The 71,681-nt window shown below is 32.0% G+C and overlaps 5 protein-coding genes, 1 non-coding gene and 2 pseudogenes across 8 annotated transcripts; 6 read left to right on the forward strand and 2 right to left on the reverse strand.

Annotated features, from left to right (window-relative positions):
• Positions 1 to 1,266: 1,266 nt before the first annotated feature.
• On the forward strand, positions 1,267 to 7,569 carry LOC125812214 (ABC transporter C family member 14-like). Its single transcript, XM_049491738.1, has 10 exons — positions 1,267 to 3,342; positions 3,626 to 3,946; positions 4,108 to 4,194; positions 4,427 to 5,065; positions 5,153 to 5,317; positions 5,790 to 6,084; positions 6,325 to 6,539; positions 6,663 to 6,968; positions 7,056 to 7,359; positions 7,460 to 7,569. Exons 1-10 carry the CDS (start codon positions 1,282 to 1,284, stop codon positions 7,558 to 7,560), a joined length of 4,494 nt encoding a protein of 1,497 aa, XP_049347695.1. The 5' UTR covers positions 1,267 to 1,281; the 3' UTR covers positions 7,561 to 7,569.
• Positions 7,570 to 8,541: 972 nt separating this feature from the next.
• Positions 8,542 to 8,625, forward strand: TRNAY-GUA (transfer RNA tyrosine (anticodon GUA)). Its single transcript is given in 2 exon segments — positions 8,542 to 8,578; positions 8,590 to 8,625. It is a non-coding gene; the product is annotated as a tRNA-Tyr (tRNA).
• A 677-nt stretch (positions 8,626 to 9,302) lies between these two features.
• Positions 9,303 to 16,088, reverse strand: LOC125812230 (serine/arginine-rich SC35-like splicing factor SCL28). Its single transcript, XM_049491756.1, has 7 exons — positions 15,789 to 16,088; positions 14,038 to 14,115; positions 12,723 to 12,887; positions 12,543 to 12,601; positions 12,385 to 12,424; positions 9,973 to 10,272; positions 9,303 to 9,531 (listed from the first exon to the last, which is right to left on the reverse strand). Exons 1-7 carry the CDS (start codon positions 15,938 to 15,940, stop codon positions 9,525 to 9,527), a joined length of 801 nt encoding a protein of 266 aa, XP_049347713.1. The 5' UTR covers positions 15,941 to 16,088; the 3' UTR covers positions 9,303 to 9,524.
• LOC125812337 (U6atac minor spliceosomal RNA) lies at positions 11,818 to 11,954 on the reverse strand (annotated as a pseudogene).
• A 16,477-nt stretch (positions 16,089 to 32,565) lies between the features above and the next one.
• Positions 32,566 to 41,652, forward strand: LOC125812221 (squamosa promoter-binding-like protein 7). Of its 3 annotated transcripts, none has more exons than XM_049491745.1 (10): positions 32,566 to 33,212; positions 33,915 to 34,090; positions 34,350 to 34,561; positions 34,657 to 34,731; positions 34,829 to 34,936; positions 35,319 to 35,436; positions 35,621 to 35,759; positions 38,859 to 39,018; positions 39,735 to 40,211; positions 41,008 to 41,652. In XM_049491745.1, the coding sequence occupies exons 1-10, from the start codon at positions 32,626 to 32,628 to the stop codon at positions 41,308 to 41,310; spliced, it is 2,355 nt and encodes a 784-aa protein (XP_049347702.1). In that variant the 5' UTR covers positions 32,566 to 32,625; the 3' UTR covers positions 41,311 to 41,652. The 3 variants fall into 3 exon arrangements, with proteins under 3 accessions (XP_049347702.1, XP_049347704.1, XP_049347703.1); XM_049491747.1 differs by having other exon boundaries at positions 41,023 to 41,652; XM_049491746.1 differs by having other exon boundaries at positions 35,624 to 35,759.
• Positions 41,653 to 50,590: 8,938 nt separating this feature from the next.
• On the forward strand, positions 50,591 to 54,124 carry LOC125812289 (sugar transporter ERD6-like 16). Its single transcript, XM_049491798.1, has 16 exons — positions 50,591 to 50,760; positions 50,870 to 50,932; positions 51,017 to 51,106; positions 51,206 to 51,265; positions 51,367 to 51,432; positions 51,593 to 51,658; positions 51,812 to 51,887; positions 52,342 to 52,406; positions 52,499 to 52,672; positions 52,774 to 52,858; positions 52,954 to 53,000; positions 53,098 to 53,160; positions 53,254 to 53,313; positions 53,409 to 53,522; positions 53,685 to 53,799; positions 53,893 to 54,124. The coding sequence occupies exons 1-16, from the start codon at positions 50,602 to 50,604 to the stop codon at positions 54,006 to 54,008; spliced, it is 1,419 nt and encodes a 472-aa protein (XP_049347755.1). The 5' UTR covers positions 50,591 to 50,601; the 3' UTR covers positions 54,009 to 54,124.
• Positions 54,125 to 57,668: 3,544 nt separating this feature from the next.
• On the forward strand, positions 57,669 to 58,672 carry LOC125812287 (magnesium-chelatase subunit ChlH, chloroplastic-like; annotated as a pseudogene).
• A 5,202-nt stretch (positions 58,673 to 63,874) lies between these two features.
• LOC125812298 (LEC14B homolog) lies at positions 63,875 to 70,870 on the forward strand. Its single transcript, XM_049491809.1, has 10 exons — positions 63,875 to 64,059; positions 64,364 to 64,782; positions 64,891 to 65,010; positions 65,441 to 65,518; positions 66,810 to 66,992; positions 67,798 to 67,875; positions 68,273 to 68,448; positions 68,815 to 68,973; positions 69,857 to 69,917; positions 70,493 to 70,870. Exons 2-10 carry the CDS (start codon positions 64,414 to 64,416, stop codon positions 70,679 to 70,681), a joined length of 1,413 nt encoding a protein of 470 aa, XP_049347766.1. The 5' UTR covers positions 63,875 to 64,059; positions 64,364 to 64,413; the 3' UTR covers positions 70,682 to 70,870.
• The last annotated feature ends 811 nt before the right edge of the window (positions 70,871 to 71,681 follow it).

Raw genomic sequence — 71,681 nt, forward strand, 5'->3', positions numbered from 1 at the left:
TTGGTACAGCTCCATCACATGTTTGTCTTAAATATACATTTGGCCCTACTTGCCAAAACTTTTTTTTTTTTTTATTCATTTTCCAATGCAGTTAAAACAATACTTACTTCCATCGAGAGGCGGACCCACCACCCTAGTGCATCCGTTAATATCGAAGAAAATCATGTGTATATATATATATATGTATATTCTGAAAAATTGATAGAAATTATGATTTGATTAACAGTGCACCTATAAGAAACATAAGAGTATCATTGTAATATTTATAAAAGTTTGAGGAATCACCCATGAAACCTAAATTTGAATCCAAATTGAATACTATTTCATTATTCTTATTTTAAGTTTATCTTAAAACTTATTTGAGCTAAATATTGATACATCCAAAAAAGTATTCAAATATCAGATTCACCTACTTATTATATATCATCTAGAAGGGTTAAAAATGTGAGATAATCGATGCAGACTAATAAATGCTCACTGCGTGAATTTATGGTACCCTTAATTACTATGGTATAATATAATAAATAACCAACCGTCTTCTATAGTAAAAAAAAAGTACCTAGTTTGGCTGTTTTTACAATTGTTTTTTAATTTTAGCACCATGCATCAATCTCATCTCCCAACCCGTAAAAGATGCTATTTCTCAACTTTGTGATTCCATCGGCTTCTTTCTTAATGAGAATTTCTTTTTATTGAAAGTCTCATGCCCAAATAAATTCTATGACGTGCGATTTAAATTTAATTAAAGTCTCAATAGAGATAGCAAATATCAAATGAAAATTTCACCAAAAAAAAATGTGATTCCACAAGAGGTGATAAGTGATTAGAGCAAAAAATAATCATTTTTTTTTATATTGGTAGAAAAAATAATATGTTAAATTTAATTTATATTATAATTATTCATAATTTTAATAGAAAGGAAATATTACAAATATGTCATGTGTCTTATTATAGACCAATTTATTTTCTTATGGAAAGAAATCATATTGTTTTTTTTTTATTCTTTTATAAAAAAGATTCTTTACTCTCTTATTAGAAATAATAAGTTAATTATTAAATATTTTTATTATAATGCTGGACGGAGAGAAAAAATAGATATTTGCATGTGGACACATGTAATCTTGAGCGGCTAACTATTATGATATATAAAGAATCTTGAAGATGCCAAACCATATACATAGTTTTTTTTTCTCTTCATGCCAAGTTCGTGAATGAGAGAAAATTAGTTACTTATCTTGTTTTGTGTTTTGTTCTTGAGACTTGTGAGCTAAAATTTTAGTCATGGGGCCTAATTCTTGGCTTACATCTCTTAATTGTTCTGTTTCTTCTATTCAATCTTTAGATAATTCATCTTTTTTCTCTCTTGTTTTAACTTGGTTTAAGTTCAATTTTCTTTCACCATGTCCTCAGAGGATTCTGTTATCTTCTGTTGATCTGTTTTTCTTGTTTGTGTTACTCATATTAGGTGTTAAAAAGTTGTGTTCAAGATTTATCAAGAAAGAAAATTCTCTTGATAAACCTCTTTTAGGGGATGAGAGGCCTAAATTTAGGGTTACTTTTTGGTTCTATGGATCTTTACTTGTGACAACTGTTTTAGCTATAAGTTATAGTGTTTTATGCATATTAGCCTTTACTAAGGGTGTTCAGTCAGGATGGGAAATGGCAGAGGCTTATTTCAGATTGATTCATGCTGTAACTTATTTTGTTATTTTAGTTGTGATTGTACACGAGAAGAGATTTGCTGCTGTTTCTCATCCCATGGCACTTCGTGTGTATTGGGGGATGAGTTATGTTATAGTGTTTCTCTTTGCTATTACTGCTATTATTCGTCTTCTTTTTTTTACTGGAAATGTTTTGAGAATGGATGATATAGTTGTATTGGCTAGTCTTCCTTTGTATGTGTATCTTGTTGTTGTTTCGATAAGAGGATCATCTGGGATTTGTCAAGAAGATGGTGTTGTGGGGAACGGTGATGAATTGGATTCTAATGTAAGTGGATATGGAACAGCTTCGCTGTTTTCTAAGGCAGTGTGGAATTGGATGAATCCATTGCTTAGTAAAGGATATAAATCCCCTTTGAAGTTAGATGAAGTGCCTTCACTCCCACCTGATTTTCGAGCGGAAAAAATGGAGGAATTTTTCGAAAAGAAGTGGCCTAAGTCTGGTGAAAATGTGAAGTATCCTGTACTAACGACATTGATCCGATGTTTCTGGAAAGATCTTGTTATAATTAGTTTACTTGCTATAGTACAGTTGGTTGTTATGTATGTTGGACCAGTTCTTATTCAAAGTTTCATTAGATTTACTTCTGGGGATAGATCAAATCCTTCTGAGGGGTATTATCTAGTGTTGATTCTATTGACTTCCAAAGTACTTGAAGTTCTTAGTTCACATCACTTCAGTTTCCTATCTGAGATACTTGGAATGAAGATTCGATCATCCATTATCACTACTATATACAAGAAAGGGCTGAGATTGACTTGTTCATCTAGACAAGCTCATGGTGTTGGACAAATAGTGAATTATATGGCTGTTGATTCCCAACAGCTATCGGACATGATGTTACAGCTGCATTCTCTATGGATGGTGCCATTACAAATTGTAGCTTCATTACTTCTCATGTACTATTACTTGGGTGTTTCGATGTTCGCTGCACTTATTTTAATAGTTGTAACTTTGATCAGTACATTATGGATGACGAGCACAAGCAATCAGTACCAATACCACTTGACGGTTAAGCGTGATTTAAGGATGAAGGTAATAAATGAACTGTTAGGGAACATGCGTGTCATTAAGTTTCAGGCATGGGAAGAACACTTCAAAGAAAAAATTCTGTCTTTACGTAATCAGGAATTCAAATGGCTTAGTAAGTTCATATACTTGCTTGCTTGCAACTTGTCATTACTGTGGAGTATGACGCAGATCATATCAGCGTTTACGTTTGGAGCTGCAATCTTTTTCAAAAACCCTTTAGATGCTGCTACTGTATTCACAGCAACAACAGTTTTCAGAATTTTACAGGATCCTATCAGAAACTTCCCTCAGTGCCTTATGTCAATTTCACAAGCCATGGTATCTCTAGGTAGGTTAGATGGATATATGACAAGCCGTGAATTGGATTCTAATGTTGTCGAAAGACAACAAGGCTGTAATGGCAGGATTGCAGTGGAGGTTAAAGATGGGATGTTTTCATGGGAAGATGATGGTGATCAAATTGTTCTGAAAGACATAAATCTTGAAGTTCGAAAGGGGGAACTTGCTGCAATTGTTGGAATGGTTGGATCAGGAAAGTCTTCTTTGTTGGCATCAATTCTTGGTGAACTTCATAAAATATCGGGAGAGGTAAAATCACCTTTTTTTTTATACTTGACATGCTAATATTGGTGATCACTGAGAATTTGATTTTGCTTTTGTGATTTTCTCAAGCATTTCCAATTTTGTTTTATCAATCTCTTTTGCACTGGTAACTTCACAGTGATTCTGCAGCAAGCAAACAAATTGAGTTTGGGCGGGTTAAGACTGACGAGACAATTTCCTTATATGTTGTCATACATTGAAATATATCCGAGTGCTTAATTATTACTGCCAGTCTGTTGTAGCTTCTAACAGTTGTCTTACCATACAGGTCAGAGTCTGTGGAAGCACTGCTTATGTTGCCCAAACTTCATGGATACAAAACTCTACTATTCAAGAGAACATCTTGTTTGGTTCACCAATGAACAACAAAAGATACAAAGATGTACTACGGGTTTGTTCTTTGGAGAAGGACTTGGAAATTCTGGAACATGGAGACCAAACTGAGATAGGAGAACGAGGAATCAACCTCAGCGGAGGTCAGAAGCAGAGGATACAACTCGCAAGAGCAGTATATCAGGATCGTGATGTCTATCTTCTAGATGATATATTTAGCGCTGTTGATGCTCAAACTGGATCAGAAATATTTAAGGTCACTCCAATTGATATGCTACAGCTTTTGAGGGTTTTAGTCATGTATCTGAGAAAAAGGAATAGGAAAATGATTGTATCAGCAAGCTGTTGTTTTTCTTGTATAGTAAAATCTTTGAATGAGGAAAAAATATGCTATGCAACTGATATCATTCTGTGCAGGAATGTGTAAGGGGAGCTTTGAAGGATAAGACTGTTGTTCTTGTCACTCACCAAGTTGACTTCCTTCACAATGCAGATCTTATATTGGTAAGCACCACATTGACTTACTTTGCATAGCAACTCAACAAGGTTATCGAAGGCTTTAGTATTTCGTTTATATAGTAAGAATATGATGAACAAATTATCACTACAATTGAAAGATTTCTATTATGAATATGCATCTTTTACAAAAGATGATGATTGTCATTTCTATTTTTTTAATGAAGAAGTTGCATTCGAATTTCGAAATGTCAAACCTCATTATTTTCTATATCAACAGGTGATGAGAGATGGTCAGATTGTGCAGTCTGGGAAATATGATGAGCTTTTAAAATCGGGTATGGATTTTGGTGATCTTGTTGCTGCCCATGAGAACTCAATGGAGCTCGTGGAAAGTAGCACTGAAGCTTCTGGTGAATGCCTCCCGCAATCATCACCAAAATCACCTCATCCACTAACCCCAAAGTCATCCCAGAAAGCTCAAGTGGTAGCCAATGGTGGAAGCAGTTCTTTAGACCAACAACCAAAGGGTAGTTCCAAGCTTATCAAAGACGAGGAAAGAGAAACTGGTCATGTCAGTTTTGATGTCTACAAGCAGTACCTCACTGAGGCTTTTGGATGGTGGGGAGTAGTTGCTGTAGTAATCATTTCTTTATTTTGGCAAGCGGCCACTATGTCGAGTGACTATTGGTTGGCATATGAGACCTCAAAGGACCATGCATGGAATCCTTCTCTATTTATAGATGTTTACTCAATCATAGCTGGCATGTGTTGCATTTTTGTGATTGTCAGATCATTTCTTGTCGCATTTTTGGGTCTCAAAACAGCTCAACGTTTGTTCGATCAAATTATCAATAGCATACTGCATGCTCCGATGTCATTCTTTGACACTACTCCATCAGGAAGAATATTAAGTCGAGTACGGTATCTTCCTTCGCCAGATTCTGATTTATGACAAGTATAGAATCTTGCTTCACTGATCTAATGGATGATTTTGATTTTTCAGGTATCAACTGATCAGGCATATGTTGACTTTATGATTCCATTGTTTCTAAGTATAGTGTTTCTGATGTACTTTACAGTGATTGGCATGCTGTTTATAACATTCCAGAGTGCTTGGCCAACTATCTTCCTTATAGTCCCCCTAATCTGGCTCAATTTCTGGTACCGGGTAAGATAACTTCTGATTGGAGTGCCATTGTCTCTACTGCTATTGGATAATTCCATCTTCCTCAACCTCATTTCATTACCGTTCATTCTATAGTTAGCTACACTTGACAAAGTTTGCATTGAATGTCTTAGCTAGTTTCTTTTAACTGCCACCAGGATATGCTGCATCACCAATAGTGTTATATGTTTATGCTAGATGCAGTTCCAATATACATGATATAACCTAAGAGGTAAAATATTACACAAGTACATCAAGCTACACTGATCATTGGAAGGCCTAGGAGACACCAATTTCTAATTTCTGGTGGTATAGCACATGAAACATTCTAATGAAACTAAACTGTTCATCATTTAAAGAATGATAAGGTCATGCAGACATAAAAGAAGATAAAGTCATTCAGATATAATTGCAGTAGATTCCTACTATTGCATATGTACTAATTTCCTTTTCCTTGTTTTCATCTGGCGTACAGAGATACTACATTGCGTCCTCGCGTGAATTTACCAGGCTTGGTTCAATCACCAAAGCTCCAATTCTCCATCACTTCTCTGAAACTGTATCAGGGATCATGACTGTACGCTGCTTTGGGAAGGAAGATATGTTCTTCCAAGGAAATGTTGACAGAGTCAATGCTAATCTACGGATGGATTTCCACAGCAATGCATCAAATGAGTGGCTAGGTCTTCGCCTAGAGTTTATTGGTAGTATTTTGATCTGCGTTGCCACCATTTTCATGGTCTTGCTGCCAAGCTTTGTTATCCCACCAGGTGAAATTCTTAGATCATCTTTGGTTTGACTTCATTGACAATGAAATAATGTGGACACCTGTTCTTATAATTAAGATAAGCTCTCCATGTCCTGACTCCTGGTATTGATATAAATGAGTTTCAGAAGTATAGAAAATAAAGTTCAGTAAATATAGATTAAGATAAACTGCTGAGAATTATAATACATTGATCATAAATTTCTCTATTGCTAATTGATTGAATCATTTTATCTGTCATCAGAATATGTTGGATTGGCACTATCCTATGGACTGCCTCTAAATAGTGTGCTCTTTTGGGCCGTATACATGAGCTGTATGGTTGAGAACAGAATGGTTTCAGTTGAAAGGATAAAGCAGTTCATAAGAATACCATCAGAAGCTTCATGGAGGATAGCAAATTGTCTTCCATCTGTAGATTGGCCATATCGTGGTGATATTGAGATCAATAACTTGCAGGTGATACTAGCATGACTACCTAAGTTTTTTAGTTCATGAATCATTTTCGAGCTTCTTTGTCTTGTCATAGACCCTTTAGGTCTCTCCTGCCTCTGAATAGAACTATATGCGTCTTCCTTGCAGGTTCGGTACAGGTTTAATACACCACTGGTTCTGAAAGGAATCTCTCTTAGAATTAATGGAGGAGATAAAATTGGCATTGTTGGCCGGACTGGAAGTGGGAAGTCCACTCTAATACAAGTTTTCTTTAGGATAGTGGAACCTTCAGCTGGAACCATTATAATTGATGGTGTTGACATTTGCAAGCTCGGACTTCATGATCTTAGATCACGCTTTGGTATCATCCCTCAAGAACCAATTCTATTTCAAGGGACAGTGAGAAGCAACATTGATCCGCTAGAAATGTATTCAGATGATGAAATATGGAGGGTATGTAAAGAATTTTCATCTAATCATATCATCATATCTTTTAGAATTTCCGCCTTTTCTTTAACTCTTTTTTTGTTGTATCTATAGAGTCTTGAACGCTGCCAATTAAAAGATGTTGTAGCAGCAAAGGCTGAGAAACTTGATTCCCCAGTGGTAGAAAGTGGAGACAACTGGAGTGTTGGACAAAGGCAGCTCCTTTGCTTAGGGAGAGTCATGCTCAAGAATAGTAAAATTCTTTTCATGGATGAAGCAACAGCTTCTGTTGATTCTCAAACTGATGCTGTCATCCAGGGGATTATCCGCGAGGACTTTGCAAACTGCACTATTATCACCATTGCTCACCGAATACCAACCGTGATAGACTGTGATCGTGTTCTTGTTGTAGATGAAGGTAAGTCTTTCAAAGGACTGAACACTACACAGATGATTCATTTTACTGATGTCTTAACTTATGCATATTTTGATGATGTGGGGTTGTGGTTTTTTGACAGGATGGGCAAAGGAATACGAGAGACCAAGTACATTACTTGAAAGGCCATCGCTGTTTGCGTCGTTGGTTCAAGAGTACTCTAACAGATCAACAGGTGTATGAATAAAAATTACCTACACTCCTGGGATGTTTGAGTCCAATAAGTGACATGATGATATTTCCTTTGTCAACATTCCCCTTTTTGTAGTCTAATAGCTTTTAGATGAGTGATTATGCAACATCATATTTTTTCTCAAGTATGTGTTACTCCTTTGTTACTGTAAAGGGGATCTGTGCTTAATGGTGTCTCCAAATCAACTCCTAACACATTCAATATGCGTGCAACAAGTGTAGTATGAATACAATAAATCATGATAGCGCGTTCTTCATTATAAATGTTACCCTTATATACATCACAATTAATTAGTTAGTTACAAAAAATTCCCTCATTAATGAGTTAAAAGCCAACTTACCTAAGTCCTTACACAACCTAGATCTATTCAAAATAATATTTTACACGAATTAACGAGTCCAAATAATTATACCAATATTGCAATACTAGATTATGTCTATAGTGTGTGTAATTGTTTTTTTCCTTAAAATCGATTTTTTTTTTTTTTTAACTGTTTTACAGTTTTTAAGAGATTGATTTAGAAATAATCAAAAGGGTAATAGTGGAAAGAAATCTCTAAATCACATTCTTAATTATTTTTTAAGGAGTGTATCATACCTCTAACAATTCACTTAATATGAATTAGAGGGAGAAACAATTTAGCTTTAAAATATCGATTCTTTAATGAAGTGACTTATAGTTACACAAATATATATGACTTATTTAATATTAGAAGTTGTAAATCTTAAATTTCATGTCAAATCAAACTGCATCACATAAATTAAGACGGGTGGACATTATAAACATTTTGCCTGTTGAACGAACACAGCTTGCAAATTAACAACGTAGATGGACACAATAAGTGTATTTTCATGCGTTAAACGGGTGTGGAAATGGATAATTAGAGAAAACATAAATAAATAAAAAAAGGTAAAAGAAAAGACCAATCTCTGTTTTACTATATTTATTTATTGACCACTAAATTAAGCAATCCGACCTTAGCTCAGTTGGTAGAGCGGAAGACTGTAGTTGGTGCTGTAATCTTTAGGTCGCTGGTTCGAATCCGGCAGGTCGGATTATTTTTTTATTGGCTTTTTTGTGTGTGAAAAGAAAAATTATCTGTAAATATTTTTATTGGTCATCTAATTCTACCCATCATTAATTTAAACATGATAATGGACAATAGATGGTTATCGATTCACCCAAAAATTAATTGAGATTTTGTGATAAAATTCCTTTTCCGAAGATGTTAGTGTGATGTTGATGTAGAATGAGGTCAAGATCAAACGCCTAATGTAATATTTAAATTGTATGGGTTTAAGTTTTAAAGATTTTAGCATAATCCATTATGTATTTTTAAAGTTATGGAACCTACTATTTGTATAGTTGAAAAAGCATATTATTTTGTCTTAAATTTCTGAGGCGATGTTTATTTTGAGATACTACTTTTTTTTGGCTAAAATAACACTTATTTTAAAACGGAGAAAGTATATTATTAAACATAATTAGCCCTTCATCGTTTGCTAAAATTGATACTTCACTATATTTCTGTGACTTCCTTTTAAAAAATTTCTTCAACAAAAGGAATAAATCACCTAGTGATTCACCCATCTCACAACCTTTAAAGTGTTTTTAATTACTTTAGAATGGATTCCAAAATTCATTTATATAAACTAAAAGATTTGAGCAAACACTACATAGATATCAGAGACACAAGGATAGTTACATGTTAAAAAGAGAACAAGTAGTAACATTGCAATAAGTCCATTGTAACTTCATATATGGAGAACATAAACAGAAATAACCAAATGTCAACCCACGACTCAGCTATATATTACAATAGTTCATAGGTTTAGAGTGACAAAAAGAAACAAAAACACAAACATAACAGATGTAACAATCTATTATTGTTTGCATGTGTCCAATCATCTAGACCAAGATATTCCCAAGACCGATCAGCAGATAGTGATAACCGTCAACGACTGCAAGGAGGGAGGGTAAAAAAGAACTATTTAGTCAAATAAAACAAGGGGAGATCACCAATATAACCAGGTTAGTAGCATATTTGTACAAGGAACAAGGCTAAAAATACAGCACGACAAAGCTTTCTAATCTTTACACCTACTACTATCGTCACCAGCAATAGTATGCAACTTTTCCAATCAAATCCAAGAAAACATAAATAGATCAAAAAACTAAATGTCAAGTCAAGGCAATAGCTCAACCACCAACTCTCTACACCAAAAGGGTGCGATTCGAGCAGCTGCATCATGGTGTTTCCACGATGGTCCTTCAGATCCACGTAAAAGGATAGGTGTATGTGAATATGGAGGAACAAATGTCGAAAGGACATGGTTTCAATTGACAGAGTTGATATCGAAAATTCCTATTCAAACTTCACAAAAGTTGATATCTTCACGAACCTGTAGGACCTAGAGGGAGATCTGGCTGAGATGCCTCCATTTCTTCCAGGACTCTTGAGCCTCCTTGGGGTGGAGTCCACATTATGAGCAATCTGACTATTATCTCTTGGACTCATGCTGAACCTGCCTTTTTTCTGAATGCATGGAGAATTTGACCTTGACATTGGTCTTGATTGCATTGAAGATCTTCCTTTCGACCTACAATTTCTGTCATCCCTTGGAGAAATAGACCGAGACTTTGACCTGGATCTCCTTGGCGAGTAGTAATCATCATCATGATTCTTCTCATGATCCCTGTCCCTGTGAACCATAGAGTAATTAAGCCACTTAATAAAAAGTGCAATGCAATGTAGTTTTTGCAATAGATATTGCTGTTGGAAACAGTACAAACAAGTAAAAACTAGCTCTGATTCTCAAATGACTGCTATACCAACTCACAAAAAAATATTGACATTTAACAAAACCACGAAGGTAGATTCATTCAATATCTTATCTACTAAACCAAAACCTTTACCTGTATCCTTATTTCATTGTCTGGAAAAAACTACAGTTTAATCCAGACACTGTTTAAGCACACTATATGGTACAGTTCTTCAGCATCTGATCACTTCAAAGCTCTCCTTTGCCCCAACTTTCAAAATCTCGAGACATCTTTCCTCAGGCATTCTCACCAAATGTCAATGAGTAAAAGCTTCAAAAATCTTTGCCTCATTGAAGATGATTTCTTTTGCCAACTATAAGCTCTAAATTATCTTCCTAACTGGACATTGTGCAATGTTAAGAAATTAAACATGAATTTTAAGATAAGCAAATGAAGGTCTTTGTGATTGTAATATGTCCAGACCACTTCAATTGGTTCTCCATGGTACAATAGAAGGCTCATCCTTACTAGAAAAAATCCACAAAAGGAAAATCACATGAACTTTGATGATGGTGATTTGAAACTTCTGGAGATTCATCACATTTCATGAGCAAGAATCTTTGACTTTATGGTGATATGGTCCCTTTTCTCAATTGTCTTTATTAGTCCAGAATTCTTTAAGTCTCTTTCTCAATTTAGCATCTGCATTAATAAAGCCACCAGCAGATGTCATTCAAAAATCTACAGGATAGATGAATTATGCCTGCAAGACATTTGACATAATCTCAAGATAATAGTGTCTCATAAGAGTATTCAACAAAATTAGAAAGCCAAAGAGCCCTAACAAGCTTCCAACTCAAGGGACTGAGAAAGCCTCACTGCCTCAGCATTCCTAGTACACAAGATAACAGACAAATAACTAGAGAAAAGATCAATTCCTAAAATTCAAGTGGATACAGTTAGGGTGGCAATTGGGCGGGTTGGGTTAAATTTGGGCGGCTCAAAATGGGTCAAGACAATAAACGGGTTGAGACCCAACCCAACCCAAATTGGGTTGGGTCAAAACGGGTTAGTAACAGGTCATAACCCAACCTGCCAATTTTGTCTAAGTTTTAATAGCTTTGTTTGTTATTTTATAAGCTTTTAGTACCTAATAAAAAAAATTCTTTATTAATATAAAATCAAAATATATATATATATATATATATTGACAAGATTTCTCAAAAATCAATTTGGGTTACATATCAACCCAATTTTTAATGGGTTGAGCTAACAAATGGGTGGGTCAATTACCAATCCAAACCCAAATGGGTTGGGTCGGGTTGGGCGGGTTATGTTTGATTTTGCCAGCCCTAGATACAATGATGCTACCACCACTTTAGCAGATAAAGACAACCTACTTCACTCTCCTAAGTTCCAAACCACCAAAGAGGAAAAATAAGCATAAACCCATCAGATACCAACTAAGTTTTTATGGAAATGGTACAAAATTGGGTAAGATCCACCAATGTGCATAAGCCTTTAAAGGATATGTGTGCTACCAGGTAAACCCTGAAGGTGTTGTTCCCATCCCTGTCACTAGAGATGCTTTGTATCAGCCATATCTCCTTTCTACAAACACCCAACTTAGGAGCTATATATGAGAGTATATTACCATTACAAATAACAGAAAGAAAAAAAGATAAATAGCACACAATTACAGAGCATCTTAAATATACAAGGGATACAACTGCAACTTATAAAAAAGAAGTTTTGACTAAGGACATGCACCATAATACTGCAAGAGACGCAAGCAGATCAATGTGAAAAGTCTCTCTTCAGAGCACTATTTATCTCCAAATGTAGGAAAAGGGACTAATTTTGTCTTGATAGTCGAACTTATGCACAGTATGGCAACAAATTTGTTGCTAATACGACTGCAGGCTTCACATTTCTTATACTCCAATAGATGTTCTTAGATTTTGTCCCATTGGAATCAGAAACAGTCCTTGCTTTTAAGAAAAATAAATAATACAAGAACACAAGCAAAACCTCTGTTATGAAACACAGACCTTGAGTCACGTCTTGCAGGGGAAGCCGAGCGCGAGTAAGCTGCCATAGAAAATTCTAGACCATTAATCTTTAAAAAAAATATATACTTTTGACCCTAACACTTGTTAAGAAACTAAACAACTATTTTAAAGAAGTGTGAGTTGAAATTCTAACTGACAGTGATATCTGCGACTTGGTGGACTGTGTCTCCTGTAGCTGCCTCGAGCATTAGGTCCACTAGTTAAACAGGAAAAGTAGTAGACTTAGATTCAGTGATGTGGGTGAATAACACTTGAGCTGGATAAGAGATTGATAATCAACATGGTTGCAACGTGAAGCAAACACGTATATGCTGCACCTTGTGCGTAAAACCTTGCGCATTTCTTTAGGGGTCTTTCGATTATCCTCAGCAAAAACAATCCTAATATCACGTCCACCAATAACTGTATTGTTTAAGTGTGCTTTTGCTTCAGCTGCATCTTCGGCATAACGGAACTTCACAAAGCCAAATCCTCGTGGTTCCCTACGTATAAGAGTAGAAAAAAGAAATAGATTGAATATCACAGTGAGCTTCTTTTTATCTTCTCAAAAGAAAATCATAGTGAGTGTTTTTTTACTTCTAAAAAAATCAAAGAGAGCTTTTATTTGTTCTAAAAAACTCATGGTGATCTCACATTGCAAGTTGCTTGGTCTCTAACTCAATCAAGGAGGAGGGTTACAATATGCTGACGGTTAATGTAAAACTTGTCAATTTATGAAAGTGAGGGAAGGCAGCTTGCGATGATTTGGCCAGATATGACGTAAATCTCTAGATGCATCGCAACTATGTGTTAAATCATGATGGTTTAAGATGTAAAAGATACATGGTAGACTTAAATTACATTGAATAAAATTGTCTCCAAAAAATGTATATTCTAGAGCGCACACAGAGAATATTACAAATAAGTTATGTTTACTAGTTGAGATTAAAGCTTAAACTTGTTGATAAACTCACCTAAACAAATATCTGTTAGGAGACTCTTTAATTGTGGTGTGAAATCTGTATGTAGATAAAAGGTGTAGAGAACCTTCATTTATACAATATTTGAATGAGACATATATACCAGTGTTGTCAAAGGCGCACTTAATCCCTAAAACGAGGCTAAAAAAGTGTTGAGCACTTCGCCTCGCTTAATGTCCGCTTTGGTCTCATCATCAAGGTTCCAAGACATACTTTTCTTTGCCAATGAGCCTTTTGAAGAGGTGACACTAAACAATTGATATTTCACAGTATCATGATTACTTTTTTCAATTTCTTTTTTCATATAATTATCATACATGCTTCTAATTATTAGTCTTAAACTAAACATATATATATTTGTATTCGTTTCTACTTTGCACCTTTTTTAATTAAAAGCTCACGCTTTATTTGCGCTTTGTGCTAAAAGCCCCAGCAGACACTTAGAGCTTTTTTGCGCTTTATGCTTTTGAAAACACTGGTCTATACGAAACGAAAAGGATAGTAGATAGTGAAGATTCATACTGCCAACACTAACTAGCTAGGTATCAAGGCTCAATTGCAATGTTATTGATCATAGTGATATCAACAAATAGTGGGACATAGAGGAAACAGATCCATTGATTGCTAAATATAGTACAAAATGACAATCCATATAATCAAGGCAAAGGCATACCCAGTATGGTAATTCTTGGGAAGATAAACATCTCTTATGGGACCATAACGCTCAAAGGGGACCCTAAGATCTTCTGGCCTGCAAACAAGTACAAAATGATTAACTTTGTATCAGGTTCAAATCTCAGCAGATACAGAAGAACACTAGGTGATTCTTTCCATCTGTCCCAGCCTTGGTGGACAAAACAGAGTTACTAGAGTTACTTGGTATCTGTTGTTGGTGGGTGCCACATGCGCGAAAGTTAACCCGGACACCACTGTTATTACAAAAAATATAGCAAAATTTGATGTGTGTGTGTGTGTGTGTGTGAGAGAGAGAGAGAGAGAGAGCGCAATCAGTTTATGAAATAGAAACGAAAACTACTCTACCCAACCTGAAGAAAAATCAGGTGTGCAATCTTTTATTAACCCATGTTAACTGATAAGCAGAAACCACTGTAAAAAATCTGCAATTTCATTTCTTTTTTCTTATTCTATAATTTCAAAAGGTTCTATAGCCATCTATTATATAAGCAACTTTATAGCCCATGTGTATCAATGTATGGAGATAAGATAGCTTATTCCTCAACATCACAACTAAACAACTTTCTCTTGGAGGTAAGACATAATAATGTTCATCTTTAATGAAGAATATCATGTTAGCTTCTACCAGTGTTGCAAGGAGCAAGTGCAGGTATCAGAGGAATAGGATTGTGTTTGAACATGCAAAAATATCGTTGCTAGTATAAAATACCGGGAAACAGATTTAAAAAACGACCATGAACTAATGGATATGAGAGAGTTTTCTGATAAGAGAGAACTCGAGTAAGTTCTTACATAATCTTTTTTTGTCCGACGCTTAGTTGATTGATTAATCAATCAATCCTAAATTATCTTTTGCAAATCAAGTCAAAAAGATGAACTTAAACAAGTCATTGATCTGGTGTTCTTTAGATCCAATATAACATCGAGGTTATGCAAGAGTGCTAATTTGTCAATTGATCCAATTTTTTGACGAAGCTAATCCCTGGTATACCATGAGAATAAAAAAGTATTAGATGGATAATATAATTCAAATCAGAGTGATGTTGTTGAGACAAGTCCAGGAGAACTTTTATGGTTTGAGGGGAGCTCAAGTTGAAGGATACAAAACTCCTTTCCATTTTGAGATGTCCCAAAATATTTTAACACCATTCTGTCAACTCAATACAACTTCTTTAACTTTCAAGAATTCCAATTTATTTGTTACATTATTATTTTAATAGGTAACTTTGATCTGAAGTTTCCTCTGTTGAACCGATCTCTTATAATCAAAATCATTATAATATATACAAAGAAGGATTAGTATGAGGACTGAAATAACTCAAAAATCAAATTGTGGTTGACGAATGCATGAGGCCTGCATGAAAGAGGCTCATTGTTAACCAACATACCTAGACAAATAATAACCTGACAAGCACAAATGTCATAAGAGCACCCCTCAAACAATTGAAAACTCTCTAAAACGCCTAATAAGCCATTAAATTCAGACAAAGGCATGTTAAGCATTTCAATCACACTGAAAGGGAAATTGTGACTTGCATAGGCATCTAGAGAGGAACATGTGCGTATGAGTTCACAACAACAACAAATGAGAAGGAGAATTTAGAAAGAGAATTGCCCCAAAAGAAGCTAGATGAAAACATACTAATCCCAGCTAGCCACAAAGTGAGCAGGACAAGAAATCACTCCCATTGGGTAAAAATAAACAAAATTCGGGAAGAGGATTGATACCTGGCGCTAAGGGGGATATTACGAACGAGAAGGCCAGAAGGTCCCGGAGAGCGACGGTCTCGGCGCCGGTCACGTGGTTCGTCGTGGCGTTTACGTCTCACGGGACTGTAACTTCTGCTAAGGCTTCGACTACGGCTTCTGTACCTTCCCATTACCCTCGTAGTCTCTCTGTGAAGAGAAAATCCAAAACCCTAGTTTGATTTTCTTGGAATTGAAAACCCTAGCTCTAATTTTGGAGACAATAGCTTCTCAGCTCCGATTAAGAGAGAAAAAAAATCATCCTTTATTTTTGAACTTATACACAAAACGACCCGTGTTCTTTCATGTAAAGCGTAATAGGTCCTTTGATTGCTAGTTAGGGAATTAGGCAGGGGCGTAGGCACATATGTATGTGAATGGTGACCCTTTGTCGGAAAAAAAATGTCGCATATATAAGTAAAATAATATACGAAGTAATTAAATTAAATATTTTGGACATCCTTAACATAATAAGTTGTTATAGCATAGTGATTTAAGGTGTCTTGAATGTGTGTTTAGATATCTTTAATGAGTCGGTGCTCGCGTGTTCAAATCTCACTTGTAACAATTTTTTCCTTTTTTTAAAAAGAGCTTTTGTTGTTTAATTTTTGGACCCTCTTCCTGAAATTCCTGGCTCCGCCACTGAAAATAGGGACTTAGGGCATAGGAAGTGAATTATTTCAGAGGAGTATTGAAAATATCTTTAAATTTGACAAGAATTATTAATTTTATACTCAAATAATTGATAATTTTAAAAACATCTCTCTAATTGTTGTTTTTTTTCTTAATGCTATATATGATTTCAAAATACAATGAATATCATAATTTCTATATTCTATAATCTTTTTTTGTTCTTCCTATTCAGAATATAAATATATTAAGTTTGAATTTAACTTTGTTTAAAGGATTTGAAAATCTTACCAACAAGGGCAGGGGTTGTGGTTGAGTGGTAAGTACTCATTCATCCTTAATCAAGAGGTCTCAGGTTCGAATACTCTTGGGTACGGAGTTGTCTTTGTTAGGGAGCGTTTTACTCCCCAATGTGAGACTTCCCGGCGCGAATCGGGATTTAGTCGGGATCCAATATGGGTAACCAGACACCACCCTAGTGTGAGACTTTACGGCGTGAATCCAAATTTAGTTAGGCTCCAATATTGGGTACCAGACAGACACTGGATGAGAGACAAAAAAAAATTGAAAATCTTGATCTTGAAATATTGTCTCGAATGTAATTTGAATTATTTGATACAATACTTGAACGAATAGCGAACTTTGATTCCACATTGTGGACAAATAATTTATACATTGAATATGCTTTGAATTTTGATTTGCTTATTCTTGATATTTGATTTGAATAGATCATTGAATGTTCATGGAGAAATCTTTGAGGTGTTAAGTTTTGATTTAACTAATCAGAATATGACAAACTCTAATTATACTAATGCATATTTATGCCTATATTATGTTATAATATAGGGTCTGACATTTCTCCTCCCAAACGTGTATAAATCGGAATTGCTCAGCTTGATTAGTGGATTGGTGAGTCCTCATGCTCCGACGACAAAACCATTGATGTTTTAATTTCTTGATTGTTTTTATGATCACTTTTGTTTCAGACTTATACGTGATGTATGGGTTACGCGCCAACCACTCTTATGGTGTGAGAAAGACTTGTGTCAGACTCAGTAGTATTCCGCTTATCTCTTATGTACTTTGTTGGTATCTTTTATATCCTCTTATGATTTGAGACTTATATCTCTTGAAATTGAATTCATTTACGTCACGCTTATGCCAATAGCTTGTTTAGGGCCTCTCGGGGTTCTATTGGTCATGTCACGTCTAGAGTATACTTTGCATCATTACGAAAGGAAAGTATGTCATTTTTTTTAAAATGGGGGGAGTTTTTTTTTTGAGAAAAATAGTGATAATCGTATGATATTTTTATCCTAAATAACACAAAAATTATATTTTAAAAAAAATCCTAAAACTTGAATGACTATCTAAGGAATTAAACTCTTGAAATAGGTTCATCTTTTGGATACCAACTAGTTGACTAACAGCAATAAAATTAGGGAAAATTGTCTAACTAAACATATTCCACTACAATATATACTAATTGTATCTATACTTTCAAACAATTATATATCTTACCAGTACAGTAGAATCACTCTAAATTAATACACAATAAATTGAAAAGCTGTGAAAAAATCATTGATCTCAATAAGATAATATATTTTCGAAAGACCCCTATATAAATATATGCTCCCATTAATATTATGATTAATAATTCTTTAAAATTATAAAAAAAAATCTAAAAGAATTTAGTGAAATATAATTATAGTGTTTTTTGGTTTTGTTAAAAATTTAGTTGAAGTTCATCTCTATTTTTTCTTATAGCATCCAAAAGTTCTAGTGTTATTTTCTTGAACAACACAAAAATTGTGAAGAGTTCTAGATGCAATGAGTAATTTCTTACGTGTAACTTATTCCAAAGTTATTGTATTGTCTTCAACTTCAACTTCATCGTCAACATTATTTTCTCAGATGGTATCTACAATTTCTTCGAAGTTCTAAACTTTAGAATATGTATTATTTTCACCTAGGTAATCAAACATGTTATTGACATTCATTTTATTGTGGTAATTAAGATCATTAATCATGACCTCAAGTTCATGTATGTTATTTTCACAAGTGGGTTCATTTAAATTCCTTGGGGCTTCACAAGTGGATTCATTTAACCTTCATTGAATCTCGAAAATACTCTTTAAATTAATAAATATTAATTTATCTATTATATATTATCTCTACAAAATAATAATATTTATAATCGTAACAATGTATATTAATTTAGAGAGGTTCTACTATAATTAAGAGTTTCCTACCATATATTGAGGAAGATACAATCAGATACACATATCTCTAAATAATAGCCTAAATTAATTATCAGCACAATTAAACCATCACAAATTAATTTTCATGTCAACAACTTTCCGTCTCTCTTATCAACCTCTCATCTCATGGGCCTCCACCACCGGGGGCGGACCTACAGTGGTTCAAGTGGGTTCATATGAACCCACTTCGTTGAAAAATAACATTGTATATATATGTATATTTAATCAATTTTTAAAATTTTATATGTATATATTAAATTTTGAACCCACTAACACAAGTTTGAAGCTTAGCCGAGTGGTTGAGGGGGTTCAATTTTCCCAGCCAACCCGGGATCGAATCCCCATTGCCACATTTTAGTTTTAATTCATTTTTTTGATATATAAAACGTTCACACACAGTTTTGTCCTCTATGTAGGTGTAACTTTTGTCCTTTTAGTTACTTAGAAACTATAAAAAGTAGAACAACTTTTTACTTTTACAATTAAAAGTCCAATAGTCAACAACTTTTGTCCTTTTTGTTTTTAATTTTTTTTTTTTTAAAAAAAACTCAACCAAAAAGGTACTAATCCCTAGTATTCTTAATTCTAAAAACTCTTTTGTCTTCTTCTTTGTTGAAATCTTCTTGAACCTCTCTTACTTTTCCCTCCAAATTTTTGAGCATATTTTTTTATTGAAGGAAAAAACTCTCCCCGTCTCTCAAATCTCGCATCAATAGTCAATATCCATCAAGTATGTTTTTCGCTCTTGATTCTAGTCTTTATATATACATATATGATTATTGTGGTTATTTTTTATTTCTTCAACTAAAAAATCCCTTATCATTCTAAAATCAACAAAAAATTACAAATAATATTAGGTATATTTCTATGTATTCGATTATGAAATTAAGGTTATAATTATTTTGTTTAATATTTTGTTTTTATTTGTTAAATGTTGAATGAAGAGAAATCATTCATAATATTCTTTTATCTTCTTAGTTTATATTGAAGCCTAGTTTTTCGTTCATCTTGTTATTTACCGTCTCATTCATAAGTCAAAGTAATTTTTTTTCAAATGTATTAACATTGTTTAGTATAGTCAGATATGTATGTTGTTAGCCTCATAAAAATTACAAATAATATTAGGTATATTTTTATATCTTAAACCCACTTCGTGAAAATCCTGGATCCGCCACTGCCCACCACCATCCTCTCTTCACCATGATTTATACCAATAAACCTCTAAAAGTCATATATGAAAGGACATTACATATTGAAGTTTTCATCTATTCCATCATTATTCAAAGTCATGTGTCTATAATATATTTCAATTTGTTTTGTCTTCTAATTTTCAAAATTTAAGGTAAAACTCCATTGAGTTATGGTGTTCTTAATTTACTTACCATGGATAGTGATTATCCAAACAAGAAGATTGATAGTAAAGGTACTACACACTATCATTCTTCTCCGATGAACCCCGACGGAACCAACCCCCCACCGTACGTCCTCCACTCTTTTCGCAATTCTGTCTCCGACGAAGAATCACCAGCGATGCCTCATCCTTGATGACATTGACGGTAAGTCATAGCCATGAAACACTATTATTCACATCAACAAATCAAAAGGTGAGCAAACATTGTCGTGGTTGGATGTCTAACCAGCCACGAGCGTAAATCAGAAAGTTTCAGTATTAGTTTGTTTACCATTTTTCATACTTCGAGGCTTATTGTTGCTCAAAAAAATAAACAATAAGCGTTTGTTACATTATTGATGTATAGGACATATTATTGAATTAAGATTAATGTAAATTATTTTTATAAGTGTATCTGATTAAGAGTCTATGCATATGACAAAATATACATATGTATTAGAGCTTTACACATTAATGAAGATTTACCGCATGTATCTGACATATTATTAATTTAAGATTATATATATATAATTTTTATCAGTGTATCTAATTAAGTATATACGCATCTGACAAAAAAAATGCATGTATCTGAATAAAAGTTCATGATTCTGAGTTAACAAGTCTAAATTCTGCTAAATCGCCAAAGAAGAAAAATAAGTATTTTGATTGTTTTAATTTTTTTTAGTAGTTATGATATGTCATATCCTCTGAAGTTGTTGCAAGTGTAGCTTTTTCCTTAATTAATGACTTTCAATTATATACCTTAATTAGATACACTCCTTAATCAATGGTTTTCAGTTATATCCATTAACTAGACACACTAATTGATATGCATCTACCTTACATATATCTCAAATGCACGTATCTGAGGCCTAAAGTATGGTAAGAAACGTAATATAGCAAATTAGCGTGAATCCAAGTAATTAGCTTCTAAAGTAGTGAAATTCCATAGCCTTCAACTTAAAATAATTAATCCAATTATGTTATTTTTTAATTTTATTTTTGAACAAATTGTCTTCAATTTAAGTTAGGGAAAAATGTCTGAATTATATCTGAACTTTGACCGAAATTGTTATAACAATCTCAAACTTCGGACAGGATCTATAACCCCATACACTATTTAATAGTGTATGTTAAAGATATATAGGTGTCCAACTGGACAAGTGTGTGAATACACGAAGGACGGCCACATAGGACACGAAATAAAAGTTTATGAGCCTATTATTAACTACCACAAATCAATACCTGCATTAATTTATACCCATTTCTTTTTACCTCTTCATAATTATAATTTATAATTCATAATTCTTCTTAGCCTCTGTTTTTCACTCAAACACAAATCACACAGATCGCTATTGTAGGGGCTGAGGAAGTAAGTTTTAGCTTTAACGAATTATTATATTTAATTTCTAATTGTTTTGTTTGTTCAATGTTTAATTAGGTCTTCTAATTTCTTTTCTCTAATTTCTAATTTTTCAGTTAGGATTAGTCATGAAAGACGTAAAACTGGATTTGAATAACATTTGTTTTGATAAAGATGATCCAAAGTAGAATGAGGAAGTGCGATGCTTTCATGGTTTGGTGCCCCCTTTGAAAACTTCAATCACGCTATCAAGAAACACGATCGAAAGAGAAAAGTGTAGAAAATGTCGCATTTGGTCTTTGAAAAAGGTTTGGGAAAGAGGGAGGTCGACACTTGAATATATGAATATAGATTTCTCCTTTTTGTCTTTTAAAATCAATTTATTAAACTAATTGACTAATATAATTAATTAAATGAATTAAATAGCGTGTGTGACACAATAAATTACGATTGACTGAGTAACTTGTCCAGCTGGGCACCTATATATTTTTAAAATACACTATTAAATAGTGCGGGGGGTAATAGGTCCTTTCCAAAGTTTGAAATTGTTACAACAATTTTAGTCAAAGTTTGGATATATTTCGAACACTTTTCCCTTTAAATAATATTAGTATTATAAAATTTAGTGGGTGTTTGATCATGTTTCATTGTGAAATTCGAAAAAAAAAATTGTTTTCAAAGTGAAAAATAATATTTGAAAATGAAAGTTGTGTTGACCATCAGGTCATGTATAAATTGAAGTTATTTTTGACCTTTTTATGAATAATTTAGAGTGAAAAAATTCGAATTATTTAAAATTCTAAAATTTAACTTCAAGTTGAACTTTGAAATTTTATGGTAAAACAATTTTTCGTAGTTTAGAGGTGGGCCTCTCATGTGGGAAACCCAGAATTGAATCCAACCTCTGTCTGCTACTCAGTCATGATTTTGTCGCATGAGGCTGACCTAATATGATTTACATCTTATGTGTAATGTATGAGCTATCGGACAGATCCAAAAGGCAGTGACTATAACATGGGTTGCGGATTGTCGTGGAGGTTAATAAAAAGGTTGAACCCATAAGTGGCCCCCTAAAGTTGGCACCAACACTTAGAAACCTCAACTAAACTTTATTCATTTTAAACACCTCATGTCACACCCCATTTCGTCATTTCAACATTTTTTGTTGATATGTTATACACTCGTTAATGGCGCGTGTGAGGCTTATTTTACCTATTTTATCTTATTTTTTCTCTCTTCTTCCTCATTTTTCAACTAGTACATCTTCTCTCTCAAGAATTTCCGGGCTTCAATCCAATAAGGACTTCTTTCGTATCTTTTATTATTTGTGTGGAAAAACATAATATTAATATTGTTGAGTACAATACATATTTGACCTCACCAGTTGATGACGAAATAAAATTTTAATCTGAGAAGACTGAAACAGTACACATTGCTCAACAAGACAACAGTAAAGATGTAATTTTTTTTTAAGAGAATGGAGAATTAATTTAAGTAAAAATAATAATAATCTGCAATCATGATTTTAGCATATTCACACATCCATTCTAACTTCTCAAATTTAATGTTTACACTTTTAAACACCAAATTAAATGAAGAAATGGGATAAAGGTGCGGCAAAGAAGGCAATGAAATCGAGTGGGTATTAGAAAAAAGATCATGAAAATGTAGAAATATGTGGGGTTGGGATGACGAAAAAGACAATAAAAAAGGAGAAATTTGATAAAGAAAATAACCGTGTTGTGGTGAGATATTTAATTCGATGGAGAAGATGACTGAGGTGCGAGGGGGTGGTTGGGATGAGAGGTGGGAGGAGAAATCTTCAAAATAATTTGTTTTTAATTAGTCAAAACCTTTTAATTTATTTTACCCTTAATTTTTTTCTTTAATTTATTTATGTATAATGATATAACTTTAAAATGAGTTAGCATGATATAATTGACCATTTAATCCACATAGGATCAACAGAAGATTGAGAAAAAAAAATCAAAATAACACAGCAGGACATGACATGAAATGTCTAAAATAAATAAAACCTAGTTAAAATATCTAAATGAAAATTGATGTCAATTTTAGAAGGTTATCGATGGGTTCAGCTTAATTTTTTTTCAAGAAAATCATGATTAAATAGCTCCTTAGATGCTTGTTAGGATGACTTTTGGGGTAGACGAAAGGTCCAAATATGGAGGACACTACAAAATGTCGTCATTTTTGCTCCATTAGTTCACCTTTCGCTATCATAGTCGCACTCCATTTTTCGCTTATACACTACGAAATCATCCCATAATTATTCCCTGTTACCTTTCTCGTAAAACTTTGTTGCAACTCTTATTTACAAGTCCATTTCTTTTTATATATTAAGCTATTTTTAATAGAAATGATATGATATATTTAAGATTTTAAAAATTGTGATAGTTTTAGTATGTGATACACTTACAAAAAGTGTAATATTCAGAATTTTTGTTGACATTTTATAGTTTGTGCATAACTAAATTAAAATATGTTGGGAGTTGATTGATAATAATTTGTTCGTATCAAGTGTTTACACCATAACAATACATGTATGGACTATGTTTAAAACTTTGAATATGAACTTTTTTAATTCAATCATGATTAATTAAAATGTTTTTATTTTTACTTTATTAAATCACTTAATCGTAAAAAATTGTATTGATTTGATATAAATATCTTACGCGAATAAGTTTAATAATTACTAAAGGAAAGCAATTAATTGTAAGAATACTAGTAGATGAAGGTCATAAGTCATTATTCCTTTTGCTTTGATTCGTAATTAGGCACATCGAATACAACACCTTCTTTAAAGAAAAAAAACGGGGGGGGGGGGGGGGGGGGGGTTAGAGAAGGGTAAATAGGGATTTGGTTCCCTCTATTACATTTTCTCTCCATTTCATCAAATACACGTCTAGATAAGAGACATACGTCTTATTTAAAATTTAAAGGTTAAGATTATATTATATTAAATAGGCGATGACTTGGGAGACTCCTATACTTGGCTCCGTTTGTAAGTTGGACCCTCCTACTTATTTGAACCCCTAAACTCATCAGAATCCCCACCACACCCACTCTCTTCCTCTTCATTCTCTTCTTCATCTACTTACTTTTCAACCCACACTTCTTTTTCACTACAAATCAACCACCCACCTAACAAAGATTTAAAATATATATTGTGTTCTGATGAGTTTAGGGTTTCAGTTGACAAATTGATAAGTATGAGGGTCCAACTTACAAACAGAGCCAAGAACAGGGGTCTCCAGGTCATTCCGCCTATTAAATAATATCATAACCATAGTTAAATCAACCAATTTTAGAAAACTACTCTCCAAATTTGGTAAGAACAAGATATTCCCTACAAATTTTGATATTCACTAATATCATTAATTTCATGTTATATTTTTATATTTAAATATTAAAATTGTAGAACATAAAACGTTTAAATTTAATGTGATAAATAATAATCTTTAAAAACATTTATTTCACAAAAAAAAAAAAAGATAAAAGAATATTTCTTTTTTCCCCTTCAAACACAATAGTCACATTTTTCCTTGGAATAATTTTGGTATTCTACGTTTGATTCTATTAACCTCTCGTCTTTTTATTTTTTATTTTGATTTTTCTGCTCTTTCATTTTATGTTTTTTGCTAACATTGACAATTCTTTACTTTTTTTTTTTGTTTCTCAACATATAATATTTCAAGAATAAAGTTTACTAGCACAAAAAATTGTTTAGTTGATTCTCACCTTAGATATTATACAATTTAATAATTAAATATAAAAATACAAGATGAAATTAATAATATTAATGAATATCAAAATATGTAGGGAACATCTTTGTTCTTATCAAATTTGGAGAGTAGTTTTTCAAAATTGATTGGCTTAACAAGGTTTATTAACTTGTTATTATTATTATTATATGATATTGACCTATAAAGTTTAAATAAGACACACGTCTCTCATCTAGATATACACTTGACAAAATGGAGAAAAGGAGTCATGAAGGAGAGTCAAATCCGGTAAACAGGAGATGGGGTTATAAGGTGTGAATCAAACCACACCAAGAAAATGAAAGTTGAGTTTACCAACCAGCGGATAAATTCCCCATTATAACACATTTAACATTTAGGTAATAAAAAAATACTTACAAATTAGAGACCTTATTCAAATTAGATTTTTTTATGTGTCCTTTTATCTTCAATTTTTTTACATTTTTTTTTAGCAATTTATACATGATTTAGTAAAGGGATCATCATAAGCAAAGGGGGATGTGATGATTTTTTCCAACTAATTAAGATATATAATTTTTTCTACCTTCCATAATCCTCCTTTCATTTTTTTATTTTACTTTCTTTTAAATAATGAGTACAACTCATCGTCTTACGATAAAAAAAAAACATTTTAATTATGATGGCGCTCGAAATTTTTCGAAGTCACGCAAATCAAATAATAATAACTAAAGGGAATCTTTCAAGAATCCTAAAGTGTGACAAATATTTAAAGGGTGCTTGTTGGTTGATTTTTCTTGTAATAAATAACGGCTTCGATACTCCCTTCGCCCATTTTATTTGTCATGTTACATTTTTCGAAAGTCAATTTAACTAATTTTCAAAGTTAAATTAGATTACATTAATTTGATATTTTCAACAAAAAATTTAGATATTCAAAAAACTATATGAAAAGTACTCTTAAATTAATTATTTGTAGAGTGAGTCCATTTCGGATATGGAAGAGATGTCTGTTAAGGTCGGCTTCATGAAAGCAAGAATTAGCTATAAATTACAATTTTTGCATATCAAAAAAATACATTGTAAAATATTAGTCAAAGTTTTTATAGTTTGATTCTAAAAAAGAAATCTATATATATATATATGTAAAGTTGAATATAGAAAAGGTGATGTGGCACCTCTATACGACATTCATTGCATTTTTATATTTTTCCCCTTTTAAAACGTTTTTTTCTATTTTTCTTATTTATATTCTATATATATCAAAAGAACTCAACGATCACTCATGCATTTAATACTCTTAATTTTGTTTAGTTTCTTGCAATGAACAAGAAACTTAAATGGTGTAATAATGATAAAAGGATTTAATACAAAAATTAGGTGGAGAGAACCTTACTGCTACATTGGTCAAAAGGATTTTGTTTCTAATTAAACATGGTTAATTGGCAATTTTTAATGAATATGTCTTTTAAATCTATATGTATATATATAAAGCTAGATAAACAAAAAAAAAGTGATGTGGCATTTTTCAATGGTCAAGAATTTTTTATTTTATTTTTTTATATTTTTTCTAATTTTTTTTAATTATTTTATTTTATAAAATCATCTCTTTAATTCCTATCTCTTCAATTACATAATTAATTTAGTAATATCTATAACTCCTAACCTTTCATATTCATAACCTTCAAATTATTTAATATACAATTTTATAACTCATCAAAATCACACTTATAAAAATCTAATTTGAGACATATATGATAAAAATCTATTTTGAGACATATATGATGATTATTTTATTTTCATTGGTTGGTTAATTTTTTGTCTTCTTTGATTTGATTTTGCAGGAGAAAGATCTATAATGAATATATTAGACATTTTTACATAGTTTGTTTTTACGAGGTAAAATGATTTGACATGCATAATATATTATCACTTTTTTCTATTGTAATTATATATTTGTTTATTTTTTTTAAAATCTTGATTATATGAATCATGAGGTTTTTTTTAGAAAAAATGATTTGATTTTTTCTCTCTACTTCTCTTTGTAGGTTCCTTCTTTCCTCTTTAACTCATAGCTAAATATTATTGATTAGTTAATTTTATTTTTATATTTTTTTTGTTTCTTAAGGTTAACTTTTTGTGTTTTCAGGTTTGAATATTTTTAAAAATAAAAGCAGAAAATGGAGTTAACATATACAAGTATACTACTCAAGAAAGCATGTAAATGTAATTTTATAGTTATGTGGATCAAATTTTTATTAATTATAATGATAGAACATGGGAATGTAAAGTTAATTAATTTTCAAATATAGTAATTCATAGAAAAATTGACTATTAATACGTAACTTTGTGATCTTCATATTTTAATATATTTTTATTTTATTATTATTATTATTATCATTAGAAGTTCTTAAGTTTTTTATTCTCTCTTTTAAAAAAAAAAAGATAGTAATTCTATTAAATATTTAACATTTGTTGTTTGAAAGATTACTACAAATTAGGAGTATATAGGTTTCCGTATAGTGCTTTAGTGTGTCTCACTATTGAAAATGTCTATTGATTATAGTGCTTTTAGATCAAGTGTTATTACAAAATTTATTAAAATTTACTTTTGCAAATGATAATTATTATTCTTTTTTAAGAAAAAGTGTGTTTCATGAGTTACAAAAGAAATATCTATCTATTTGCATCCTCTACTTAAATATCATGTCTTCTCAACTTTCTTCTACTTAATTTTTCATGATTAATCAATATATAAATAGCAATTCTCCATGAAATTGTTTAAAAAATAATCTCATTATTTAAATGAATTAAACGGAGAGCACAACCAAGTAAGGAAAAAAGTTGTATAAATACACCAATTTTTCAAAAGAGAGAAATAGAGAAAAATACCAACAATATTACAGAATCATGTTACATTATGTGTTAATGAACTTGCATATTTATGAATTACTTTTTATACAATTACACCATCCTAAACTAATCCTCTACACCTTTTCATTTACTATATTTACATAATAAATTAATAATAGATCTTTCATAATAAATAAATATCAAACCAAATCCCCAACTTTCCTCCAATTATTTATTAAAATCTTGACACTTATCTTTACACAAACATTTAACAAATTCAAATAATTAATTCATCATTTAAACAATTAAATGGAAAGCACAATCAACAAATAAAAAAAGTGGTATAAATACCACAAACAAAATTAAAAACATCAAGACACACCATTTATCTTCATAGTCACCATCTGCTCATAGTGGTTAATTGAGGTTAGTTTTTCAAATGTTCAATATTGTTATATTTAAATTACATTTTATTGCAACACTCTATCCTTAGTTTGACTTTGACAAATACTTATACAAAAGTACTACAATGGATAAAAAAAACCATAGATCATCCCCAACAAATTAGTTCGGAGAATTGTCAAGGTAAAATATTAATGATAATAATCATAACTATATTAAGTTGTACTTCTATACAATTAACAAAATATTTATTGTTAAATACAAATGCAACTGAAAAATCAAGCAAAGCGGTTAAAGTGATGTATGGAAATATTATGCAATAGCGAATTGCATATTTCAAAAAGGAACAAGAGCAATTGAAAAAATATATACACAGAGAAGAATGACATGACGTTTTTCATGAATTGGTTTCAATGTAATAGGGAGATGAAACATTTTTTTATTAGAGAATATATTTTCTAAAAAACAATCTAATAATAAATGATAGGACATTGTTGATGTATTTCTTTATATTTTTACTGTTATTTTACATTAAAAAACATTTCAAACACATTCACAAAAGTATTCATGATAGATATTACAATATAAAAGTTCAATCTCTTTGGCATCTTAATAAAAAGCAAGGAGGGCCATCAAAACATACTAACAATTCCCATTCAGTGCAATGGAAATAAACAAGAAAAAATATTTTAACACATATCTTTTAACCCTCGCGCAAAGCGCGGCGATGTACCCTAGTTATGACAATTAAAAATGGACGGAGGCAGTATTAAATAGTCATTGCAAATCACTAATTAAGGCATAATTACATCATATACATATATCATGCACAAATACATGTATTTGGATAACTATATCTTCTTCTTCATCATCATCTTTTTCTAATTATTATATACTTAAAACATAATTACATCAGATACATATATGTATGCACACATACATGTGTTTCTGGATAACAATATCTTCGTCTTTTTGTAAGTATGTATATATTAACAAATACACTAATACATCACAAAATTGATACCAAATAGATGTATTAATGCACAAATACACCAGATACATCACATATACACTGGATACATCATGGTATCTTAGAACCAATATTTAATTATGTACGAATACACTGAATACATGAAACTGATTCTTGATATACTAGATATTTGATAGCGGATACACTAGATGAAATTGATATACACAAACACATTGGACATATCAGTGCATATTTATTATTGTGTACATGGATACATAAAAATGTAAAACACAAATACAAATATGTAGAGAGATGAGAGAGCGAGAGGGTTGAGCGAATGAGAGAGGGGATAAAGTCGAGTGAGAGAGGAGGGATGTGAGATACATTCACTAGAAACAATGTATCCAGAGGTAAGTACATTGTATCTATAGGCAAGCACACTTTATCTAGAGGCAACTCGAATAAGAAATGACTATTGAAACTATGAATGTATTAAATAATTAACACCTCTCTAATACCAAGCAAAACATCAATAAAGAAGAACCGACATATTTCTATTAATTTTACTCTCATTGTCGAAAATCACGATATCATCATCTCCATCATATTCAATTTTTCTCTTCATTCCCTCTAAAAAAAAAATTCTCACCTCACTAAAAAATTAATGAAAAAAGCGATAGAAGAGAGGTCGAAGAAATTGATAGCAATGATAGTTTTGTTTTGTGATTGGGTCTAAAAATAAAATACAATGACAAACTTATTAGTGGTGAGTGGTAAAGAAGAGTGAATTGAAGAAATCAATATTAATAATGGTGGTGAATGATGGAGAAGAAGAATTGAAGGTGATATAATGGTGATAACTGGTAAAGATCAAGGAATCATTAGTGAAGGTGGTCAAACATGATTTTTCAGGCGAGATAAGAGATGAAGTGAATGAGGCTTAGTAATGAAAAAGATATAATTATTAAAGGATTTTAGTGATCAATTAGAAATTAGTTAGTATAAAATATAGTTAATAAAAGAAAACTTAACGAATAGAGAAAAGAAAACAAAAGAATATAAAAAATCATAATTTCTAACATGACATTGATGTGATGCTAATATAGCGAACGAGTATAAAACATCACATACTGTGAAAATAATATTATACTTAAATTGTATAAATTTGTAATAATCGACTATAATAATTTACGTGTGTATTCGACTTTTTAAAACGAGTTGTGAATGAGTTCTTTGCCCTTTTCCTATTCTTTTGTACTAGCAAAAATTCAAAAGGTCCATAATGTGGGTACTATATGTCGTCTGTCCTAATGTAATTTCAGCCCTTCAATTTTGCATGTGATTAAAACAAGTAATTCATTCATCATTTTAATATTCTCACCCACTTACTAGACCTTTTTTTTTTTACTATAATAATCAAAACAAAACAGAATAAACTATAAAAGCATAGTCTATAATGTGCCATTTTATGAACTACTCTACCAGGCAGACAAACAATAAATTGATTTTAGTGCAAGTCTTTGTCAAGGAAATATATAATGACAAATGCACAATCATAATTTTAAAAGCTGTGAATTGTGTTGCATATTATGCATTTCCTAAGTATGAGAATCAAAATTTAAATTCAAAACACTGCAAATTGAAACCTCCAAATAAGACATAGTTACAAGTGCAAAGTTGAGCGGCCAACATAATAGCTAAGGAAGGACAATATCAAATTAGATTTTTTTTCTTTAGATTGGACAGTTTTACCTTTATTTGTTCGTTAAATTATTAAAGCGGATGAGTTTGAAACTTTTTTTATCAGGTCAACAAGATCAGTGAGTAACTCTAATACTATATCGACTAATATCACCATGCTTGTATTAACACTTAATATTATTATTATTTTTAAAAAAAAAGTAAACTTGTACTCTCAATCTTTCTTATTCTTGAGACTAAACGGTAGATTAGTTTTTAGTTAGCGCCACACAAATCTTAGTAAATTAGAGATTAATTATACAAGAAATAGTTATGCAACATTTAGTTATTCATGTATTAGTTATTTCTAGAGTTGGGTATCAATTGATTTGGTTCGATTTTGAAGTTTATTGATTCCTTATCAAGTATCGATTTGTAAACACGCTAAATTGTTATGATATCAATTTATAAGTTATTGATCGTTGTTGATTCTGTTATCGAATTTATTGTTATACACACACATTTTTTTTTTTTGGAAAACAATTAGAAATTAAATCAGATGACAAATCAAATGAACCATGAAATATGAGTTGATCATCTTGCTCAAAGCAAACACTGACACCTTATTGAATAATTGAGAGCCTGAGATAATCATATATATATGAAAAGTATGAAACTAAATTCAGAGTCAAAAACTTTATATACTGAATGATATAAATAATAAACAAAATTGATATCGAAACCATTAAATTAATTAATTTATTTTATTCGAATTATTAGGTGCAGTTTGATTTTGAACAACCTTAATTTTTTTGTTCTATCATACATAATATAATACATAAATTTTAATTTATAATTTATAGATTTTTTTAGTTGTGCTGAATTATAAATTGTCAATCATAATTATAAAAAGTATATTAATTTTAATACATAAATAATTTATTAATTTATGTACTAATCAACCATCAAACGTCCCCAAGTGTATACAATATTTCTTTGACTTGACATTAAAGGGATGAGTTGGAATCTATAAGATCTAAATTAAGTAACCTTTAATCCTCAGCAAAAAAATATTCTATTGTATACTATTAATATTAGTAGTTATTATTATACATACAATATAATAGCTATATAATAATAACCCAAAAAGTCAAAAGACTTTTAATAAATAAACATAATTTAATTCCATTTCCATATTTATATCCAATATATAATATAGTTTTATTTATGATGATTTATATAGCCTATATAAGACTATCATGTCTGTACACTTAGCCGATTCTTTTTTTTTTTTTTTTTTTTTTTTTTCGCCACAGAGAATCTCTTTACCCCCATTTTCTTGTCACCTAACGCCGCCGCCCTCCGCCGCTGACCCCGACGGCTGACCTTCTCTGCATCTCTTTCCCTTAACCCCACCCCACCCACCCACCCACCCACTCCCACCAAACAATCTTCTTTCTAGGTCAACCACCCTCAACTACTAACCAACTTCCTGTTTTCTAGGAATCCTGCCTGAAGCTTCGCCAGAAAATGCATAATCAACCTTCTTCACCGTCACAAACCGGAGCTCCGACCGAGTTAAGGAATACCCAGATGATTTCCTCTTTGCTTTCCGGTACCCCTGATGACCCCGCAGCTTCATCCATCTTTGACTGGTCGGATTTACTCGAATTCGACCTACACGAACAATTGAGCATCTCATTCGATGACCCACTTCACCAAGAGCAGCAACCGGAGACAGAATTGGTGGCGCCGGTGATACCTTCTTCGGAGGATTCACCACAAAGCCAAGATACGGATGCGGGTCGGATCAGGAAGAGGGACCCGAGGATGGCATGTTCGAATTTTCTGGCGGGTCGGATCCCGTGTGCTTGCCCCGAGCTAGATGAGATGATGGAGGAAGAGGAGATGGCAGGGATTGGGCCAGGGAAGAAACGGGCTAGGACTGTACGGGCTTCTGCCGGAGCTGGGGCGAGGTGTCAAGTACCGGATTGTGAGGCGGATATCAGTGAGCTGAAAGGGTATCATAAGAGACACAGGGTGTGCTTACGTTGTGCTAATGCAACTGCTGTGGTTCTCGATGGGCATAGTAAGAGATATTGTCAGCAGTGTGGCAAGTACGTTTACTTTTTTTCTGATGAGTACAAAAAGCTTTATGCTGGTAGACTGTAGCCTGGATAAATGATGGAGGGGTGCAGTAGGTTGACAGCCCTTACAAGCCTAAGTAGAGCAGAACAAATATAGATATAGCCTAATCTAACTAGTTTGAGATTGGGGCTTAAAACATTGTTGATTGATTTGAAAGTACAAGCATGTTACCACATAATGAAAAGTTCAGAGAAATGACTAAAACATCTTTTACTAGTACCCCAAGTGATCAAAGCAAAACAAATGCTCCAAGTGATACAAAAGAAAGTTTCACAGGGCCTGCCAAGAAATATAAGTTGATATGTTTGCAAAAGATGGCTTTAGATGGATGTGGTGTTAACTGTATAGCCTGTTGATTAGTTAGTAAACTAATTGCATTGGTGACTTTGGTACTTAAAAAAGATTATTGGTTTAATTTAACCTGATATAGTACATTTATAGTTTATGGGATCTGCTTACCAGTGAGTTTTTTTTAATTAAGGATTCTCTTGTCTTGGAGTTCCTTTGAGAGACATTTCAGTTGTAGCTTTAATTGCAGCTGTTTTAAGTGTATGTATGTGAGACTGTAGGGTGCAGACAACTATTTTGTCAAGAACTTGCCAGATATCCTAAAATGGCGCATGCCTCTTCCTGATGCAACTAATCTGTTAATGGTGCTATACCTTTTCCAGGTTTCATATTTTGTCAGACTTTGATGAAGGTAAGCGTAGTTGTAGAAGAAAATTAGAGCGACACAACAACAGGCGTAGGAGAAAAGCCACTGATTCGTCCAAAACGTCTGCTGAAAAGGAATCTCAGCAGCTCACAACGGCTGATGATGTTAGTGGTGATGACGACATCGTCAAAGGTATATTGAACTTGAGTAAACATCATTTCTTGAAAGTAGTATGCTGTGCACTCTACCTTTAATTCATCTATAGTAGATGCCATGTTCCATATCTTAGGGTACTAGTTGAAACTGATAACATGGATATGTTTCCATCAAACATGGTTAGAATTGGAGAAAGTTCTGTTTTTCCAGGCATGGCATGACCTTGTCAATATCATTAAGTTCATCCTTCAAATTTTTGTTTAGTGTATTTCCTGAAAATCTTCTGGGTGACCAGATAGCACATGCATGGGCAGCCAGTTAGGAGAAAAGGAAATCCTATTAGAATCTGAAGGACATGTGCCAATATGCTCTACTCAAGGCATCCAAAATAATCACAGTGATAGTTTCACAGCTTCTGGTGAAACACAGGTTGATGCAGAAAAGGAGAACTACAAAAATTCCCATTCTCCAACCTATTATGACAACAAGAGTGCCCTTTCTTCGGTGGTAGGTCTGCTGACATAATTCCTCTAATGTCAATAATTTCCATTTATATCTGGACTATACTTTGAATTGACTGGTCATTGTTCCTTTTTGGCTAGTGTCCCACTGGTCGGATCTCATTCAAGCTTTATGATTGGAACCCCGCAGAATTCCCTCGAAGACTCCGGCACCAAGTACTTAAAGGATTATTATTACAGTTTAGTACATAAGAGAATGTTAATTCTTTTCTTCAATAGAGTTCTTCGGGTTAATTGACGTATTACTTTACAGATCTTCCAGTGGTTGGCCAGTATGCCTGTCGAATTGGAGGGCTATATTCGTCCAGGTTGTACAATCTTGACAGTTTTTGTTGCAATGCCGACATTCAAGTGGGGTAAGGTAATATAGTCACTGTTCCTCTCTGGTGATAATCAATTCTACGTGTGATTGGTCTTAATGTATTTGGGTATCACCGTGGATTAGTACATTTGTTGAGTTAGTGATGAATCTCCTCTTTGAATGGTACTACGATTAATGTGATCTCTTAATTAAGAGACTGTGTCTTGAGTTACTAAGTCAGTAATTCCTCTCATAGAACACAATGCAATAATAAAAATGAAAGGCTGTAGGAGTTAGATATTACTGAAGAGTTATCATTCTGTTTTCTGTTCAACTGTTTCTCTACATGTGGCTTCTGTAACATTTACTTGTGAATTTTCATGTTATGTTTATTAAACATAATTTGTTTCTAAATGATCGAGTTCCACATTGGGTTTAACAGTTACTAGAAGACCCAGCTGCACACCTATATGAGTTAATTGCATCACCAGGAAACACGCTTCGTGGAAGAGGAAGCTTTCTTATTTATCTCAACAACATGGTATTTCGTGTTGCCAAAGGTAAATGGTAGTTCAAGTTCTCTACCCTCAAGCTCTGGTTGCGACAGACTTATATTAGATCAATCTAGTCTAATCCTTTATTTTTGGGACCTTACTTTCTCATTTGATGTAGATCTTGTTTGGCTTTTGCTACTGATCCCGACATTTCATTTTAATCAAATGGTAACAATTATTCTTGATAAAGCAGGTGAAAATTCAGTAGTTAAAGTCAAACTGAAGGGACCAGCACCAAAGCTTATGTCAGTTCATCCTATGTGCTTTGAGGCTGGCAAGCCTATGGAGTTTTTTGCCTGTGGAAGCAATCTGATGCAGCCCAGATTCCGGTATGAGTTAAAATTATATTTTCCTGAATTAATATTCTGCTTATTTCTGTTCCGTTGATGTAGCTTGAGTTCCTCATTAATTATCAACAGGAGATATTATGATAGGAACTGAGTTGTTTAAGGGCGAAAGAAATCTCAAGCTCGCCGACTACTAAAAACTAGCATATCCAAGCTCTAGAAACTGAGTCTGTATGTGGTTGCTTTTTTTTTTCCAGCAGGATGCAAGAATGTTAACCACACTGTTGAGGGATAGAAGTTATTGAATTAGGCGAATTGCATCAATGTAAGAGCTTACAAGTATCGGTTAGGTGTCAAAGAGACGTCATTGGTCCTTATATCAACTTTTGATGAAGGGCTGTGTCAGACTCGTGAGTAGTATGGACATAATAGGCACATAAAATGGAAGTATGATAATTTTAAGATCAGAGGGTCACAATACGGCTTAATATTTGATGTGTATAATCTTGTACCACCTATATAATTACAAATGTAAGAAGTACAAATGACCATTAAGAAATGCAAGAAATACATTGCGACAAATTTATAGTCTATAAATTTTACTTATAATTGAAATGGGAGAGCTTTTGTAAGGGTAGTGTTTGACTTTGTTCATATGAGGAATAGGCCTCTTAGCCCTTATTTCTTTTTGAGGCACCCACAAGATCCCTTTAAGTATAGAAAGTAGGGTGTCTTTCGTAGAAAACCATATAATTCTTTGCAGGATTTTTACTTTTTTGGTATACCTCTTGTATCACCTCTTTTATACAGGTTAGTCAATAAATTTTTTTACTTTATCAAAATAAAAATAAGAAAAAGCGTCCAGAAACAACACATAAACATTTTGCAGAACATAGTTAAAATTACAACAATGACAAACAATAAAAAGTAACAGTTGTTCCACGAGTTCCAGAGGTTGCAAATAGGTTAGCTATGGTGATTTGTTATTGATGAGCTCAGGTTTGCTAGGAAGCGTTAATGATGTGTTAGGACAGGGATTTTTATTTCTAAAATCTTCTTTATTACATAGAGAACACAATACCTGTAATCCAATGTCTCATCATTGTTTGCACCTATTGGTGTAGTAAAACAGGGAACTCATTTTCAAATTAGATGACACGAAAATATATACAAAATACAAAAGAAAGGACATATCTCGTAGTGGTAATGAAATTGTTTGCTCTTGATACACTTTTGAAACCACAAAATGCCATAGACAATAGGCTTCAAAGTGGAGAATAAGCAAGAGAAGATCTTCCTTTCCTTGTTTTCCTACTCCAATGCAACTCTTAGCTAGCGTTTGGCCATAGATTTCTAAATATTCTTGGCAAATATTATTTGGGTGAAATTTCACCATGTGTTTGGCCATAGTATTTGGGAAATATATTTCACTTTTTTAGAAAAATATGATTTATACCCATAAATTTAAAAAACTATCAAAACTAACCATAAGTTTGTTTTACAAGTCAATTGAATTTTCATTGCAACAATAACAAATAGTGTCCATGACACTAGAGCAATGTGGTAGTTTGGAGTGAGTGCAACAAGCAACATTCCATACATCGTGCAGTAGACAAATCACATGACTTTGTTACCCTGAGCCGATTGTTCATCATTTTCATCAACAACCATATCATCATTTAATATTCACTAAATATTTCATCACTACTTTGGTGTTCACGTGAAAAATTATGTAATATGACACAAACAACTACTATAGAGGGTGTTTTTGTAAAAGATAAAAATTTGGGGTAACATTTCAATTTTCACAAGATCCCAAATAATGAGATTTGGCCCAAATACTAGAAAAAACTAGTATTTGGGAATTTGGGATATTTGCCAAAAATATTTGCCAAATAATGGCAAATTGTATGGACAAACACTATTTACCAAATTTTTTCCCAAATATTATTTGGGAAATCTATGGCCAAACGGGCCCTTAGTTGGGCATAGATGGCAAACACCAGTATGAGCAATTAATGAGGTGTATTTAGTTATTACAAGGATGGTGCAATTTATAATATTAATAAATAGAAGGATTATATCCGTGCAGATGAGTTCTAGAATCATACCCTCTATAGATATTACTCTATCTGTCTCAATTTGTGACATACTTACCGTTGTAGCCTGTCCCAACAAAATCCTCATTCTATCCTCATGCTTGTTGGGACCCAACCACTACTCATTTAAATGACAAGACATATGAAACTCTCATCATCAGTCATTTAAAAGGATAATTTTGGTACTTTGCATATCATTATCAAAAAAAGTTTGAACCTAAACAAAGTTTTTGGTACTTCACATATATTTGGCTATCATATCAAAAGTCTTCAATTTCTTAAACTTTGTGTTCAGTCAAATACTTCACATACAATTGGACGGAGTGTTGCTTTTGATGGAGTAAAATAGAAAGATAAGTTCGTATTTGTTCTTAATGATCCATGGCTTCTCTGTTTGCTTACTTCAGAAGACTGTTATCACAATCCAAGCCCATGACACATATTGTCTGCTTTGACCCAATATACGTCAGGGATTTGTGCCTCGGACTACACCATGATTGAGCCCCAAGGCACACATACTATGTGAACTTGTGCTCTATCTTATAGAGCACTTAACTCTTCTTTTCTGATATGAAATTTGCCTAAAGTGTTATATGTAGTCTTCTTTAGAAACTCGTCAGCCTAGAAAGCATGCCAGTCTTTCTCTTTGACTCGCCTTCATTAGCCCGGCCTCTGTCATGGGCGTCACAACTATTTGATCAGACCAGATTGCAAGCTTTTCTTGTTTGTTCGCATTTTTTATCTTTCCTTTTTTTGGTGACTATTATACATGCATTTGACCACATTATACTTATAGATCATTTTAATGAGCTATGAGCTGTTTTTTCGTTAGATTTAGCAGGATATTTGATCAAACCAAATTGGAAGCTTTTTGGTTCCCTCATACCAACTTTCTTTCCCCCTATTGGGGACAATTCACTCATAGGGGGAAGGTATCAGTACTATTGCCATGGAGGCTTTCCATGGAAATTGATGTTATCTTTCATGTTATTTTTTATCAGGTATTATAAATTAACATTTTGATGCCCTTGACACTTTACAGGTTTCTTGTGTCATTTGGGGGAAGGTATTTGGGGAATGATATCAATGTCGTACCATCAGATTGTAAAATTGAAGGTGATTCTAGTAGCATGGAGCATCAATTATTAAAGATACATGTCCCTAGAACTGAAGCAGATCTTTTTGGCCCCGCTTTTGTTGAGGTAGAAGTTCTAACTAAATATCTTCTTTTGTCCTCATTTCAAGTTTTGTCTTTTTGGCCTATAAATGTATCATTCATATAATACGCACCGTGCATAGTTCATTATATATTTTTTTATCTAGTTATATTATAAAAGAGAACTACTGAAGGAATAATGTTAGAAAAAGTCAAATTGCATTTTATTTTTGATAAGGAAAATCTGTCACATTAATAGATTTTACAAGTTCCGTACACCAGAAGAGAAGAGCTAATTATAATTCCCAAGGTTATGGCTGAGTTGAGGCATAAGAGTGATGAACCAGATATTCCAGGTTCAAATTCTAGCAAAAACACTCGGTACGAGTCTATTTGCATCACCCTTGGTGGGCAGCCTTGCCTGGCACATGTATTTGTGAGCTATAATAAATTGTCCGGTGGATTAGTTGAGTTTAGTGCAAATTGACCCAAACAGCACCATCATTTATATTGAAAAAAAGACTGCGGAGCTAGCTATACTTTTGTAACTTCTATACAACGCTTTCTTGGTGATAATTTCCAATGAAATGAACCTCAACTTTCTAACGTAAAGGTCTATCCCAATTGAATATGAGTGCTGATGGAGTAACACAGTGCTATCTCTTTCAAGATATCAATTCTTCATGTATTTAATATTCTTGAACCTGTATTTGTGTTTCACTAATCTTGGCTGTAAATGATCCAACCTGGTCTATTTTGTAGGTTGAGAATGAATCTGGTTTATCTAACTTCATCCCCATCCTCGTTGCGGAAAAGGATATTTGTGCAGAAATGAAGGAAATACAACGGAAGTTCTGTTCTGGAGGGTCAGAATGCACTGCTGTTTGTTCTCCATGTGAAGCTTCCACGTCTAGAAAATCAGAATTTTCAGAATTTATGTTGGATGTGGCATGGTTACTAAAGGAGCCTTCATCAGAAAATGTTCAGATTCTGGCGTCTGTACAGATGCAGAGATTTAATTATTTGTTGAACATTTTAATGGAAAGTCAGTCAACTATTATTTTGGAAAGAGTATTGTCTTATTTTGAAAATATGGTGAAGAGAAATATGTTAGCTGGCATCACTGATGCTGACATGAGACTTTTTCAGAAGAATATCCTCGAGAAAAATAATCTGCTCAAGGAAAGATTGTATCTAAAGGAATATTTTGCGGGAGAATCGGGACAAATTATCCAGGAGGTAAATACTTCTAGTCAAATCTTCCAAAATCACATGCAATCTGTTTTTCCAGTTATCAATCAAGTGATGATCTCATTTCGACATTGCCATGTTATCTGAGTATGTTGCACAATTGTGCGCTGCCATATTGTCTTCAAATTAAATCCATTGAGTTAGAATAATCTTTTACATTTATTTTTATGTTGGCGAATAAGCTGCAAATAAATCTAACGGTTGGTACATAAAAAACGTACCTTGCGTTGAAGCTCAAATCAAAATTGTTCCTCGCTAGGCTTGAACATGACCAAGCGCGTAGTTCATCTAAAATGAGCTTGACTTGGTGAAAAGTTCTATTGGTTGCTTGAATGGAAGCAAAGACATTATCGTGTCAAGGGTGAAGCTGTGCGCTTCAAATGGTGACGCGCAAAGGGATCCCAATGGCTTCAAATGATGACGTGCAAAGGGATCCCATCTTAAAAATAATTGGTTCGTTGAATCTCAACTTTGAGGAGTTCGATTAATCTAGGGATTATTGTATATTGGCTACTTTGGATACTGAATTTAATTGCTTTAGTTGCTATTCAATCACTGTAGCATTCATATATGTTTGGTTTTGTTTACTGGCCGCTTTTTCCTTTTAACGACAATATCTATGCACTCATTATGATTTATGTTACAAATTTGAGTAGGGCGGCACATTTGAATCACTTTTACCTTCAGAATGTCTTATAGCTGCTCATTTCATGTTTTTACTATAGAAAATCGTGTTTTCAAAGGGTGATGACTCATACCTGATGTTAATTAACTATATCTGTAGCTTCCTAATTTGCAGGACACAGAGGTACCACATAAGCACAACATAGAGTTTGGTCCTACTTATTGGGAGAGAACTTCTACAGTCCCACTTTTGGATGCAGAATTGCCATTGAGAGTGAAGGAAGAACAATCAGGGAAGTCCCGTGGCTTCTTGGTTAGAAAGACAGTCTTGACGTCTCGTACTCTTGTTTTGTTAATCTCTGGTTTTGCTTTGTGTCTTGGTCTATGTGCAACATTCCTGCACCCTAGAAAAGTTGGTGACATCGCTATGACAATCCGGAGGTGTTTGTTTGACAAAACTTAAAATTGCATGTAACTTTTACCAAAATGACGATTTGCAGTCACAGATTATAGGTGTGATCTCCATTGCTCGGGTCCCTTCTTGGTCGCTGATCTTGTATGATATTCATGTGTTTGCTACAACTGCGTCTCAAGAAACTGGACAGCATTGAGTGAAGAGTTGATGATTAGGTCCTGAGTCCTGACCAAATGCTTGCTGGGAGACATGCTTTGTGGCATTCTTGATGTACTATACTACCTGTGCTATGTAAACAGAATAACTGTATCAGCTATGTAGCTTCAAATAGTTGTGTAGTTTCTTTGTAGAAGTTCTTGGATAGTCACCCTAAAAACTTGTTATTGCTGACTTCAGTTGTCCCCAAAGAGCAGATACACTGATATTGTTTGTGCTCAACAACTTAAAGCTTTGATTGAGCTTGGGGGACTCTTTAAACATTTTGATGTGAATATGCCTAGAATATGGTATCAAGCCTGTTATTTCAATGCTAAAGACCTAAAGAGTATTGCAATATATTTTGCATTTCACGTGAAACAGGTTTATGTAACAATAATATATCTCACTCTAAAGTGTTTGCCACTTTCAGAGTCAAGACGGAGGGAGACGCTAGGTGAGTCATGTCGGGCGAGATCTAACAAGAATTAGGTTTTGAAGATGAGTTGAGATTTTGAATTCGAGTCTCATTGTCATCCATTATCAAAATAAATATTTATGTGCTGCATACAAAAGAATCAAGTCTGCATGCATGTATGAGAGTGTGTTGAGCATATAATTAAATATCATATCCATCTTTTAAATGAAATGATCATATATATCAATATAGTTTCAGAGCTACTACATAACCAACATGCAAATACCATTTTGGTGTATCTAATGTGTTACATTGTATCTAATTAGCGTGACTATATTAAACATAATTAATGATCAAGTTGTTGGATAAGAGTTCAATTTTATGTGACACGGTTTGAGTACTTGACACGATATTTAAGAAAAAAAACTTTTGAAACTTGAAGTCTTAAACAATCCTTAGATGTGTTTGTAAATCATTTCATTAACAATAAATGAAAATTTGATTTTACCCAAAAACTAACTCTCCTAGTCTGACAATGTAATCACATACTAATATGAACTGCACCATATAAAACCACCGTCACGTTGTTACAGATTCATTGCTTCCTAAAGTCGGTAAAGATTAAAAAATCATACTTTTGGTAACTTTAGGAAGCAATGAACAGAAAATATGAGTTAACATAAGATATCTTTGATATTTCTATTAGATTTCGTCGGTGTTGAATTAATATACACCCACTTTTGTTTACTTTATGTAATCATCATGTTTAGAATATGTTATCTTTTCATTTAATTTAATAATTCTTATATATGGATCTGTCACAAAAGTTGAAAGAATATGCATATATACTAGCTAGTCTGAACAGCAAACTATGATGACAATTAAGTAATGTCAAAAATGATAATAAAATACTTTTCGTACATACATGGGCGGCTCAACATAATTCGAAGCCTAAAGCAAAATTTTAATTAGAGACCTAAAATTTAAATAATTTTTTTTTGTATTTATTTATTTTTCTAAATTTTTAGATGTAAATTACTACTTAATATCTTTTATATAAATGATTTTTTCCAATACTTTTTTTAATTATTATTTTTAGGTAAGATTTTATCAATTTAACATTGGAAAACATCCTTTTATTGAGACAATTATTATATGAATTGTTAACATAATTCTATAAGTAATAAGTTGATAATATTTAATGATAGGAGTTAGAATCATAGAATCAGATTCAAAAAGTTGATAACTTGGTATACCTAATTTAATATGAAAATTTATGAAGAAATAAAAAAAGAACTTGTAATTCACTTTGTTCAACACTTTTTGACTATTGATTCATATTTTTAAGAAAGTATTACTCTAACTATCAAAAATTTGAAGAATTAGAGTTCAAAAGGAGTTAAAATTCATACTCATATATATATATATATACTAGGTAATGTTGCCCGTGCTATGCACGGGAACGGGCCCAATAATATAAATGGTATGTTTTGGGCTAATAACGGAGATTTTGAAGCGATTGTTTGCGTGGATAAAGGAATAAGTTTTTTTATCACAAACTTGTACTTTATTTGACGCTATTCAAGGCACAATAAGACTATCCACATACAAAATTTTTGAAATATTTTATGTTGTCAATTATCATGATTTATAGTATTTTTACGATAGATTCACTTAAAGAATGAGTGAAATTTTTTGTATTTTTTTTCAAAACATATTTTATGTTGTCAATTATCGGGATCTATAATATTTTTACGCATTTTTTAAATATAAAAAACCCAAAAAAAATAAGACAAATAAATTAAAATGGACCCAATATATGTTATTTTTGTTGTCTCAATTTATGTCACACAAATAAAATTTGGAGAGTCATCCAAATTTTAATTTTTTAAAATAAAATGTTTTAAGTTATTAATTATTGTGATTTATAATATTTTGATGTAACTTTCAAATAACCAACATTACTGGTCACTTTGTCCTAATTTATGTGATATGGATAAAAATATAAAATTAACCCTTTTAAAATGTCTTTCAGATATTTTAAGTTGTTAATTATTATTATTTATAATATTTTTTTGATAATTTTAAAATGATATGTGTTATTTTTTCTGTCCTAATATATGTGAGCCTGAAAGAATTCTGAGAGTGAACCTATTTTATTATATAGCTTTTAAATATTTTAAATTGGTAATTATTCTAATTTTTAATGCTTTTTAAGTCATTTGCAAATGATATATGTTGCTTCCTTTGTCCCATTTTATATAGTATAAATAAAATTCCCGAAACCAACTAAATTTTTAATATATTTTTTAAAATATTTTAAATTATTAATTATTGCGATTTATAATATTAAAAAAAAAGTACAAAACTTGTATCAGCCAAAAAAATGACCACGATAATTCGAAACCTACAGAAAGCAATATGGTTGTACGTAATTTTTAAATACTTAATATATATTACTCCACTGGTCTCAATGTATGTAGCATTGATAAAATTTCAAGATTCAATCAAATGTTGTTAATTGTTAACATTTATAATACATTTTACGTAGTTTTCAATAATTTCACATTAAACAATACATATTACTACTTTTGTCTCATTTTATGTGACATTGATAGATTAATTTTAACAATCAGTCAATTTATTTTTTTGTTTTTTTAATAAATATTTTAAGTGGTCAAAATCACGATTTATTGTATTTTATACATAATTTTTAACGATAGATTAATTTCAAGAATTAATCGAATTTTTTTATATGTATTTATTTTTGAAATATTTTATGTTGTCAATTATCATGACTTATAGTATTTTTACGCAATTTTTCAATATAAAAAAAAATTAAGACAAATAAATTAAAATGGGCGCAATATATGTTATTTTTGTTGTCTCAATTTATGTGACACAAATGAAATTTGAAGAGTCATCCAAATTTGCATTTTAAAAAAAAATGTTCTAAGTTATTAATTATTGTGATTTATAATATTTTTATGTAACTTTCAAATAACTTACATTGCTGGTCACTTTGTCCTAATTTATGTGATATGGATAAACTTACAAAATTAACCCTTTTAAAATGTCTTTCAGATATTTTAAGTTGTTAATTATTATTATTTATAATACTTTTTTGGTAATTTTGAAATGATATATGTTATTTTTCCTGTCCCAATATATGTGACCCGGATAGAATTTTGAGAGTCAACCTATTTTATTATATATCTTTTAAATATTAAATATTTTAAGTCATTTGCAAATGATTTATTATATTATATTATATATATATATATATATATATATATATATATATATATATATATATATTATTTATTTCTACTATATAATAAAAGGGGTTTTATTATGATATTATATAATAGTAGAATATATATTATATAAACTCCCTTTTATTATATAGTAGAAATTACAATTACAAAATTAACCCTTTTAAAATGTCTTTAAGATATTTTAAGTTGTTAATTATTATTATTTATATTACTTTTTTGGTAATTTTAAAATGATGTATGTTATTTTTTCTGTCCCAATATATGTGACCCGGATAGAATTTTGAGAGTGAACCTATTTTATTATATATCCTTTAAATATGAAATATTTTAAGTCATTTGTAAATGATTTATTATATTATATTATTATATATTATATAAACTCCCTTATAGTAGAAAAATAAATATATATTATATAGTAGAAAAAATAATTTATTATATTATATAGGGAGTTTATGATTGGACATCACAATGTCCCATCATAAACTCCCTCTTATATAATAAGAGAATATATAAAAGAGAACCTTAGGCCCACCTACGTGGCGCCACCACAAACCATAATTCACTTTTAATTTATTTATTTCCAAAACTAGCCTTCCTTTTTCATGAAAAGTTGTGACATTTATGAAAAGTTGCGACTTTAATGAAGAGTTGCAACTTTTATGAAAAGTTGTGACTTTAATAAAGAGTTGCGACTTTTATGAAAAAATGTGACTTTTATATGAAAAGTTGCGACTTTAATAAAGAGTTGCAACTTTTATGAAAGGTTGTGAACTTTCTAAAGGGTTGCAACTTTTCCAAATAGTTGTAACCTTTCCGATAAGGCACAATAAACATTTGTTCAGACTACCATTTGTTGTCTATAAATAGAGGAATTTCCTCTCATTTTAAAACAATGAAAATTCTGAACCTCTTATTCTTCTTCACAATTAAATATTTGTGTACATTACTCATGTTGAGTGGCTCAGTGACACTATTGCTTATGTTACAAATTATGGTATGTATTTTTACAATCATTAATTTATGCTTATGTTATTAAGAATAAATGATAAAATGTAATAATTTTCATTTTCTTTTACATTTTTTTTTATGTAAGATAATATAGTGTTTTAGTTTTAGTGATTGATAGATTTTAAGTATTATTTTATATATTCTGTGATATTAAATTCCCGCGCGAAGCGTGGATAATTTCACTAGTGATAAATAATAATGTGAGTGTTAGCGAAGAGAATATAAGAATCCAAAACAATGTTTTCTTGATTTATTCTATTTTAATGGGATTAAGATACATAATTTTTGTGGAAATTTGAGGCCCCAAAAATTGGGGGCCTAAGGCCAATGCCTTAAATTTTATAGGCAAGAGCCGGCCTGCTTACATATATACACAATGCCTATCACTATCACTCAACAATCATTATATCAAAAATATCATTAATTAACGCTAATAATTTTATTATTGTGAAATATTTTTTAAAGATAATTAATATTCTTTGTAAATGTTTTTAAAATCTATAGCTATATTGGATATGATTAGAATTAACTAATGTCGACAATATGCATATTTATTATCATTAAAAGTTATTTTTGTTATAATGAACAACTAACTAAAAAATTTCTATCACTTTATAGTGACAAAAGAGTTTGCATATGTAATTCATCTTCCTTGCTTAATTAAAGCTTTGCTTTAATAAAGTTTTAATTAAGTGAATAGGTTTTATTCAACCAATTGATTTTACTCTTATAAGGTGTATTTGGTAGGCAGAAAAATGTTTTCTAATTTTTTCATGTTTGATTAATTTAAATATATTTTTTTTAAGGAAAATGAACTTCATAAAAATGAAGAAAATGACTTACATAATGAAAATAAGAAAAATAAATTTGATAAGTAACTTTCAAGTTAATTATGTCCTCCTCCTCCACCTAATCTTCCAAACCTCATCTCTTGATCATTCCACTCCCAAACTTCCGCTCTATCCGAATCCGACCCTTACAATGTTTTGCTAATTTATATATATACAAATACTTTTGAAATATTTCTTTTACTTATTTATCAAATATGAAAAATAAATAAGAAATTCACTTATGTATTTATGAAAAAATATTTTCTTTCCACCAAAAACACACTTCACTCTTGGATATTGTTTAAACTTTTTATTCTCTTGGAAAGTGAGATTTGCTCCGGGGCAGAACTTGTGGGTTTTTTTTTCTAAATAAAATAAATATGTATTTTGACTTTTTAAAGTTTACTAGTTATTTAAATCATCTTTTTAGGGTCAATTTTGTAGACAAAATCTTCAAAAATTAGAACAACTATATTATGATTATAATTTTTTTTAAAGATAAATATAATAATATTCTAATCAAGGCTAGAAAAAGAAGAAATACACATTTAGAAAAAATAATCATTGCATTTAAAGAAGAAATAAATAACATTTTATTTAAATATTTTTTGTATTATATTTGACCGAAAAATTAACGCACAATTAAAATAAATAATTTTTGCATGAAAAAACTATACATTTTTCTTAGAAATACCTGTTTGAACTTCATTATTTTGGATAAATCTTCTCTTAATTTGGCTGAAATAAACAATTAAATTTTATAAGTTTGGGTCGAGAATAAGAGACAAATAAAAGAAAAAATATTTTTTTCTAGATGAATCACATAGAGTATAAATGTGTTGTTCCCTATATAATTTTTTTTTTTAATTTGAGGGTCTTTAGTAGCGTATTTCTCGAATTACAGAATAATTTAATTTTACTAAAAATATGTTTGATTGTGAAAACTCTGATACAATTATCGTTGTTGTTAGTCATGACTTCAAATCGACACCTATTAAATTTCGCATATAATTTGTACGTCTTTCATAATCCTCCACACATATGAAGAAAATAAAATAAAATGTCCCTAATAAATTAATCACACATTGCACGTAGTTTTCAATCAATCTTAGTTGTCAAAAAATATGAGGGACATAACGTTTAACGTATCCGACGAACAATAATCTCTATAAAATAATCCACTAGCCTAGTAATTAACATGTGAAGTAGTTAGTTGTAGGGATTTTTAATCCATTAATTGACGTCTGTACGGCCGATTTTGTACTAAAACAAATCCAATCTACTTAATATTTCAGTCCACCAATAATTCAAATCTTACTCCTACTTTAATAATTCAAGTGGCAAATACAAATAAGTGAAAGATCCATGCATCTTGGTCTGTTGTATCACCACATGTTTCTTGTATTTTTCTTTAGCTTTCAGATTGAGCAGAAATAGTAATTCACGCGCGAGTTCGATCAAATTCAATAAATTTTGCTCAAACAGTATATTTACGTTGTTAAATTTACACACACATATATAGACTTTGTTGTTTCCATGATATAGACTTGTTGCTTAATCTATTAGTATACCTTTATGAGTCTTAAAAAAAGAAAAATGGTGTCCATAACATAAAAGTTTTTTATTTGTTAGTGTATGAAATTCATAAATTAATTTCTTAATTGCTTTGAAGTAAAATGTACGAGAAAATGATTAAACTGGTCCTTAATGCATGAGGGGTTGGATTATTTTAATCTTTCATATATTATTATAATATTGTGAATAAATATGAGTGTAAAATTTGAAATAGAAAAAAATAAATTATATCACTTGGATCCCAAAATGCAATTCCAATTTTGAATTAGTTTAAGAAGGTATAATAAATAAACGTAATTTTACTGTGTTTTAATTTTGAGTGTATGTATAAGTAGATACTTAAATTCGTATAAAATTGAACAAATAGTCATACACGTACTACGTGGACTTCTATATGAAAATTTAGATTTTACGCGTGTATTATGTCATATAGAACTTACCATTCACGTAAGACGTGTATCTATTTGCTCCATTTTTTTTGTAATGGCATGAACATGTTTGACCTCAATTATTAACTGAAAGCAAATATAAATAATTTACATAATTCAAAGTGCAAATTTGACACTTTATCCTCAAATGAAAGGCAAACTAGTTTACCAAACAAACGCCGCAAATTAGAAAGTTATCAATTATGACAAAACGATAAAATTAAATGAGCCACTGATCACATGTAGCTGATTCAGCTAAGCTCTAATTACAAAATTATAAATGTTAATAAGACAATTGTATAACGTTTATAATTACCATCAATTTCCTTTGACTCAAATTTGCAAAAAATAAAATAAAATAGAACTTCAAAGTTCAATATGATATCAACTATTTTAAAAATTATGTAAAAAAAAATATTTTAAAAATATTACGCCCAACTATTTATAGATTTTCTTTAATAAAATATTTAGTACGTATATATGTTATATACAATGCAATTCGCATTTTATATAATGTCCAGAAAAGCTGGAAATTTAGTGAAATTACATAGACGTTTAGTTATGAAAATAAAAAAATAATTACTTTATTTGAAATTTTTGAAGTTGGAGTTGTATTTGGCTATACTTTTTACAAAGAATATTTAGAATTTGAATATATTTTGTCTAAATATTATTTAAACTCTCAATTTCTAAAAATTAGAAAAATCACCAAATTTGACTAGCTTAACCATGTGTACATATATTCATTCGACTTGACACATTTTTTTGTTGGTGGCGTGAGTTTCTTAAAAAAAATAAACAGAAGAATGAATCTTGCAACTTTTTGGATAGTGCAAAAATATTTGTTGTTCACTTATATAAAACAAAGATGTATTTTAGGTTTAAGTCATACTTTAGGGATGATTTTAGTCAAAAACTCGTTTTTTTTTTTCGTTAAAAAATGACTTCCATACATAAAATAAGGGGAAAAATTTCAATTTTTTTTTTAACCTCACCACTCGAATTTTGTGCAGACTTGAAATCCAACTCCCGACTCTAATTTGAGACCCGTATTTTAACCTCCCAACCTCCGCTCAGGACCACTCATTGTCCAGAAAAATATTTTCTAGAAAAACATAAAAATATTTACCTTCAAACAAAACACATCCTAAAAGGAGATACTCTATTATCCATTGGATTTACCTATTTTTATCAATTTCAAATATGAAGTGAGTCGAATACTTTATCCATTTTTACCTGACTCATGGTTGACACGCTCATATCCAAATACAATTTTTATTTTTTTTTAAAAAGTAAAATTTGGAAGAGGGTATTGTAATAAAATTAGTTTAGATAGCGTACAAATTCCAGTTGTATGAACACACCAAAACAAATTAACACGTCAGTGACACTTCAATCCCACATGCAATCTTAATCTTCTCCAATTTGCCTTAAATATCTTTCCTTTTTTTTTATCATTTTTTTTAACCCAATCATTGAATTAAGTTGTCCAAAAATATCTATCTTTTTTGCCCCTGCATGCATATAAATACCTCCCAAAAATTTCACTTTTTTTTCCCACTCAATACTAAAATCCCTTTTGTTTAATTTCTCTAATAGTAATAATAATGGCAATTGATGAGTGCAAAGATATTGAGAATGGTCTTGAAAAACCCTTTCTTGAAAATGCCAAAATTGTTGATTGTGAAAATGAAGACGGATCTATTTGGATGGTTTTATTAAGCACTTGTGTTGCTGTTTGTGGTTCTTTTGAATTTGGATCATGTGTAAGTATTTCTATTTTCATTTTTTTATTACTTGTTTGTTATAATTTATATGACTCGCTTTCCTTTTTAGTCGGTCATAGTCATCCGCTGTATGATTTTTTTTTTGCAGGTGGGGTACTCTGCACCCACACAATCTGAAATTAGGAATGACTTGAATTTAACTCTTGCCCAGGTTGGTACTTTTAAAATTATTTTTTCATGACTTTTTAATGTATTTTTCATTTTTGATAAATTGAAGGTAATTTTTTTTTTGTAGTATTCTATGTTTGGTTCCATTATAACTATTGGTGCCATGATTGGAGCAATCACAAGTGGAAGAATTGCAGACTTTATTGGGAGAAAAGGGGTATGTAATTGTAAAAGAAACCAAAAAAAATTGAAAAAATAAGAAACTTTGTATTAAAAACCTAAAATTAATGAGATTTTTGTATGTTTTTTGGAACAGGCAATGAGAATGTCAGCTATATTTTGTATAACAGGATGGCTAGCTGTCTATTTTTCCATGGTATGAACTATGAATATATGTATATGCAATTTTTTATTTTTTAAAAAAAAATTGAAATATAATTTTTCTAAGTAATTATTTCTCTGTTTGTGATGATGCAGGGAACTTTGGTACTTGATATGGGAAGGTTCCTCACAGGATATGGCATTGGAATATTCTCTTATGTGGTAAATATATGTGCTTTTTTGGTTTCTCACTCATTGTCCAGGGCCCACATCGGAGCTCCGACTAAATCCTGATTACCCATTGTTATTTTTTTTCTTTTTTTTTTGCTCTTGGATACTAAAATAAATTCAAGAATTTTAAAATTCATGTGTAACTAATCAGGTTCCAGTGTATATTGCTGAAATAGCTCCAAAGAATTTACGAGGAGGATTGACAACAATTAATCAAGTAAGAAAATCCAAAGTCAAGTTCTTGTTAAATTTATAGTATGAAGTAATAAATATAGAAAAAGTGTAAAAGTAGGATATAAAAAGTTTTTTTTTTTTTTCATTTTATAAGTTGTGGGGTTCTGACTTTTGTGGTTAATTGTTTAATCTGCAGCTTATGATTGTTTGTGGTTCATCAGTTGCTTACTTATTGGGAACAGTCATAACATGGAGAAATCTTGCTTTAACTGGTAATTCTTGGAACTTGCCATATAAATATTGTTTACAAGATGTAATCGAACCTCACCAGAGTCGATGCTTAACCAGCTGAGCTACTAAAATTCTCAAAAAAAGAAGTAAAGAGAATTTACCTCAGAAAATGAACTTAATTTGAATACATAAGGAATGATGATGTTGAAGTGGCTTTTAGAGAGAGTAGGTGTGACCATCTCAACTGAAAACTTAAGCTGTTAGATGAAATGGTTACACACTTCAACATGGTATCAGAGTAGACATAAGTTTTGGGATCAAATCTCACCACTATTCATATCAAAAAATATTTTCATGTGCTTCGCCCATGAAAAAGAATCAGGTCTACACGTGAGGGAGCGTGTTGAAAATATAATTAACTAATAAACATGTGCTCTCTCTGGATGAAATGGTTACACACTTAAACAGAGTACTGAGTGATTGCTTCATTTGTAGGAATTCTTCCATGCACTTTCTTGCTAGTAGGTCTATTATTTATCCCAGAATCTCCAAGATGGCTGGTGAGTTTTCAACATGAAATGGACTACATTCAAGTTTCATCATGAATGAGAGGAACAAAGTGAAAAATATACTGGTGATTACAATGTTGCAGGCAAAAGTAGGTCTTGAGAAAGAATTTGAAGTGGCATTGAGAAAGCTTCGTGGTAAAGATGCTGATGTTTCTCGTGAAGCTGCTGAAATCCAGGCTTATGTTGATACTCTTCAAAGCCTCCCCAAGACTCGAATCTTTGATTTGTTCGGTAGCAAATACATTCGATCTGTGATCGTAAGCCATTTTCCTTAACATTTCCTGAAATTACGCGTTTAGAAGAGCTTAGACAGAGTTAATGTTCTTGAAATTCAATTCTTCAACTATTTTTTTCTCAGATTGGTGTTGGATTGATGGTATTCCAACAATTTATAGGAATAAATGGTATAGGTTTCTATGCTAGCCAGACTTTTGAATCAGCAGGTAACGTTGTCCTTCGCTTTTTACTCTGCCAATGAGATTATGAGAACTAAAATGCTCCGAATAATGTTACTAATGATGTGAATGAAAAAATGCAGGACTCTCTAATAGCAATATTGGGACTATTGCCTATGCTGTAGTGCAGGTTTGTAAATCTCGACAAATTGTTAAAAAATTTGATAAAATTCCAAAGTGAGTGAAAGTGTTGGATCACTAAAACTCTAGTCTTATTGCTTTGACAGGTTCCGATTACTATTGTTGGTGCATTTTTGATGGACAGATCAGGAAGAAGGCCACTTCTTATGGTATATTCAATTGTTTTTTCGTCTTCTGATAATGTTAACTGAATAAAATCTGTGGAGATAGAGCATTTATACGAGCTGTTTCATCGTTTTCAGGTGTCAGCAACAGGAACATTTCTTGGTTGTTTTCTGACTGGAGCTTCTTTCTACCTAAAGGTAACTCATTGAAAGCACAAAACGTCGATCACTTAGTAGTAAAAGTTACATTGTTGCTTCTTATTTGACAGTCTCTTTCCTTTTTGTTAAACCAGGGAAATGACATCTTACTCGAATGGGTTCCACTTCTAGCTGTATCTGGTGTACTGGTTTACATATCCGCGTTTTCAATTGGAATGGGAGCAGTTCCTTGGGTTATTATGTCAGAGGTAATTCAGAGCCATTCTCAAGTAGTGTTCCATCAATTACGTAGTCTGAGGTTATTTGACATGAGCTTGAGCTCGATATACACAATTTGTTATACCAAATACACTTCTATACAAATATTGTGTAACCTTATAACTTGTAAATTTCTGCTCAAAATATTACAGATATTCCCAATTCATGTAAAAAGTGCTGCTGGAAGCCTGGTAGTGTTAGTGAACTGGTTGGGCGCGTGGGCTGTTTCTTACACGTTTGGTTTCCTCATGGCCTGGACTAGCACTGGTAAATTTCTACATACTATGCATATATGAAAATTGTAACATCTTTTAGGCTTTTCTTTAGACTAAACTTTTTAATTTTTTGGGGATTTTTCAGGTACATTTATGCTATATGCTGGATTCTCTGTACTCACTATACTATTTGTAGCAAAGGTAGTGCCAGAAACAAAGGGGAAAACATTGGAGGAAATTCAGGCTATCATCAATTCTTGACTGGAAATTTCACAATGTAGTTTAAGACAACTAGATGGACCTCGGATGATCGATATACATAATTTATCGAGAAATGGTTCAATTTTTTTGACGTTGGAGAAACAAAAGAAGGAATGTGATCAACGAAAACTTCCCTGTTGTACCATAACCGGATGTCCCAAGAAGGGAATTCGACAGTGTAGATTTTATGGTAGGTTTTGTAGCAAATGGATTTAATTTTAGAGTTGTGTTGTTCTGTAGCCAAAAGAAAATATGTTGTTGAATGAAAGATGAATTTAAAAGCTGCATTCAGAAAGAAGAAAAAAAAGAACATTTCTTGTTCCTGATTTTTACCCAATCCAATCATTTGTTGGACTATATTGGCTTAGGGGTCGTTTGGTAAAAAGATTAGTAATGCAGGAATTATTTTTTATCAAGTGATTGCTTCATTGTTTTTCACCTATATTGTGTTTGGTTTAGAACTCTACAAAAAAAACTTTTTTCTAATTTTACTCTTGAATTATTATGTTATATATTTCATGTAATTACCATATTTATTACAGTTTAAAACTTGTCACTTGAGGAAGTCTCACGTCATAAACGAGATGAAGTTATTTAAGTAGCCATGACCAAGGCTAATGAAAATCAAGTAACTGATGCAAAAACAAGCTTGGGAAAGAACAATCATAGCATCACAGTACATCGGAATCACATAAAGATGAAATCTTGACAACTTTGTAATGGGTTCAAGCTTACGCCTAGAATAGATCAGAAGCATCATATAATAGTAAGGAAGGCAACTGAGAGAACCCATTACCCATCCTGTTTTCTTGAAGCTGTAAGGAAGGCAAAGAGCTATGAAAACAGTAGCAAAAGTTTTGGAGAGAAAATTCCTTTTCAGTTAAAATTTGAATACAAACGAAATTGTATCACTTTGATGAAAACGATTTCAAAGAGCAGAATAGCGTGAATATTTTTGCCAATTCTAAAGGATGTATACAAAATGTCATTTGGATCCTTATCCAAGTAATAGTAAACCTTGGATTAGTAATCCCTAGATATCCTTAGGGGTCGTTTTGTTGGGAACAAGTTATCCCAGGATTAGTTATCCTGGGATTAGCTATCTTGAGATAACAGTAATTCCAAACATGACAACCAAACAAGATACAATAATTTTATTCCATCACTATTTAATTTTATCTCTCACACCAAACGATCCCTTAGTATTAGATAAGACCACATACCATGTACTAGGTGTGCTTGAGTTGAATTGTGCAAACAAACAGTATTGGGTGGACTACATTTTAATCCAAGGATTATTTTAAATGACACCTCCAACCAAACAACTCCTTAGTGTTAGATTTTAGCCTAGGGTGGTTTGGTATCATTCTGATTTCGCTTCTGATGTAGTTAGTGAGAAGCTAAGTTTCATTTTTAGCTTTAGCAAGGTTGTGACTGCCTGAACAAACTAGTCTACGCTCAGCCAATGGATACCGACGGTTCAATGGATAGGATAGCAGAGAGAAAGCGTAAAAATAATATTAAATAAGATGTAATATTAGGCTGTTTAGTTACATTAGTTCCTTAATAGACATCTTTTTGGCCTTATTATTTTTTTGGTAAGTTGAATCTTTTTGTCCAAGTCTGAGAAGAAATGTACAAGAAAACTTTTTTTTTTGGTCGGGTAAATATTTTCACTTGGTAATTAATAAAATTTCTTTAGTCCTCCAAAAAATAAAAATAATTACACCCCCATCTCTTAAAACAAAACTATTTGGGCCCCAACACCCAACTTACAAAGGGGTCAAAGCATGCCTATTGAATTGATTTATTTTGGCTTAAGTCATCCATATTTCATAGCCTCTTAAAGTTGTCCATATATTTCACTTAGACACATTAATTCAACCTTATACCTATTGAATATCTATACTATAAGGGGTCGTTTGGTGTGAAGGATAAACACAAATAGTCCCGAGATAAATATTTAGTGGCACTTAATTCAGTGTTTGGTTGGGAAGTTTGGGATAACTTATCCTGAAATAAATAAATAGTACCAGGATAAGTTAACCCTCCAAAAGGGTGGTATAATAATCCCATCACAATTTGTGATGGGATAAATTTATTAAATGACAAAACTACCCTTCAAACCCTTTAATTGATAAGCTTTTCCAAGTGCCGCTTATGGTCTTCCAGGTTTCTTCTCTTCTTCATTGCAGTAAGAACCACTCTTTCATTTGGGTACACTCAACTCTTCATTTTCGATTGAAGCTATAGATGGGTGATTGAAGAACTTCTTTACCAATAACCTTCAAGTTTCAAGTTTCTAACAAGGATAATTTTTTTTTTTAAGAATCTGTTTCTCTTTTCTTTCTTTGTCATCATTTCTAATTTGCTAATCTGTTGCATAATAATTTGGATACACTCATCTTTTCTACTTAATGGAAGAAATCAAAATTCTTTTTTGGAATGTTAGGTTTTAGGGTTTTTGTAAATTTTGAAAAAAGTTTGTTCTCTTTATGTTCTTGAATATTTGTAAACAATTTCAAGTTGTCCTCATTACAAGTTTTGTTATGGAATCATTTTTTATAGGAAGCCTTTTATTTTCAAAAGTAAAACTTTTTCGAGCACAAATCCAATTTAGTCGGGCTACCTGTAGTTGTTTTCTTACTTCACGAGTTGAACATTTTTTTAGAGTATTTCTACTGATAAAAAATAGTTATTTGGAGAACTTGCACAATTAAAGGGTTCTCCAAACAAAAGTATATCATGTTGGTGCCTCTGTTTCTCTGCATTAGTTGAAAGTATGTCTAAAGTCGCCTGTAACTGTTGCATCAGAATCAGGTCCATCTAGTGAAGCTTCAAAACTAACTTGCGAGCCCTCATTTTTCTCTCCAGTTCCAAACTGTAACATACCCAACACACAATTCCTCCCTCAGTCTATTTTTCAATTGTAATCTTCTTCTCTCCATCTTGTTTTTGTACGAGGAACATGAATAATGTTTCGCTGAAAAATTACGAATTCCTATCACAATGGCTGGAAAAAATGGTGTTATCTGAAATATTTTTTTGAATTACATAACTGATATTTCTTGGATTTGAAGAACTCTTTGTTTTTTTAACTATCAATTTTAATTAATTAATGTGCATGTTTATTGTTGAATTACATTGACATAAGTTTATTTTGAGATCGAACCTTGTTGGAAAAAAAAAATCACCAGAAACTACCGTTCTTAAATTTGATTTTTCTTTTGTTCAGAAAGATAACAAAAATTTATACTAGTTTAAAAAATGATCAAATCACTAGCTTTCTCAGATAATTTTTTTTAACAATAAATTTGAAAACAGAGAAATGAACTCTAAACTTGGCATACATGATTAAACTCAATATATTCCATCTAATAAATTTATCCAATAAACAACATAGTCGTCATATTGACAAAAAAAAACGACCTAAGATCAGATCCAAAGATCTAATTAGCTATCTGCATAATCGATTTTAATATATGATGATTAATGGTGGTTAAGTTAAGAAAGAAGGTGAAAAAATGCCAAAAAAAATAATATTAAAAACCATTGATGGTTATAATGTTTTAGATGAAAATGATGGTGGTAAGGGGAAGGAAGAGATAGCTAAAGAAAAGAGAGAGAAAATAAGGGTGGATGGCCGCGACGTCACCGGAAATGGGTGGTGTTGGAGGGTTATGGCTAAAGAAGAAAGAAGAAAGAAGAAAGAGATTTTTTAAAAAGTTAGCCATAAACTGCCCCTTTCACGCGCTGCAGTGTTTGTGTGTTCCAGTTTTTTGCCATGTCAGCGAGTGTTCAATAGATACATATTTTAAATAATAAAAGTGTTCAATAGGTACAAGTCTTGATTGAGGTGTTTAAACGAATTATGCGGACAACTTTAAGGGGCCGTAGATAACTTAAACCTTCATAATATGTACCAAAATTGGTTGCCTTAACATATTTCTGTAGGTGCATTTGATAGTGATGCTCCTGGTGATGACATGATGGAGAAGAGGAAAGTTTTTGAGATGGCTCTAAGCACAACTGATGCCATGTTCCAAAACCTCGACTCATCAGAAATTTCACTCACAAATGTTAGTCACTACTTCGATTCAGACCTAACCAACCTCGTTCAGAACCTCAGGAAGGATAGAAAGAAGCCTAGTGCATTCATATCCGACACCACTACTACTAATGCTCAGGTGAGTGTTATCACTTGATAAAAAACTTGAAAGATGTTAACTCGTTAAGTTGATAAAGATCATTTTATTTCATGTCTAATGCCTCTATATGTGATGATTCAGGTACGTACGTTGTCTGAGACTGTAAGGATGCAATGACAAAGTTGTTGAACCCCAAGTAGTATCAAGACATGATGTTCACTGGCTACGAGGGTGTTCGTGAGATTGAGAAACGATTGACCAACACAGTGGGGGTGGAGTGCAACTTCAGGCCAAGTTGACAATTGGGTGTATGAAGAAGCCAACACAACATTGATCAAAGATGAAGAGATGTTGAACAGACTTATGAACATGAATCCAAATTCTTTCAGGAAGTTGCTTCAAACATTCTTGGAGGCCAATGGGCGTGGATATTGGGATAGTTCTGAAGAGAACATAGAGAAACTCAAGCAGTTGTACTCAGAAGTCGAAGACAAGATTGAAGAAATCGATCGATAAATGTATAGCTAAATATATGATCTCTAATTATAGCATGTTTCTGTTGCAAGATAATAAGATCCTTTCTGCTTCCTAACAATTTCTAATGTGAATTCCTTTGATAGTCCCCCGTGTAATTTTTGTTCATTTTTTGGGATATCTTTCTACTTCTATGAGAAAAATACTGCTTCCATATATTCAAAAGGTGCAATTGCCCTCATGCTCTATTTTCAAGCAATCTTAATTTCTCATATGTAAAAAGACTGAATAGGGTAAAGGAAGAAAAGAATGGAAGGACTCTATGGATAGGTTGGATTTAGTTTTAAAATGGGTTACTGGTGGATTTTCTATCTTGGATGGATTGAGTAGTTAAATTTGGTTTTAACTAAAACTCTACCAAAAAAATATATATAGAAAAAGCTAAATAAGAGGGTATTTTTGTAATCAAACCACTTATTTTTAGAAAGTATGTAATGGTTATTATTTTTAGTACAACAAACCAAACAATCAATAAGAAATAATGTCAGGATAACTAATCTAGTATAACTAATCTCAGCATAACTTGTATTCAAACTAAACGACCGCTAAGAGATTTTTACCTATTTGTTGACATGGCAGCATGTGTGTAATACACCATGACAAAAGCGTGAAAGACATCATTTAGCAAAAAGAAATTTTTTTTATCTTTTTTTAAAAAATAATAAATTATCATCACTTCTTCTTCTTTGATTCAGCTACCGTTGCCACCACCTTCCCACCACCACAATCACCGGCGTCACCACCATTAAAGTTCATTCCCCTTCTTTCTCGAGCTACTATCATTCTTCTTTTACACGCCACCTTTTTTTTAATTAGACTTGTCGTTACCATATCCACACTTCTCCTTTCCGTTCCTTCTCTGATCATCTTCTTCCCTTTTTTTTCAGGCCACCATCTTCTTCCCCTTTTTCACCAGCCATCGACCCACCTTCCACCATGGACACCACCTCATTTTTTTTTCAAATCTATCGTCGTCAATATCTTTCTTTCTCCTTGGCCTTTCAAACAATCAATCACAAATTTTAGTTGGTTCATCGAAAAACATTGTCACCACACATCTCTTTCTTTCTGTCAAATCAACTCAAACATGAATCAAATCTAAACTTAATAACAAAAATAAATTTAAAAATAAAGTAGAAAAACTTGGGAGATTTAAGTTTTTTTTTTTTTTAAAGGGAAAGAAGATGAAGTGGGGGCAGGTTGGAGGTGGCAACCTAGTTTAAGATTTCAGTTTTTTTTTTTTAAAATTATAATTATTTTGTAGCCCAAAGTCATATGGCTTCTTTTAATTAGTTATTTTGCCATGTCATGGCAAGTTCATCACACACTTTTTACATTTTTTTTCTTCTGATTATCAAAATGTGTCTAATAGGAACAATTTTTATATAGGTAAAAGTGTTCAATAGGTAAAAAGGTTAAATTGGAGTGTCTAAGTGAAATATGCGGACAACTTTAAGGGGATATGAATGACTTAAGCCATTTATTTTTGTTATAATACATAAGTATCTCTCTTAATTTGGTTTTAGCTGATATCTATATTCTCCAACTTTAACTATGTACAAGTGGACACCTAAGTTTGTATAAAATTAAACAAATAAACGTATTCATTTCATATGGCGTCCTACATGAAAATTTTGTATCCTATGTAGTGTCTTATATGTATTATACCACATATGATGTGTGTGTTTACTTATTTAGTTTTATACAAGTTAAGTGTTTTACTGACATAGATGTCCGTTGAAGCTAAGTTAAAGAGCCATATTTATGTGTTCTACCTTTATTTTAAAAAAAGTGTTTTAGAGTTAAAATATCTTTTAAGCACTTTTAAAGTAAGGGTATGCATTCGTCGGTTCGGTTCCGATTTTATGTATTATCAATTCGATGTATCAATTTTTTATTTTTACATACGCTAAACCAATAACCAATCCAATAAGATTTTTTTATCGATTTTTGTCCTTAATGGTTCAATTTTTGGTTTAACCAATAAGAAAATGCTTATAAAATAAATATATGACTTCTCCAACAATTTAACTCGACAAGACACTAATGTAACTTTAAAATGCTCATAAAATAGAAACAATAATAACTAAAGAACTATACAAGTTACACAAAGAGAATTAAGAGAAATTGAATTTAGGTATTGATTCGATGTTTTGTATAATGTGAAGTTGTGAACTCAAAGTTATCGTGAAGTGTGAATTAAAGACTAAAGGTCAAAGATAGTAACTAGTAAGGTATTGAGAAAATATTTAATATTTATGTACGGATAAAGTAGTAAATTACTATACTCTTAATAGGTTATCGTTTTACCCAATAAACCAATCTTAAAAAATCAAAATCGAACCGATAACCCGATAAAATTTTCTTATAAAATCATTAAAAAATAGTTAACCCAATAGCAACAAACCACTAAAAAAATTTTGGTTCGGTTTATCGGTCGATTCGATTTTTGAGCCCCTTTATTTTAAAGTATTTGGATAAGATAATTTTTATTTTGCAAAACACTTATTTTAAATCAATATAACAAAAATAAATTAAGAGTCATCATTTAAGTCAGGGGTGTTCACGATTTGAGTAAAAATCGATCTATACTAAAAATTAATCAAATAACCATTTATTATTTAAGTTTAATTTAATTTGGCCTAAACTGATTATAAAGAAAGAATCAAGAAGTCGATAGAAATTTACATTTTATATATAAACAATTTTAAATATCTTATAATTATGTTTTTATCAAAATTTGTTGAAAAAACTATATAAATAAACAAACACCGCTAGTATAACCACTCAACCACATGCTAAAAAAAATAAATTCCTAGTGGATTGTTCATGTGATACACACTTCTTATTTTTAATTAGTCTAAAATTACTATGCCTTTGAGAAACAATTGTTTAGTTTAAGAATTTTTCTATAAGAGTCATTGGAATAATGACTCTCAACAGATCTTGAGAAGTGGTGGATTTAATTTCTGAAGTAAAAAAAATTCATATAGTTTTAATTTCAACTTGATTTCAAGTTCATCAATTGCTAAAGTCGATTTTAACAATAAGAGGATTAATTGAAAATATTTATGCGTATGTGTATCTATATATCTAATTTTTTTTCTTCTTCTAATTATGTCTCTATGCGTAGATACACTGAACAATGATTATTTTATAAATGTATTGATGCATATCAAATACATGTATTTGAAAGAACTATATGAAATTGATCTGAATATGTCTAAGTAATACTTGATATACTAGATGTAATTGCTAGTGAATACATCAAATGATACTTGATATATGGATGAAACTGATGTTGAATATATATACACTATATACATGATATACATATAAATTGTGAAAACACATGTAGAAAGATTAATCGTTAATAATGTCAATTAGAATTTTGTAGATGAAGTGAATCACACATATAATCACTTAATGGATACAAATAGATACATGAAATTGTGGAACATATATAAATTGTGAAAACACAGATAGAAATATTTATTAATAAGAATGTCAATTACGTGAAATTGTGGAGCATATATAAATTATGAAACATAGAAAGAAAGATTTATTATTAAGAATGTCAATTAGAAATTGCACATGAAGTGAATCACATATATAATCACTTTAATTTGATATTTTACAGTGACGAAAGTTTGATAGAAGAGAACTTAGATTTTTTGCTCATGAATATACATAATCTTTAAAATTGTTATAGGTGTAATTTTCTCCTTGTTTAATGTGTTTCAGTTACATAAGATCTTAATTACCTAAAATTAGATCATTTTTAATGTGCATGTATCTGAGATACACTGATCACCCGATGTAATTCTTGAAACTATCATTTCATTGAATAGTTAGCACATATAGTATTGTGTTTATGAAATTTTCTCAAATTTATTTACACTTTATTTTATGGGAAATAACACAAATCCCACTAGTTTAAGATCTAATTATGTGCCTTTTCTAAATTACCATTCATATAAGATTTCGATTCCTAAAAACATGTCCAGATTACATGGAGTCAAAACATGATTAACATGTATTTGGATACATTGACTCTCTCATTCACATCTCTCCTCTCTCCCTCCCTCTCTCGCTCACTTCTCTCTCGGTGTATATGTGCTTTAGAATATATTTGATAGCAAAATTACTTGTATTTAGGTGTATTTGACTTGAAATTTGGTATGAAATTATTAATTAGTGAGACAATTTGTAATCATTTCAAACTATAGGAAGAATTAGTAAATATGGTAGGAATATTTGTATAATTAGATAATTTTTCCTTTATTTAATAAGTGTAAACCAAAAAATCTAGCAAAAGGCCAATTCAGGTCCAAGTTCAAAACCAACAAAAATAAAAAAAAATGAAGAACTTACAAAAAATCTACTATTTTAGGATCTAATTACTTAGATACACTCTAGTTTGCAATAATATTGCGAATCTTGTCAGATTATGATGCGTCCAGATACATGTATCTCAGGATACATGGAGTCAAAATTAAGTGCAATATGTTCAGGATACACTATATCCAAGTGGATTTGCAAGTATTTGAGATACATAGACAAATTTTGCTCGCCTCCCTCCATTTCGCACGCCCCTCTCCTATGTATTTGGTATCCCAAATACATATGAATCACACTAGATACATATAGATACATGTATCTAATGTGTATCTAGTGTGATTCACATGTATTTGGAATGCATGACTATCTCACTTCTCATCTCGCTCGCCTCTCTCCCTCTCTCACTTACCTCTTTCCCTGTTTTACTGTATGTGTAGCAAAAATACATGTATTTAGATGTATCATTTTCATTCTTCGATATATGATATGAAACACTTAATTAGTGATAAAATGCACAACTATTTGATAGTATATAAATAGAATTAGTATATATATTCCCTAAAACAAAAGCAATAACAGTCAATTCCAATTTCTTGTTATTGGATAAAAATCGAACATCTTTAAGGTTTGCAGGGCCATAACAAATAATTGGTGTGTTATTTACTTAATTTGTTTTTTCTACTCTCTACCTTGTCTTTTTATCTTAGTGTATGATTAATAATCAAACAATCAAATTAAATCGAATCAAAACTATAACAGTCAAATTAATAAATGTATAATTTAAAAATTAATTAATTACTAATTTTGACCAATAACCACCAAACCGACCTGCTCTAAGTTATATGTGATCCAACCAGGGGCCTTACCAGAACACCCCAGCTATTAGCTAAATCCAATAGGTGTTGCGGATTTTCTAACTTCCAGGAGTAGACCCTCTACTTCCACGTATTCGCTACACAGACCGTCAGCAATTTCAACAAAATCAAAATTTACTTTCTTGGATTCTGCACCTTCTTCTCAATCCTAAGGTATCAAACTTTTCTTTTCCCATTTCAGTTCACTTCTTTACATGTTCTATTGCTCGCTATAACTGTCTAATTTGATCCTAAGAACTTTTTTCTGTATGTTGTATGAAAAAGATTCAATCTTTTGGAATTTGAAGCTAAAGGGGTTGTTCAGATTACCTCACTTCATTTCTTTCTGTATGTTGTATGAAAAAGATTCAATCTTTTGGAATTCAAAGCTAAAGGGGTTGTTCAGATTACCTCAGTTCATTTTGATAGCTAGTGTTTTGATTTGACTGCCCCATCTTACTTAAAATTTGTTCTTCAGTTTGGTGTAGCATGGTTAGGTACTTTGAGGGGAAGTGACAAAGATAGACAATGAGCAGGTCTAGAAGGTTCTTGAATGAAAGGGCTAGGGGAGATGGGATGAAACTTATTGATGAAAGAGGTGGAACAAGTGTTCTTGATCATGAAATTTCCCAACTTACAAAGATTAGGTCAAATCCCCATGAAAGAATGAGACACCTGCTTCCTGGCAAGGGAAAAGAACCAGTTTCATCTGTTAAAATGTTGGCTGCTAGAGAAGGGAATTATACAGGCAGAGGAAGATTTTCGTCATCTGATTGTTGTCATCTTCTGAGCCGGTATCTTCCAACAAATGGTCCTTCTGTAGTTGACCAAATGAGGAGCTGTGCTTATGTTTCACAGTTTTCGACGGATGGTTCTCTTTTTGTTGCTGGATTTCAGGTTTGATCCATGTAGCTGAATTTTCTATTTCCGGAAAACATAAGAGAGTTTTTATTATTTTTCATGACTATTGTCGTGTTATGATCTTATTGTTCTTCCTGGAAACAGGAAAGTCATATTAGGATATATAATGTTGATCATGGCTGGAAAATCCAGAAGGATATTAGAGCAAAAAGTTTGAGATGGACAATCACTGATACGTCGCTTTCTCCTGATCAACGTTTTCTTGTAAGTTCGTGATGACTAATACAACTTTGTGCATAATTAGTCCTTGTCCATGTGGTTATAAATGGGATTTGGTTGGTTCTTATGCTTCCAGGAATCAGCTAAAAGATACTAAGTATTTCTTGACTCTGTAGATGTGGTTTTCTTGCGTAACACCATTTATAGATATTGAAATGAACGCCTTCCCAATAAATCTGGCTACTTTATTTCTGTTTTGCTTTAACAGAGTCTGTGACATTGAGGATAAGCTTTGTTTTTCTTGTTACATCATGAAATATACTTTCAGTACATTATCGCGAGCTCCTAATATGTGATTCATCTATAAGTCTATAACTTATTGAATTTGGTTAACATAGCATCTAATACACCATGGTTTTCTGCTGTCATTTCTTCTGTCACTATTCTGAGTTGGTTTTTATGTGTTGATCCACAGGTTTATTCCAGTATTTCACCCATTGTCCATATTGTTGATGTTGGATCTGGCATGAAACAGTCTGTTGCAAATGTTACGGTATGTTTTACTTGTTATATGTCAAAACATGTAAAAGATAGAAGACTTATGATATGCATCTTTGCTGCACTATTCTATCACCTGTTGATATCATAGAAGTCATTAATGTGTACTCCTGTGAATTTCGTGATAAAAGGATGACTGTAGATTTCAAATACAGAGGAACTAACTTTTACCAGTATTCTGGTTTTCAAATGAAGAATCTGAAATTTTGTTATAATTTCTGATCACCTGCATGAACAGTGCAGACATCATTTGCGTCCCCTTTACTTTTAGGGTAATTAAGGTGATGATGCTAATTTAATGTATCCTGTGCATCTTGTTATATTAGTTGGTTCAGCAAGAAGTGATAGGTTGTGCCTCGTTATAGGGAAGTAATTGTGCCACTATAACTTCCATTGGGACAATTGGAGGTCTTATTTAAGGGAGTCATTGGGTATGAAATGGTGTATGCCATGATTGTCATAGTGAGCTTCTATAATCAATGCCCTCAAGTGTCAATGTAGGTTTTTGATAGCCGTATACGAAAGACTTTGTTTAGTAATAGAGGTGTTTTTAACTGTGATAGTATTAAATTTCAACTTTCTTTTGCATTCATAAGACCAACAAGTGAAAAAATACACTACAGTTTCATACTTCGGTTATGCATACTTTGAACCCTCTTACTTCACCCCTTCTGGATTTTGCATACACTAATGTATATCAATGATGTGGTGGAGGATAAACAACAGAAGATTCTTGCTTTTTGTTATGGTATCATGAATATTGGACCTCACTTGGCACTTCGATTCTTGTCACTATTTCTAAAAGAGGATTTATGCTGAAAGTGATCAATCAACCACATGATGAGAGTATCTAATACCTTGCAGTTCAGCAATACTCAGATCAATTTCTAGTTAATTTTCAACTAGTGCCTTAAAAGTAGTTGTTACTAGTTCTCCCGATCTGTGATCAAAAGCAAATTAGTTTGAAGCTCTAGTGTGTATCTGACTCTTCTTTAGATCTTCTAATGGGAAGCTATTGTGCAGAAGTCTGACCCCAGTACCCCTCCTTAGATCTCCTACGGATGGGTAGCTTCTTTACAAAAGGGTTTAGTAAATAGTAATTAGGTAGATGAGCTTTGGCTGCATTTTTCTGAAAGTTCAATTTAAGGAGGGCATCTGGTCCTTGATGATATGGCCACCCATCTTAACTTGGTTTAAGTCATTACAATGACAGCATAACTTTTAAGCATATAGTTCGTGAGTTTTGGTGTGTGTTAATTTTTCTGGTATTTCCTCTTTTTCTGCAGGAAATTCATGAAGGCTTGGAATTTTCTTCCCCTACCTATGATTATGACAATTATACATTTGGAATATTCTCTGTGAAGTTCTCTACTGATGGGCGAGAACTTGTTGCTGGCAGCAGCGACAGTTCAATATATGTTTATGATCTTGAAGCAAAAAGGCTAAGTCTCCAAATTCCGGCTCATACGGTATTGTGATATTCTTCTAGTAATAGCAGATATGGCTAACCAATCATTTTGGTATCATCTTCATAAGATGTTATTTTCCAAGTTTATCTTCTCATGAAATCTAAAAAGAATTTGGGTGTGCCCCTGAATTAGGTACCTTGAAATAATGTTACCGTCATCAGATGATTTAAATATTATAAGTGCTATATCTAATTTAGCATTTCTTATCTCTCTTCTTTTGGTGAGGGAAAGAGTTGAGCCTACAAAAGTTAATTACACTGAAGTGAGAGCTGGTTCTTAGAACCTGTGTATACATTGTTATGACATTTCCTTTTATGTTGCATTTCCCCTTAGCAAGTCACTTTTCTTTCTGTTCTTTTTGCTGATCTGGGAAGTTTTACCCTATCACTTTCCTGAAAGAGGACATTAGTATTTTAGCATGATCATAGAATTTCTGACTCGCAGATTTAGTGTTGATTTATGTTCTCAATATATGCATACAGTAAAATGCTTCTTTTAACGAAGAATTTCCTAGAATATCATAATAGAACTTATTTTGGTACCGCAGCATTTTACCTTGTTGTGCTATGTTCCTGAGTAACTTTTAAGTTATTTCCTCAAGAACTTCAATTCACAAGTTTGACCAAAATATCCATTAAACTTGGCCATCTGATGTCGAAAACTTGTGAAGTGGGTGTCTTATGCTTTATACTAAATGCATCACATGCTATAATAGACATCTTGTAGCTACTCTTTCAGGTTCTTAGATATTCCCCTACACAGATGTAAAAGCATACTGTAATTCGATTGCTATTTTTCATTGCAGTCTGATGTTAATGCTGTATGCTTTGCTGATGAAACTGGACACCTCATATATTCTGGAAGCGATGATAGCCTGTGTAAGGTAAGTTTATCCTACTTTTTGATGGACTTAATTCATTTCCTATGACCATTTTCTGGGCTACTTCTGCTGTTACTTAACCAACCCAAGACTGGTAAAATGTCTGTCTAGTGAAGCATATTTCATGATGCTGTTCTCTGTTAAAATTCAGATAGATTGGTCATATGGAACCCTTTTGTCATTTATAGTTCTGTTTACCGATGGTGTTTGTACCATAACTAAAATCAGCTTCTTACCCCTTAATGATTCTTGTAAGTTGTTAAAAAATGCTTCTTTTTAACTAGCATTGGAGGATTCATTAGGATTCTCATGGGCCGCCGAAATACTGATGGTGTCTCTTTTCTTAGAATTTGCAAGTATTTATCTGTTTGACTTAGAAAGGGCTCTTGATCATATTCAGGTTTGGGACAGGCGTTGTTTTGGTACTAGAGAGCAAGCAGCTGGGGTTCTTATTGGACATCTAGAAGGCATTACATATGTTGACACTCGAGGAGATGGCCGGTATCTTATCTCAAATGGGAAAGATCAGGCTATCAAACTCTGGGATATAAGGAAAATGTCTTCTAACATTAATTAGTATGTCTCACTTGATCCTTTTTTCTTTTCTTTATTTTGTGTTGTCCGTCACCCTTTCCTACTTTTTCCTCGATACATCTTCCTTTCCGCACCCGCACCCCATGGGCATACTTAGTCCTTGAAGTGATTTTCTTTTCCCTGTTCACTTGTGCTTCAGTACATGACCAATCAGTGCATTTGAATCATGAGGGCCTACATTGCCTGAGTAATTTGCTCTACCCTTCATTACATAGAAATATTTGAGTGTGTTGTGCAGAGAGTAGGCTTATTGGTTTAACCTGTTTGGAATTGTTCTATAATGGTTGCCACTTGAGTCCAAAGAAGATCTCATTCACACTGCTAATAAGACTACTTTCTTTTGTATAGCTCCCCAAGGCCTAGAAGTTATGACTGGGATTACAGATGGATGGACTACCCAGAGCATGTTAGAAACAAGAGAAATCCACATGACCTGTCATTGGCTACTTATAAAGGCCACTCAGTCTTGCGCACTCTTATCCGCTGTTATTTCTCTCCTGCACATAGGTTGGTGGTTCATGCCTTAATACGTGTTGAGTTTTCTTTGCTAAACATGTTTCTGATTAAAATATTTAGCCAGCTTTTCTTACTTCTATAAGTATAGTTTGTCAGCTTTGGAATTTTTAGTGCCTCTGCATATCATAATTGTTTCTTTGCAGCTGCTCAAGAATTCCAGACTTTTGAATGTTCCAAGTTAATTGGCATCAGTTTTATTGCTTGTATTATGGAACCAATTGATTTTTATATTGGATTACAAATAGAGTGAAATCGTGGAATTGATTTTCTTAACTTCATGGATTTTTCGTGAGATATCCTCACCTAAGGGACAAGACCAATGTCCAATATTTGTTTGGTATAATCAACAGTTAAATCAAGGAATTACTTCAGCTTTAAGTGTTTGGTTAGAAGGAAAATATTTTCCACAGAAAATGTTCTCCTAGAAAACAAGTGTTCCTTATTTTCTAGTTTTGGTAAGTACACATTTTTTTTTTATTTCAAGAGCATTTATATGTAATCTAGTAAAACAATATGAGGGTGGGATGAGTGAGGGTTCGGGGGTGGGATGGTCAAGGGGTGGAGGTTGGAGGTGTTTGGTGGGGGGGAGGAGACAATTAACTTGGAATGTGACTTATGCAACTTGTTTTCCCTACTTCAATTATTGAGCTCATTTTCCTCATTTTTAAGGAACTTATTTTCGTAGAGAAAGTGTTCTCCAAAACATTTTGACCAACCAAAGACACTCATAATATTAACTAGTTTTATCATGATTCATGAATCTATTAACCTTCCGACTCATGTTTCTATAGTGTGTTGCGTTATGGTCCTTGATTCTGGTATTTGATGCCATCTGTAGAACAGTCGTCTAATCAGCAAAATTTATAATTTGCAGCACAGGGCAGAAGTTCATCTACACTGGATCAAGCGATTCTTCTGTCTATATCTATGATGTGGTATGCTTGGAGTTTTATACCCTTATTTGATTTGCTCTTTTTTCTTTTCAACATCCTACTTTATTGCTTCATAAATCAATATTAGGTTCATTAGCTAGTGAATCTTTTGTCGCAATCTGCTAAGTGCTTTATAGGACTTGGATACATGCATTCTGCTTGGAGTTTCTGCACCTTTGAGTGATTGGATCTGTTAATGCCAATTACTGATAGCTTGATAATCTGAGAGACTGGTGGAACTATGGTTTTGAACTCCCCTTTCTCTAACTTGATGATTAAGCAGTCAAAGATTAGCTTAAGAAAAATGTTATGTATCCAATTAGATGGTCAATTAGAGAAAAAGAAGTTTGAGCATGCCCTTTCATATTAGTCGCTTCCAAGTTCCAATGCTGGGCATGCTTCATGTAATATAATACGAAGGTCAAGCTGCACATCCCGTATATCTTTCTTTTTTTGATGATATGTGGTGTCTGGGGTAGCTTTTGCGCATATCACATTAAATTTGTTTTGGAAGCAAGGGACTTGATAAATCCTTGGATGCCAATTACTATCATGCATCTTGTTCATTCCTTTTGTAGGTGAGTGGAGCTCAGGTTGCAAAACTTGATTACCATCAGGAGCCGGTGAGAGACTGTAACTGGCACCCTTACTACCCTACGCTCGTTAGCTCTGGATGGGACGGTATCATTGCTAAGTGGGAGTTTTCTAGTACTGATACAAGCCCATTGCCAAAGAAGCCGCTATCCAGACTATGGAGGCGATCTTAGCATGCAGAAAGATGCTATTGGAGTACACACTGATTGAAAATTCCAAATCTCAAGTAGGTCTGTTCATGTTCTTTCTGCATATCGACATGTAGCCGTGTACTCTGGTTGTCCCTAACGGGATAGTCCAATGGCGCGATAGGTCAGAATGTCGCGAGTTCAAATCTTACTGGTTGCCTAGTTGAGCATTTGTCACTAACTATTATGTAAAAAGGGAGCTGTGATTCTATTATAAGTGAACGTTCATTGAGAATTTTATGAAAGATTAGTGTAAAAAGTTTCATTGAATGCATGTCTATATGTCATGTAGTGTACTACTTTTTATATTCATTCAATCAAACTATATTTCCTTGTCAAAATTAGTTGGGATTGACCTTCATTTATGTATTATTTATTTCAACAAATAATAATAAAAAAATAAGAAGAGGATTTTCAAAGTGGATCTAAAAACATATTTCTATGTGACATCAGTACTAAGTACGTTGTGGTTCAGGGATTTAGCAAGTCTACTGGTAGAACTTAATCGTTTTAATTATTTATATCACATGTTTGTTTGAAAAGTCACTTGATAATTGAAATTAGTGTAATTACACAATGTAGTGATTACATAGTATAGTAATTATGATGACCTATTTGTTTGACTAAATGTGATTAAAAGTGTACTTACACAAGTGTAATAGTTAGATAAAGTTTTAAATTAAAATTTAATCATCAAAAATATCAAAATAAAAGTTAATCACCAAAAATATCAAAACTAAAAATTGATATTTGCAAATATGTGCCTTTATAAATAATATTAAATTAGATATTTAAAATATATATTGTCTCTTAAAAATATATTAGTTAATAAACATATAACTTTTAACTAATATTATTTTAAAAAATAGTACATACATATATAAATTAATAATATTTTAATTTAATTAATCACAAAATAAAAGAAATTTTTGTAAAGAACATCATAGGATGCATGTTTAACAAAAACAATTTGTAATATTATAAA

The sequence above is a fragment of the Solanum verrucosum genome, unplaced genomic scaffold (genome assembly GCF_900185275.1).
Source record: "Solanum verrucosum unplaced genomic scaffold, falcon-dt-bn FXZP01000115.1, whole genome shotgun sequence".
NCBI classification, from domain to species: domain Eukaryota; kingdom Viridiplantae; phylum Streptophyta; class Magnoliopsida; order Solanales; family Solanaceae; genus Solanum; species Solanum verrucosum.

What these genes read in the sequence shown, in the direction of transcription:
- LOC125812230 (XM_049491756.1), bottom strand. Translation starts at nt 15,940, where the DNA reads ATGGGAAGGTACAGAAGCCGTAGTCGAAGCCTTAGCAGAAGTTACAGT. An exon ending in CGCAAGGTTTTACGCACAAG is followed by an intron (nt 12,602 to 12,722) that starts GTGCAGCATATA and finishes CTGTTTAACTAG; the next exon opens with TGGACCTAATGCTCGAGGCA. An exon ending in CCTGCAAGACGTGACTCAAG is followed by an intron (nt 10,273 to 12,384) that starts GTCTGTGTTTCA and finishes TATGGTTCACAG; the next exon opens with GGACAGGGATCATGAGAAGA.
- LOC125812221 (XM_049491745.1), top strand. Translation starts at nt 32,626, where the DNA reads ATGCATAATCAACCTTCTTCACCGTCACAAACCGGAGCTCCGACCGAG. An exon ending in CTCGAAGACTCCGGCACCAA is followed by an intron (nt 34,732 to 34,828) that starts GTACTTAAAGGA and finishes ATTACTTTACAG; the next exon opens with ATCTTCCAGTGGTTGGCCAG. An exon ending in TTGGCCCCGCTTTTGTTGAG is followed by an intron (nt 39,019 to 39,734) that starts GTAGAAGTTCTA and finishes TCTATTTTGTAG; the next exon opens with GTTGAGAATGAATCTGGTTT.
- LOC125812298 (XM_049491809.1), top strand. Translation starts at nt 64,414, where the DNA reads ATGAGCAGGTCTAGAAGGTTCTTGAATGAAAGGGCTAGGGGAGATGGG. An exon ending in AGTCTGTTGCAAATGTTACG is followed by an intron (nt 65,519 to 66,809) that starts GTATGTTTTACT and finishes CTTTTTCTGCAG; the next exon opens with GAAATTCATGAAGGCTTGGA. An exon ending in TATTTCTCTCCTGCACATAG is followed by an intron (nt 68,974 to 69,856) that starts GTTGGTGGTTCA and finishes TATAATTTGCAG; the next exon opens with CACAGGGCAGAAGTTCATCT.
- LOC125812214 (XM_049491738.1), top strand. Translation starts at nt 1,282, where the DNA reads ATGGGGCCTAATTCTTGGCTTACATCTCTTAATTGTTCTGTTTCTTCT. An exon ending in TTCATAAAATATCGGGAGAG is followed by an intron (nt 3,343 to 3,625) that starts GTAAAATCACCT and finishes CTTACCATACAG; the next exon opens with GTCAGAGTCTGTGGAAGCAC. An exon ending in CAGATGATGAAATATGGAGG is followed by an intron (nt 6,969 to 7,055) that starts GTATGTAAAGAA and finishes TTGTATCTATAG; the next exon opens with AGTCTTGAACGCTGCCAATT.
- LOC125812289 (XM_049491798.1), top strand. Translation starts at nt 50,602, where the DNA reads ATGGCAATTGATGAGTGCAAAGATATTGAGAATGGTCTTGAAAAACCC. An exon ending in AATACATTCGATCTGTGATC is followed by an intron (nt 52,673 to 52,773) that starts GTAAGCCATTTT and finishes TTTTTTTCTCAG; the next exon opens with ATTGGTGTTGGATTGATGGT. An exon ending in CTTGGGTTATTATGTCAGAG is followed by an intron (nt 53,523 to 53,684) that starts GTAATTCAGAGC and finishes AAAATATTACAG; the next exon opens with ATATTCCCAATTCATGTAAA.